At 45.6% G+C, this 65,119-nt stretch overlaps 1 protein-coding gene across 1 annotated transcript; it reads right to left on the minus strand.

The window, feature by feature from the left end:
* Nucleotides 1-10,405: 10,405 nt before the first annotated feature.
* On the minus strand, nt 10,406-42,088 carry LOC141162672 (serine/threonine-protein kinase mos-like). The gene is made up of 6 exons (XM_073649023.1): nt 41,798-42,088; nt 30,567-30,794; nt 30,306-30,462; nt 25,060-25,192; nt 12,089-12,196; nt 10,406-11,391 (listed from the first exon to the last, which is right to left on the minus strand). The coding sequence occupies exons 1-6, from the start codon at nt 41,844-41,846 to the stop codon at nt 10,948-10,950; spliced, it is 1,119 nt and encodes a 372-aa protein (XP_073505124.1). The 5' UTR covers nt 41,847-42,088; the 3' UTR covers nt 10,406-10,947.
* Nucleotides 42,089-65,119: the final 23,031 nt, after the last annotated feature.

The raw sequence follows: 65,119 nt of genomic DNA on the forward strand, positions 1-65,119 counted from the left end.
GCATCTGGCAACAACCACCATCGCCAGCCAATACCATCTGGAATCAACCACCACCACTAGTCAATACCATCTGGCAACAACCACCACCACCAGCCAATAGCGTCTGGCAACAACCACAACTACTGGCCAATACCATCTAGCAACAACCAACACCACCAGCCAATAGCATATGGCAACAACCACCACCAGCCAATACCATGGGGCAACAACCACCACCAGCCAATACCATCGGGTAATAATCACCACCAGTTGAATACCATCTGGCAACAGCAACCATCACCAGCTAAATACCATCTGCAACAGCAAGCACCACCAGCCAATACCATCTGTGAACCACAACCAGCATCAGTTAATACCATCTGGCAACAACAAACACCACCATCCAATACAATCTGACAACAACCAAAACCACCACCACCTGTCATTACCATCTGGCAACAACAAACACCACCAGCCAATACTATCTGTCAACAACCACCAACAGCCAATACCATCTGACAACAACCACCAACACCACCACCTAAAAACAACCACTTCCATCAGCCAATACCATCTGGCAACAACAATCACTGCCACCAGCTAAAAGCATCTGGCAACAACCACCACCAACCAGCCAATACCATCTGGCAACAAACAACCACCAACAGCTAATACCATCTTGCAAAAACCACCACCACCAGCCAATACCATCTGGCAACAACAACCACCACCATTCAATACCATCTGGCCACAACCACCACCACCACCAACCAATAGCATCTGGCAACAACCACCACCACCAGTAAATACCATCTGGCAACAACCACCACTACCAGCTAAAAGCATCTGGCAGCAACCACAACCCAATAGCATCTGAAAACAACCAAAACCACCGGCCAATAGCATCTGGCAACAAGCCAATACCATCTGCCAACAACCACCACCAGCTGCCTCCAGCCCCTGTTGGTGTGTGGCGTGTTGCCTCCAGCCCTAGTGTGTTTGTGTGAGGCTTGCATCTGGTGTGAGGCCTGCATGTTGGTGTGTGGCCTCCATCCACTGTGTGTTGGTGTGTGGCTTCCAGCTCAGCCTCTTTGTGTTGGTATGTAGCCTCTAGCCCAGCCCCTGTGTGTTGGTGTGTGGTCTTCAGCCAACGTATAACAACAGCCACCACCAGCTAATACCATCTGGCAACAGCAAAAACCTCCAGCCAATACCATCTTGCGGCAACAACCACCACCGGCCAATACCATCTGGCAACAACAACCTCCACCAGCCAATAACCATCTGGCAACAATCATCTCCAAGAGCCAATACCATCTGGAAATAATCACCACCACCAGCTAAAAGCATCTGACAACAACCACCACCATCAGCCAATACCTTCTGGCATCAACCACCACCAACACACGTCAATACCATCTGGCAACAACCACCACCAGCCAACAGTATGTGGCAACAATTACTATTGGTCAACAGCATCTGGCTACAACCACCACCAGTCAATACCATCTAGCAACAACCAACACCTCCAGCCAACAGCATTTGGCAACAACCTCCACAAGCCAATACCACCTGGCAATAACCACGACCAGGTAAATACCATCTGCAACAGTAACAACCACCAGCCAATACCATCTGGCAACAACAACCACCACCAGCCAATACCATTTGGCAACAACCAACACCAGCTGCCTCCAGCCCCTGTAGGTGTGTGGCCTCCAGCCCCTGTGTGTTGGCATGTGGCCTCCAGCCCTAGTGTGTTGAGGCCAGTATCCCCTGTGTGTTGGTGTGAGGCCTGCATCCCCTGTATGTTGGTGTGTGGCCTCCAGCACCTCTTTGCTGGTGTGTGGATTCCAGTCCATCTGTGTTGGTGTGTGGACTTCAGACCTGTGTGTTGGTGTGTGGACTCCAGCACCCTGTGTGATGGTGTGTGGCCTCCATCCCCTGTGTGTTGGTGTGTGGCTTCCAGCTCAGCCACTTTGTGTGGGCATGTAGCCTTCAGCCCAGCCCCTGTGTGTTGGTTGGTGTATGGTCTTCAGCCCTTTTGTTTTGGTGTGTGACCTCCAGCACCTGTATAACAAAAGCCACCACTAAATACCATCTGGCAACAGCAAAAACAATCACCAGCCTTTAATACCATCTGGCAACAACAACCATCACTAGCCAATACCATCTGACAGCAACAACCACCACCAGCCAATACCATCTGGCAACAACAACCACCACTATCAGCTAAAAGCATCTGGCAACAACCACCACCGCCAGCCAATACCATCTGGCATCAACCACCACCACTAGTCAATACCATCTGGCAACAACCGCCACCACCAGCCAATAGCGTCTGGCAACAACCACAACTACTGGCCAATATTATCTAGCAACAACCAAAACCACCAGCCAATAGCATTTGGCAACAACCACCACCAGCCAATACTATCTGTCAACAACCACCAACAGCCAATACCATCTGACAACCTCCACCACCACCTAAAAACAACCACCTCCACCAGCCAATACCATCTGGCAACAACAACCACTGCCACCAGCTAAAAGCATCTGGCAACAACCACCACCAACCAGCCAATACCATCTGGCAACAAACAACCACCACCAGCTAATACCATCTGGCAACAACCACCACCACCACCACCAGCCAATACCATCTGGCAACAACCACCACCAGCCAATACTATCTGGCAACAACCACCACCACCCGGTGCCTATACCATCTGGCAACAACCACCACCAGCCAATACCATTTCCATCTAGCAACAACAACCACCACCAGCCAATACCATCTGGTAACAACAACCACCATCAATGCCTATGCCATCTGGCAACAACCACCACCATCAGCCAAGAAGCCAATACTATCTGGCAACAACCACCACCACCGTTCCGTTCTGGTAACAACTACCACCACCACCACACAATAACCATTTGGCAACAACCACCACCACCAGCCAATACCATCTGGAAACGACCACAAAAAGCCAACAGCATCTGGCAACATCCACCAGTCAATAATATCTGGCAACAACCACCAGCCAATAGCATCTGGCAACAACCAACACTACCAACCAATACCATCTGGCAACAACCACGACCACCAGCCAGTAGCATCTGGAAATACCTTTTGGCAACAGCAACCACCAGCCAGTAAGTGCCATCTGTCAACAACCACCACCAGTGGCCTCCAGCTTCTGTGTGTGTATGGCCTCCAACCCCTGTGTGTTGGTGTTTGGCCTCCAGACCCAGTGTTTGTGTGTTGCCTCTAGCCTCTGTGTATTGGTGTGAGGCCTGCATCCCCTGTGTGTTGGTGTGTGACCTCCAGCCCATCTTTATTGGTGTGTGGACTCCAGCTTCTCTTTGTTGGTTTGTGAATTTCAGCTCACACAAGGGCTGGAAGGCACACACCAACACACAGGGCCTGGCGGCCACACACCAACACACAGGGGCTGGATGACACACCAACACACAGGTCTACTGTGTGCAGGTGTGTGGGCTCCATCGCCCTGTGTGTTGTTGGATGACACACCAACACACAGGTCTACTTCGTGCAGGTGTGTGTGCTCCATCGCCCTGTGTGTTGTTGGTGTGTTGCCTCAAGCTACTTTGTGTTGCTGTGTAGCCTACAGCCTCTGTGTCGACTCTCAGCCCCCATGTTAGATGATGTTTGGCCTCACTCTCTATGTTAATGTGTGGCCCCCAGCATGTGTGGCCTCCTGCCCAGCCCTTAGCTGTGTGTGTATGATCTCAAGCCTCTCTTTGTTGGTGTGTGGCCTCCAGCCCATGTGCGTTGCTCCAGCCTCTTTATGTGTTGGTGTGTTGCCTCCAGCCCTCGTATAGCAATAACAATCACCAGCTAATACCATCTGGCAACAACAACCACCATCATGCCAATACCATCTGGCAAAAAACCTCCACCAGCCAATACCATCTGGCAACAACAACCGCCAGCCAATACCATCTGTTAACAACAACCACCACCAGTGGCCTCCAACCCCTGTGTGTTGGCATGTGGCCTCCAGCCCTAGTGTGTTTGTGTGTGGCCTCTACCTCTGTGTATTGGTGTGAGGCCTGTATCCCCTGTGTGTTGGTATGTGGCCTCCAGCTCCTTTTTATTGGTGTGTTGATTCCAGCCCACACAAGGGCTGGAATCCACACACCAACACACAGGGCAACAAATAAGGGCTGGAGGACACATCAACACACAGGTGTGTGGGCTCCTGTATGCTGGTGTGTGACCTCAAGCCACTTTGTGTTGCTGTGTAACCTATAACCTCTGTGTGCTGCTGTGTGGACTCTCAGCCACTGTTAGTTGATGTGTGGCCTCCAGACCGTGTAAGTTGGTGTGTGGCCTCCTGCCCCTCTATGTTAATGTGTGGCCTCCAGCAAATGTGTATTGATGTGTGGCCTCCAGCATGTATGGCCTCTTGCCCAGCCCATAGCTGGGTAGGTGTGTGGTCTCCAGCCCCTCTGTGTTGGTGTGTGTGGCCTCCAACCCCCATATAGCAACAACCACCACCCGCTAATATCTGTCAACAGCAACCACCACCAGTCAATACCATCTGGCAACAAAAACGACCACCAGCCAATACCATCTGGCAACAACCAACACCACCAGGCAATAACATCTGTCAACAACCACCAACAGCCAATACCATCTGTCAACTACCACAGACACTAGCCAATACCATCTAGCAACAACCACCACCACTATCCAATACCATCTGACAACAACCACCACCAATAGCATCAGACAACAACCACAAACCAGCCAATAGCATCTGGCAACAACCAACACCACCTACCAATACCATCTGGCAACAACCACGACCACCAGCCAGTAGCATCTGGCAACAACCACCACCAGCCAATACCATCTAGCAACAACCACCACCAGCCAGTTCCATCTGGCAACAACCACCACCAGTGGCCTCCAGCCCCTGTGTGCTGGTGTGTGGCCTCTAGCCCTCGTGTATTGATGTGTGTGGTCTGCATCCCCTATGTATTGGTTTTTGGCCTCCAGACTTTATTGGTGTGTGGATTCCAGACCACACAAGGCCTGAAAGGCACACACCAACACACAGAGGCTGGAGTCCACACACAAACCAACACACATTGAGGGCTGAAGGACTCACCAACAAGGCCACTCCCTGTGTGTTGGTGTGTTGCCTCCAACCCCTGTGTGCTGGTATGTGGCCTCAAGCTACTTTGTGTTGCTATGTAGCCTACAGCCTCTGTTTGCTGGTGTGTGGACTCTCGGCCCCTGCTAGTTGGTGTGTGGCCTCCAGCCCTAGGGTGTTGGCGTGTGGCCTCCAGCCCTAGTGTGTTGGTGTGTGGCTTCCAGGTCAGCATCTTTGTATTGGTGTGTGGCCTCCAGCCCCTGTGTATTTATTGGTGTGTGGTCTTGAACCCCTTTGTGTTGCTGTGTGGCCTCTAGCCCCCGAATAGCAACAACCACCACCAGCTAATATCATCTGGCAACAGCAACCACCACCAGCAAATACCATCTGGCAACAACAACCACCACTAGCCAATACCATCTGGCAACAACAACCACCACCAGCCAAATACCATCTGGCAACAACAACCACCACCATCTGGCAACAACAACCACCACCAGCCAATACCATCTGGCAACAACCACTACCAGCTAAAAGCATCTGGCAACAACCACTACCACCAGCCAATACCATCTGACAACTACCACTATCCAATAACATCTGGCAACAACCACCACCACCAGTCAATACCATGTGGCAACAACCACCACTACCAGCTAAAAGCATCTGGCAACAACCACCACCACCAGCCAATACCATCTGGCAACAAGCACCACTACCAGTCAATACCATCTGGCAACAACCATCACCAGGTGCCAATACCATATGGCAACAACCACCACCAGCGGTCTCCATCCCCTGTTGCTGTGTGGCCTCCAGTCACTGTTTGATGTTGTGTGGCCTCCAGTCCCTGTGTAATGATTTGTGGCTCCAGCCACTGTGTGCAGTCTCCATTACCTATGTGTGTTTGTGCAGATGTGTGTGATCTACATGCAGCCCAGCCCCTGTGTGTGTTGGTGTGTAGCCTCCAGGACCTGTGTGTTGGTGTGTGGCCTCCATCTAGCCCAGCCCCTGTGTTGGAATGTGAACTCTTGCCCAGACCCTTGGTGTGTGGCCTACAGGCCCTGTATGTTGGTGTGGCCTCCAAACCCTGTGTGTTGGTGTGTGGCCTCCAGACCCTCTATGACAACCTCCAACAGCTAATACCATCTGCCAACAACAACCACCATCTTCCAATACCATCTGGCAACAACAACCACGCCAGCCAATACCATCTGGCAACAACAACCATCACCAGCCAATGCCATCTGGCAACAACCAACACCAGCCCATAGCATGTGGCAAAAACTAAAACCACCAGCCAATAGCATCTGGCAACAGCCACCACCACCAGCCAATGGCATCTGGCAACAACCGAAACCACCGGCCAATAGTATCTGGCAACAACCACCAACAGCCAATATATTCCATCTGGCAACAACCACCATCCCCTGTTGGTGTTTTGCCTCCAGCCCCGTGTGTTGGCGTGCGGCCTCCAGCCCTAGTGTGTTTGTGTGAGGCCTGCATCCTCGGTGTGTTGGTGTGAGGCCTGCATCCCCTGTATGTTGGTATGTGGCCTCCAGCCCCTCTTTGTTTGTGTGTGGACTCCAGCCCTTCTTTCTTGGTGGGTGTGTGTTGGTGAGTGGCTTCCAGCTCAGCCTCTTTGTGTTGGTATGTAGCCTCCAGCCCAGTCCCTGTGTGTTGGTGTGTGGCCTTCAGCCCACTATAGCAACAACCATCATCATAATACCATCTGGCAACAGCAACCACCAGGCAACAACAACCACCACTAGCCAATACTATCTGGCAACAACCACCACCACCAGCCAATACCATCTGGCATCAACCACCACCACCAGCCAATACCATCTGGCATAAACCACCACCACCAGTTAATACCATCTGGCAACAACCACCACCACCAGACAATAGCATTTGGCAACAACCACTACTACTGGCCAATAGCATCTGCCAACAATCACCATCACCAGTCAATACCATCTAGCAACAACCAACACCACCAGCCAATAGCATCTGGCAACAATCACCTGACCAGCCAATACTATCTGGCAATAACCACCACCAGCTAAATACCGTCAGGCAACAGCAACCACCACCAGCCAAATACCATCTGGCAACAGCAACCACCACCAGCCAAATACCATCTGGCAACAGCAACCACCAAAAGCCAACACCATCTGGCAACAACAACCACCACCAGTCAATACCATCTAGCAACAACAACCACATGCGCCGTTGCATCTAAATAACCTTTTCACAAAATCAAAGTAAATCATTGGGTTGTAAAGGGTTAAACAGGTAGTTTTGTTGACATCACAAAGCACATAAACATCATAGACATCATGTGACATCACAATTGGTATAGAATGTACAAAGTGTAACACCTGAGCCTTCTTGTTTCATTAGAGCCTGACAGCTTGAAGGGAACACAATACCATCTGGAAACAACCAAAACTACCAGCCAATACCATCTGGCAACAACCACCACCAACAGCCAATGCCATCTGGCAACCACCACCACTACCGGCCAATACCATCTGGCAACAACCAAAACCAACGGCCAATAGCATCTGGCAACAACTAAAACCACCGGCCAATAGCATCTGGCAACAAGCACCACCGCCAGTCAATACCATCTGGCAACAACCACCAACAGCCAATACCACCATCTGGCAACAACCACCTCCAGCCCTAGTTAGTGTGTTTGTGTGAGCCCTTCATCCCCTGTGTGTTGGTGTGTGGCCTGCATCCCCTGTATGGTAGTGTGTGGCCTCCAGCCCCTCTTGTTGGTGGTGGATTCGAGCCCATTTGTGTTGGTGTGTGGCCTTCAGACCTTTGTGTTGGTGTGTGGACTCCAGCCTCGGTGTGTTGGTGTGTGGCTTTCAGCTCAACCTCTTTGTGTTGGTGCGTGGCCTGCAGCCCCCGTATAGCAACAACCACCACTGCTAATACCATCTGGCAACAGCAACCACCACCAGCCAATGATTAGAAAAACATTTCAGCTTCCATCGTGGATAAAAAGAGTTTTTTAAGTAATGGCAATTCCATATAAAAATATTTAGCCATAGCAACGCGTTTCAAATGCCATATGCGTCCTTTGTCAAAGCTATATGACTAATGAACAAACTTGATTAAATACAAAAAATACACCAATCTAATGAAAGATAAAAATCACATGATTAGCTGTCAATCAGAGCAGCGAAAATCACATGATTAGCTGTCAATCAGAGCAGCGAAAATCACATGATTGAAGCAGACAAAATGTAATCTAATATGACACATACAAAAAGGATTTCTGCAATGCATTATAAAAACAACTACATAGAAAAACACACATGTAGGTGAGCCTATACAAAAAGAAATGTAAAAATTAATAGTGATACATAAGTTCACGCCGCAAATTGAGGCCAGTGGGATTGCAGGTATCAAGAGTCATTATCCAATATGCCTCGCGGTTTATCAGACGTTTCCTTGAGTCTCCCCCTCTAGGATTCGGAGTAACCCTCTCAATGCCCATAACTTGGAATGAGGATACATTTCCATTATGGTGTTGTATAAAGTGCTTAGAAGCATGAGATATATTATGATTATTTGTAGAAACATTAGTTATATCAGAGACATGTTCAGAAATTCTTTTTTTCAGTTTTCTGATTGTACATCCCACATACATTTTATCACATAAAGTACAATGAATTACATATACTTCATGATCACAGTTGTAGTTGATAAATTGATTTATATGAAATGTCTGGGATTTATCCGCATTAGAAATTTTTTTTGTGACTTTTACATATTGACAGAGATTGCACCTATTTTGACCACACTTGTAAAACCCTTCACATTGCAACCACGTATGTTTTTTTTTTAGAGAGTTTGTTAAGGAAGGGGAAAGAATGTTCCCCAAAGTCTAGCCACCGTGATAGCCCCCAAGAGACCTGAGGCCCGGCTGCCGAGTACCCCACGGTCCTGGGGGCGCGTCACAGAGACTTCAACAGCTTCACATATCTGCTTGCTACTTGTAATTACATTTTAGCAGCTGCTCTCTTAGGGTTCACTCACACTTGCGTATAATTTGGACGACTGCAACATCTTGGTTATCGTACTCTACATGTTGCTACAGACCTGTGTAATTTCACCGTCAGCCCCAGTAGAGTAATACCATCCAATGGAGGAGGAGATGGAGGCAATCGCTGTCACTCTTTACTTTGTATAGCTGTTCCCTCAAGTCAACAAAGTATGACTTTGCACTACAAAATTTTGTGAGGAATCTCAGGCCTTGTATTTTTCATAATCTTAATTTCAAATTTGAAAAAAATAGTGTCCGGAGCCTGGTCAGCACAGCGCCATATACTATGACGTGGCCAGAGCTTAAAACTGCAGCTTAGAGTGGCAGGACCCTAGAACAACCAATACACCTAGTAATAGTGCTGTGCAGCTTTACCCCATACACTGGACCATCACTGATCTGATATTGATCCTAAAGAGAGGTCATCAAAAGCGTAAATCAGGAAAACCCCTTTAAACCATGCCTGCCTCATCACTGGAGGCAATAAACTCCTCAGTACTAGTGCTGAGCGAACGTGCTCGGATAACGTGTTATCCTAGTATCTTAGGGTGCTCTGCTAATATATTTGAGTCTCTGCGGCTGCATGTTTTGCAGCGGTAGAAAGGCAATCTCTGCATGTATTGCACCTGTCATCACTAATGGGGCTCACAATCTACATTCCCTTTCAGGATGTCTTTGAAAGTGTGGGAGGAAACCACAGAAAACCCACGCGATCACAGGGAGAACATAAACTTCGTCCTTATAGATGTCGTCCTTGGTGGGATTCCAACCCAGGACCCCAGTGCTGCAAAGCAACAGTGATAATCACTGAGCCACCGTGCTGCATCATGCTTACAAAGGGCAACAAAAGGCAACTTCCACTGCACCATAACTGATGTTCAGATATCAGATATTTTCTTGATCCGAGTCAAAGCTATAAAATCAGTCACAACCTCCTGAAACCTTTACGATCAATCGATTTAAGCAGTGAAACGTTTTTGAGAGTAAAACAGGATCATGGATTCAGAAGACAACTTACACAGTGCCATACCTGGTGTTCAGAAGTCTCCCAAATCTGAGCTGTGGGACCTTAAAATCTTAAAGAATTTCCCTAGAGTAAATGATTTACTCTTTAATGGTGATTAAAAAGACAAATATTGAGTAAAAAAGACACCAAAGTTCAGTTTGTAATCTAACATTTATTGTGAAGTTCAGTACTTGCCTTTAGCGTGAGCATGTTCTACTTCCAGAGGATGGATATTACCAACCAAACACTCAATGCCAGGAGCTTTCTATAAAGCTTCACGTTCATACAATTAGCAATATCTAATGCTCTAATGCAAATCTTCCTTACGTCGTTGTGAATGATTCCACAATGTTAATGATTTCTCTAACAATTCCCATAATTATTGATGGAGTCTACATCTAGTCATATCCATCCTTCACGAGACACAAAGTTATGGTCAAAGTGACTTTCTTGATCGTTAGAAAGAAATAATAAGAGTCAAAGGAGCATCATAGAAACAGAGAATGTAGTGTAGGCTTCAGGAACCAGATAACGCTTTACAAATCCTGTAATTGTGGATGTCAGGCTTATAATAGAAGGGATACACACAGTTTATTACAATTTCTCACTGTTAATAATTATTTGTTAATATCCAGATTTTATATTCATCAAAATTTTCAATAGAACAATGTTTTTTATTTTTAGGTGATTTTTCCATTTTTTTGTTATTATTTTTTCATCTATATAAAGGATTATTTTATCATTTCAAACATGTTAATAGTCATAGATCAAGAATATTTGAAGCCCAATGGCAGACGTTTAATTGGAGATATCTTGACCGGTTTCATTGCGGACAGCATGGCGGAGGCTGTCAGCCGTTCTTCAGGTTTATAGGACAAACAACCCTTAATAATAGAATCCACATTTTTGGGCAAAGAATCCAATGTGCGAGGCAACTTATTCATTCTCATTTGCTCATACATCACTTCCAGGTCTTCCCACGGTAGTCGATTAGTAAACAGTTGAACAAATGTGGCTCCGACAGACCACATGTCCGACATCTTGGTTGAACGAGATAGTCTGTTCAAGAATCGCTCAGGGGCCATGTAAAGATATGTCCCACCTCCTTGTGGTCCAATCCTCTCAGACCTTTCCATCGTAGACTCAATTGTGATCCGAATATTGGCCGCTCCCCAGTCGGTGAGAAGAGCCTTTTTGGTTTCCTCTTTGATCTAAAACATAAACATAGACTGATTGTTGCCATCACGGGTAGTATATTCACCACTGGTTGTACGATTTGTACAATTGGCTGTATGGTGGAGAGACAGAACTGTCGTGTCATTGCTACTTTTACTCATATTTTGGATTGTTCTAATATCTCACGTGTTGAGACTTTGGGTAGATGTACTAGGACCACCAGCTACTATTACGTCAAAGGAACTGCAGAGTAATGTCTCCTGAAGACATCAAACGGTATATAGTATAGAGTGTTGGAGACGGTAAATGACTTTGTCTTTAGAAGGTAATTAATGATGGACGATGAGACTTAACTTATCAAGTTACTGATGATATAGAGAGAGAAAGTGGTGGTATATGACCTGTGTGCATGGCGATGTGCTGCACAGAGTGACAGACTACTGCTCCGGCCACGATCTGCTGAGAACTCAGTGGATAAACCTGCTTGTCACCACAGGGTACTGATGGAACATGTGAGCCCGGCTCCTGGTTATTTTTTGTAGCCATTCTTGGAACCATTCTAAGGACCAATGTTATATTTTCATTGGAGCCCAATGAGTGGGTGGTGCCACTGGATTTTTTCCTGTTGTGGTGTTACAGACTCGGGTAAATTATATCTATGGTGGAATATTCTCCAGGTGAATAGATAAAGGTTGTTTGACTGATGCCACACACCCAATCACACCAACTTACAAGGATATTCCCAGGTTTAATGTCTTGATGGATGATGTTTCTGGAATGAGCATATTCCACCGCCGACAGGACGTCTAAGCAGACAGACATTTTATCTGCTTCAGACAACTGCGAGACACAAAGAGAAAGCAGGAGATGAACAGATTGTGTCTCACAGATATGTATCCGAGGAGGGGACGCTATCGCCGAAATTTCACAATTGTCCTATTGCTTTATAATTTCATACACTCACTTACAGTGAGGAAAATAAGTATTTGATACTCTGTAAATTTTGCGAGTTTTCCCAGCTACAAAGAATGGAGAGGTCTGTAATCTTTATCCTAGGTCTCTTCATCTGTGAGAGACAGAATCTAAAAATAAAAAACAGAAAATCACATTGTATGATTTTTACACATTTAAATTGCATTTTATTGCATGAAATAAATATTTGATCTCCGACCAACCAGCAAAAATTCTGCCTCTCTCAGACCTGTTAGTTTTTCTGTAAGAAGCTCTCCTACTCTGCACTCATTACCTGTATTAACTGCACATGTTTGAACTCGTTACCTGTATAAAAGACACCTGTCCACACACTCAATCAATCACACTCCAACCTCTCCACCATGATCAAGACCAAAGAGCTGTCTAAGGACACCAGGGACAAAATTGTAGACCTGCACAAGGCTGGGATCGGCAACAGGACAATGGGCAAGCAGCTTGGTGAGAAGGCAACAACTGTTGGCACAATTATTAGAAAATGGAAGAAACACAAGATGACTATCAATCTTCCTCGGTCTGGGGCTCCATGCAGGATCTCCCCTCGTGGGGTAAGGATGATTCTGAGAAAGGTCAGGAATCAGCCCAGAACTACACGGGAGGACCTGGTCAATGACCTGAAGAGAGCTGGGACCACAGTCTCAAAGATTACTGTTATTAACATACTACACCATCATGGATTAAAATCCTGAAGGGCAAGCAAGGTCCCCTGCACAAGCCAGCACATGTCCAGGCCTGTTTGAAGTTCGCCAAACTTCCTTTGGAAGTGCATTGAGCTGTAGGTTCGATTGCTGCTAAAGGGAAAAAAAAAACAACTCTTTAAATCTTCTTCCTTAGCGAATGTGAACGAGCTGAGTGTGACCGGAGAGTAAGTGCAAACGGAAGTAAGTGTGTGACTTGTGATTCAGTGACTTGGATTCAGGGAGTTTGGAAGGGAGGAATTTGGACTGAATTGCTGTCTGTATTTTATTAATTCTTTACAATTATTTTTTAACTTAACAATTCTGTCAATTGCAATCCCCATTAGGAAATGAGCTCCATTATTGACAATGCTATCCAGTGTACATCTTGCCACATGTATGCAATCCTTGAACAGCCGGTCGTGGGTGCATACTGCTATGTGAAATGTGTGCACGTTGTGTGTTTGGAAGCCCAGGTACTGGATCTAAATGAGCAGCTGGCAACACTGAGATCCATAGACAATATGGAAAGGAGTCTCTTCTTCTGCTGCTCACTGGGGTAGATGTGGGGGAGGGTGGTAGTAGGGAGCTGCAGGACAGTGAGGCAGCTAGCTGGGTAACAGTTAGAAGGGGGGGGTAGAGGGAAGAGTGCCAGGGTGGCTAGTCCTGATCTGGCACACCCCAATAAGTTTGCAAAGTTGGCAGATGAGGGGGGTGTCAGTACAGGGGTAGCACTGCTGCAGCAAGGCATGTCCCCTGAAAGCCGGAGGAGTGTCAGCTCCAGTAAGGGGTGAAATAGGAGAGCAGGGCAGGCCAGGCAGGTGCTGGTAGTGGGGGACTCAATTATTAGGGGAACAGATAGGGCAATCTGTCACAAAGACAGGGATCGTCGAACAGTGTGCTGCCTACCTGGCGCTCGAGTCCGGCACATTGCTGATAGGGTTGAAACATTACTGGGAGGGGCTGGTGAGGACCCAGCGGTCATGGTGCACATTGGCACAAATGACAAAGTTAGAGGTAGGTGGAAGGTCCTTATAGATGATTTCAAAGAATTAGGCGGCAAGCTTAAAGCAAGGACCTCCAAGGTGGTATTCTCTGAAATACTGCCTGTACCACGTGCCACGCCAGAGAGGCAACGGGCGATTAGGGAGATAAATAAGTGGCTCAGGAATTGGTGTAGGAAGGAGGGGTTTGGGTTCCTGGAGAACTGGGCCGACTTCTCAGTTGGCTACAGACTCTACGCTAGAGATGGGCTGCACCTCATTGGGGAAGGTGCAGCTGTGCTGGGGGAGAAAATGGCTAGAAGGTTGGAGGAGTGTTTAAACTAGGGATTGTGGAGGACGGTATTCATTTTATAGAAGGGGAAGATAGTGCTGATAGTGACCTGGGCACAAATAAAGAAATTGGGGGTAGGGTTAGAACAGTCTGTATATAGTAAGATGGAATAGAGGTACAGAGAGATACATAAAATGCATGTACACTAATGCCAGAAGCCTCACAAACAAAATGGAGGAATTAGAATTAATTTTGTTGGAAAATAATTATGACATGGTAGGGATATCTGAGACGTGGCTGGACGAGAGCCATGACTGGGCAGTTAATTTACAGGGCTATAGTCTGTTCAGAAATGACCGTACAAACAAGCGAGGGGGGGGTTGTGTTTATATGTAAAATCATCCTTAAAACCCGTCTTTTGTGAGAATATATGTGAATCTAATGAAAATGTAGAGTCCCTGTGGGTGGAGATAAGGGGAGGGGGAAAAAATAATAAATTACTGATAGGGGTTTGTTATAAGTCTCCAAGAATAATGGAAGAATATCCTCATAAAGCAAATAGATCAAATAGATGAAGCAGCGACTCATTACTATGGGTGACTTCAACTACCCTGAAATACATTGGGGGACAGAAACCTGTAGTTGCAGCAAAGGTAATAGGTTTTTGACAACTATGAAAGACAATTAACTTTCACAACTGGTTCAGGACCCAACAAGAAGGGGGGCACTGCTAGACCTAATATTAACCAACAGGCCAGACCGCATATCAAATATACGAGTTGGGGGTCACTTGGGTAATAGTGATCACAATATAATAAGTTTTCATGTATCCTTTAATAAGATGTGTAGTAGAGGGGTTACAAGGACACTAAACTTCTCGAAGGCAAATTTCCAACGGTTGAGCGATGGTCTTAGTGCAATAAACTGGGACGATATCCTGAGACATAAAACTACACAAAGCAAATGGGAGACATTTATTAGCATCCTGATTAGGACCTGTGCACAATATATACCCTATGGGAATAAACATGCTAGAAATAGGAGGAAACCACTATGGCTTAATAGAGCTTTAAGGGGCGCAATAAGTGACAAAAAGAAAGCATTTAGAGAACTAAAGCAAGTAGGTAGTGATGAGGCATTAAATAAATACAGAAAATTACATAAATTCAGTAAAAACCAAATCAAGGCAGCAAAGATTAAGACTGTTCGTATATGCAACAGTTGTGGACTTCTTTGTTTGTGTGAAGGAGGACATTATGCTGATCTGACTGTAGATGGCATTGTTGTGTAAAGTTTCCTTGTTTACTGTATGGTAAAAGAAAAAAGTAAAAAAAAAAATCTCTCTTGTACTTTCTGTTTTGTTTTTACTTCCTGGTGCGGTACAGTGTGACTGTGCGTTTTTTTCCTTTACCTCATGTTCTGGGAAGTAAAAGCTTGTTATCCCATGTAATCTGCTCTGTGAAGTTTATACCGCAACTGTGGGTATCCAGAAGCTGTGCAACAGGTCATGGGCCCAGGCACGAGGACCCCAGGCACCAAGAACCCCAGACACCTAGGACACCGGAACTCTCAGCAAGACCCTGGTGAATGCAGAAGAATTCTTCAGTACAATTGTCTCCAAACAAGTAAGACAAGTTAAAGATGACAAGTAGCACAGAGCTAAAACTCACAGTAGCTAAGCTGAATAATGAGAATTATCAGTTATGGAAGTTCAAAGTAGAAATGTTATTGTCTAAAGATGGTTTATGGGAAGTAATCACTACAGATAGACCTGATGAGGATAATCAGACATGGGATAAGAAAAATAGACAAGCAAGAGCCAGCATCAGCCTATTAGTGGATGATGCTCAATTAATCCACATAAGGAATGAAGATACAGCAAAGGGATTGTGGGAAGCACTAAGAAAGCTACATGAAAGACCCAGCTTAAATCACAAGTTATTTCTGCTAAGAAAGCTTTACAGTATGAGACTAAGTGCAGACAATGACATGCAGAAGCATATATTCTCTATTATGGAAGTGATATCACAGCTGAGATCAATTGGTGAATATATTAAGGAAAGCCATGTAGCAGCAATATTATTGTGCAGTTTACCGGATTCATATACTGCTTTAATAAATGCACTAGAGACAAGACCTGAAACAGACATTACATTAGAGTTTGTGAAGACCAGACTCATAGATGAATATCAAAGAAGGAAAGAACAAATAAATGATTCTTCTACTGAAAAAGATAATGGAAATGCTCTTAAAGCTACAGTATCAAAAATACCCTATAATAAAGAGACAAGAGAATGTTTCAGATGTAAGAAAAAAGGACATTTAAAGAAAGACTGCACTATATGGAAACCAGAACAACAAAAATTACATCATAAAGAGAATACACAGAAGGTGAAAAACACAATTTCTGATTCATGTGAAAATAATTGGAATGGCAAATTTTAAGTGACTGATAAGAAATCATCGTTGGGTTGGTTTATTGACTCAGGAGCAACAAGTCACATGACAAGTAATAAAAATTTCTTTACTGAACTTAATTTAAATAAGAAGGAAGCCATTTATCTTGCAGATGTAAGCAAAATAACTGCAGAAGGTGTTGGACAAGGAATTCTAAACTGTTCTAACAAGTTTGGGCATGATTCAAAAATACTTGTACTGGATGTGTTATATGTTCCAGGATTAGAAGGAGGATTGTTATCTGTAAAACGTCTAACAGCTAAAGGACTTACTGTAAAATTCAAAGATGATGAGTGTACAATCCTAGCAGGAAACAAGGTAATAGCCAATGTCAAGGCAGATGAACAATTATATCATCTAGACACATTAAAGGAACAGAGGAAGTTGTGTACACATGATCACAAGAATTGTATTCACATGTGGCATAGACGTCTAGGACACAGACATCCTGAAAGTATAATGGAGCTGCAAAGGAAAGAATTGACAAAGGATCTATTGATATCTGATTGCTCAATTACCGTGAGATGTGAATGTTGTATAAAATCCAAAACCACAAGGATATCTATTCCTAAAGAAAGTGAAGCGAAAAGCCAAGACCACTTGATTTGGTGCATACTGACGTATGTGGACCCAGAAAAGTGATTACATTAGGAGGCAATAAATATATGGTGACTTTTATAGATGACTACTCAAAATACATAGTCACATACAGTGCAGACCAAAAGTTTGGACACACCTTCTCATTTAAAGATTTTCACACTGAAGGCATCAAAACTATGAATTAACACATGTGCAATTATATACTTAACAAAAAAGTGTGAAACAACAGAAAATATGTCTTATATTCTAGGTTCTTCAAAGTAGCCACCTTTTGCTTTGATGACTGCTTTGCACACTCTTGGCATTCTCTTGATGAGCTTCAAGAGGTAGTCACCGGAAATTGTCTTCCAACAATCTTGAAGGAGTTCCCAGAAATGCTTAGCACTTGTTGGCCCTTTTGCCTTCACTCTGCGGTCCAGCTCACCCCAAACCATCTCGATTGGGTTCAGGTCTGGTGACTGTGGAGGCCAGGTCATCTGGCGTAGCACCCCATCACTCTCCTTCTTGGTCAAATAGCCCTTACACAGCCTGGAAGTGTGTTTGGGGTCATTATTCTGTTGAAAAATAAATGATGGTCCAACTAAACGCAAACCGGATGGAATAGCATGCCGCTGCTAGATGCTGTGGTAGCCATGCTGGTTCAGTATGCCTTCAATTTTGAATAAATCCCCAACAGTGTCAACAGCAAAGCACTCCCACACCATCACACCTCCTCCTCCATGCTTCACAGTGGGAACCAGGCATGTAGAGTCCATCCGTTCACCTTTTCTGCGTCGCACAAAGACACGGTGGTTGGAACCAAAGATCTCAAATTTGGACGCATCAGACCAAAGCACAGATTTCCACTGGTCTAATGTCCATTCCTTGTGTTCTTTAGCCCAAACAAGTCTCTTCTGCTTGTTGCCAGTCCTTAGCAGTGGTTTCCTAGCAGCTATTTTACCATGAAGGCCTGCTGCACAAAGTTTCCTCTTAACAGTTGTTGAGGAGATGTATCTGCTGTTAGAACTCTGTGTGGCATTGACCTGGTCTCTAATCTGAGCTGCTGTTAACCCGTGATTTCTGAGGCTGGTGACTCGGATAAACTTATCCTCAGAAGCAGAGGTGACTCTTGGTCTTCCTTTCCTGGGGCGGTCCTGATATGAGCCAGTTTCTTTGAAGCGCTTGATGGTTTTTGCAACTGCACTTGGGGACAGTCACACTGACTGACCTTCATTTTTTAAAGTAATGATGGCCACTCGTTTTATTTTACTTAGCTGCTTTTTTCTTGCCATAATACAAATTCTAACAGTCTATTCAGTAGGACTATCAGCTGAGTATCCACCAGACTTCTGCACAACACAACTGATGGTCCTAACCCCATTTTTAAGGCATGAATTCCCACTCATTAAACCTGACAGGGCACACCTGTGAAGTGAAAACCATTTCCGGTGACTACCTCTTGAAGCTCATCAAGAGAATGCCAAGAGTGTGCAAAGCAGTCATCAAAGCAAAAGGTGGCTACTTTGAAGAACCTAGAATATAAGACATATTTTCAGTTGTTTCACACATTTTTGGTAAGTATATAATTCCACATGTGTTAATTCATAGTTTTGATGCCTTCAGTGTGAATGTACAATTTTCATAGTCATGGTCTGTACTGTACATGAACAAGAACAAAAGCAAAGTTTTCAATAAACTAGTAGACTACGTGAAAAAGTCGAATAGCAAGTTTCAGAGGAAGCCAATTGTCATTAGAAGTGATAATGGAGGTGAATTCACAGGACACCAAATAGAAAACTACTTAAGAAAAAATGGTATAGAGCATCAAAAGACTGTTCCATACACACCTGAACAAAATGGAGTAGCAGAAAGGAAAAACAGAACTCTGACTGAAATGATAAGGTGTATGCTGACAGATTCCAAACTATCAGAGAAATATTGGGGTGAAGCAGCAATGACAGCTACATATCTACAGAATCATCTTTTTTCTAGAAAACTGAAAAAAAAACATGAACTGTGGCATAGTATGAAACCAAGTGTAAATCATTTAAGAGTTTTTGGTTGTAAAGTTTTTGTATTCATTCCAAGAGAAAAACGTTCCAAACTTCAAAACAGATCCATGGAAGGATTATTTGTTGGATATAGTGAAAATTGCAAAGGATATAGAATGCTAGATCCCAAAACAGAAAGTTATGGTGAGTAACAGTGTGACATTCATTGAGGATCTAAATGAAGACACTATGATTTCACTGGAAACAAAAAATAAGAAAAACAGCAATGATATTGCTGAAGGAACATCTGAGAAAAAAAGAAGTTGAAATTTATAAAAAACAGAATACTGAAAGTGAAGATATACAACTACAAACAGACACAGAACCAATATGTTCAATAAGAGAAAACAAATGAAAACCACCAATACGCCTTTCATACAAGGCAAGTACAAGTAAAATTTATGAGCCTACCTCTTGGGAAGACATATCTCGACTTCCCAAAGAAGCCAATAAATGGATAGAGGCAACAGAAATAGAAATAAAATCCATGCATGACTCAAAAACATGGACACTAATAGAATTACCAGAAGGAAGAAAAGCTATAGGATGTAAATGGGTTTTTAAAGTAAAGTACCAAACAGATGGCACAGCTGAACGATACCGAGCAAGACTCGTAGCTAAAGGTTATTCTCAAAAAATATGGAGAAGACTATGATTAAACATTTGGTCCAGTTGTCAAACATACTACAATAAGAACTTTGTTTGCAGTTGCAGCAATGAAACAAATGGAACTGAAACATCTGGATGTAAAGACAGCATTTTTGAATGGAAGTTTAACAGAAGATATTTACATGGAACAACCTACAGGATTCAAAGATGAAAGTAACCCAAACATGGTTTGCAAATTACAGAAAAGTATATACCGTTTAAAACAAGCTGCTAAAGCATGGGATGATAAAATCATGGAGGTGCTCACAAATGAAAAATTTAAAAGAAGCAAAGCTGATCCTTGCCTGTACACAAAAAGACTAATGGACAGATGGATCTATGTACTCATATATGTTGATGACATTTTAGTTTGTTTTGAAAAGGAAAGGCATAAAGAGGACATACTAAAAATCCTGAATCAACATTTCCAGATCAAAGACTTGGGAAATGTGAAACAGTACTTAGGAATACAGATAGAAAGAGAAGAAGATGGAAGTTTCCTACTTAATCAAAATCACATGATTCAAGACATAACCGAAACATTTGGATTGAAGGATGCAAAACCAGCAAAGTCTCCAATGGAAACTTATTATCTTAAAGAGATGAGTAGTGAGAAAAATGTGTTACCAAATAATGAAGAGTACAGAATGGCGATAGGAAAATTACTGCATCTAGCGACTGTCACAAGGCCAAACATTGCAGCAGCAGTAGGAATTCTGAATAGAAAAGTGTCCAAGCCAAATAAAGCGGATTGGAATGCTGTGAAGAGAGTAATACATTATTTGAAAGGAACCAGCAATGTTAAACTGAAATTGCTTACAAGTGATAAATGCATTTTAACTGGATACGTTGATGCAGATTGGGCTGGAGATTCAACTGACAGAAAATCTACCAGTGGCTATCTTTTCTTTCGCTCAGGTGGACCAATTAGTTGGACTAGTTAAAAACAATCAATAGTAACGCTGTCGTCAACAGAAGCAGAATATGTTGCAGCAGCACATGCGAGTCAAGAAGTTCTATGGTTAAGACAATTGCTAACAGACCTAGGACAAGCACAGTTGGAACCAACAAAAATAAATAAGGACAATCAGGGATGTCTTGTTCTTGCTCAGATTGAAAGAGTTAACCCAAAAACCAAGCACATTGATGTGAAGTATCATTTCTTGAGGGACCATCAGAAACAAGGAATCCTGAAATTAGAATATTGTCCAACTGAAGGTTTGACGGCAGACATTTTCACAAAGGCATTGAATGCTGAAAAACATCAGAGACTAATGAAGAAATTAGGTTTGACTGAATAAGTCCTTACTGTTGAGAAAGGGTGTTGGTATATGCAACAGTTGTGGACTTCTTTGTTTGTGTGAAGGAGGGCTTTATGCTGATCTGACAGTAGATGGCGATGTTGTGTAAAGTTTCCTTGTTTACTGTATGGTAAAAGAAAAAAAGTAAAAAAAAAAAAAGAAAAAATCTCTCGTGTACTTTCTGTTTTGTTCTTACTTCCTGGTGCAGTTCTGTGTGACTGTGCGTTTTTTTCCTTTACCTCATGTTTTGGGAAGTAAAAGCTTGTTATCCCATGTAATCTGCTCTGGGAAGTTTATACCGCAACTGTGGGTATCCAGAAGCTGTGCAATAGAGACATAGAGACTCATTGCCAGAGAAAGTAAAAATAATCCCAAAGTATTCTTTAACTACATAAATAGTAAGAAACTAAAAAATGATAGTGTTCGCCCCCTTAAAAATAGTCTGGGTGAAATGGTGGATGAGGATGAGGAAAAAGCCAATATGCTAAATGATTTTTTTTCAACAGTATTTACACAAGAAAATTGCATGACAGAAAACATGATCAGTGATATCAAACATTTTTCATTAGATGTCACTTTCTTCCAGCAGGAAGTACAGCGGTGTCTAAAAATCACTAAAGGTGACAAATCCCCGGGCCCGGATGGGATACACCCGCGAGTACTGCAGGAATTAAGTAATATCATAGATAGACCATTATTCTTAATCTTTAAAGATTCAATAATAACAGGGTCTGTACCCCAGGACTGGCGTATAGCAAATGTGGGGCCAATATTCAAAAAGGGGACAAAAACTGAACATGGAAATTATAGGCCGGTAAGCTTAACCTCTACTGTGGGTAAAATCCTGGAGGGTTTCCTAAGAGATGCTATACTAGAGTATCTGAAGAAGAATAACCTCATGACCCAACATCAACATGGGTTTACGAGGGACCGTTCCTGTCAAACTAATCTAATCAGTTTTTATGAGGAGGTAAGTTCTGGACTGGACCAAGGAAATGTAGTGGATGTTGTGTATATGGACTTTTCAAAAGCTTTTGATACGGTTAAACACAAAAGGTTGATACATAAAATGAGAACAATGGGGATAGGGGAAAATATATGGATGTGGGTTAAGAACTGGCTCAGTGATAGGAAACAAAGGGTGGTTATTAATGGAACACACTCAGGCTGGGTCACAGTTAACAGTGGGGTACCACAGGGGTCAGTATTGGGGTACCACAGGGGTCAGTATTGGGCCCACTTCTTTTTAACATATTTATTAATGACCTTGTAGGGGGCATACAGAGTAATATTTCAATATTTGCAGATGACACTAAACTCTGCAGGGTAATCAATACAGAGGAGGACAATTTTATATTACAGGAGGATCTATGTAAACTAGAAGCTTGGGCTGATAAATGGCAAATGAGTTTAATGGGGATAAATGTAAGGTAATGCACTTGGTCAGAGGAAATAAAATGTATAATTATATGCTTAATTGTAAAACACTGGACAAAACTGTCACTGAAAAAGACCTGGGGGTATTGGTGGATGACAAGCTCACGTTTAGTGGCCAGTGTCAGGCTGCTGCTGCAAAGGCAAATAAAATAATGGGATACATTAAAAGAGGCATAGATGCTCATGAGGAGAAGATAATTTTACCTCTATACAAGTCACTAGTGCGACCACACTTAGAACACTGTGTACAGTTCTGGTCTCCGGTGTATAAGAAAGACATAACTGAACTAGAGCGGGTGCAGAGAAGAGCGACCAAGGTTATTAGAGGACTGGGGGGTCTGCAATACCAAGACAGGTTATTAGAGGACTGGGGGGTCTGCAATACCAAGACAGGTTATTAGAGGACTGGGGGGTCTGCAATACCAAGACAGGTTATTAGAGGACTGGGGGGTCTGCAATACCAAGACAGGTTATTAGAGGACTGGGGGGTCTGCAATACCAAGACAGGTTATTAGAGGACTGGGGGGTCTGCAATACCCAGACAGGTTATTAGAGGACTGGGGGGTCTGCAATGCCAAGACAGGTTATTAGAGGACTGGGGGGTCTGCAATACCAAGACAGGTTATTACACTTGGGGTTATTTAGCTTGGAAAAACGAAGGCTTGGGGGTGATCTTATAACTATGTACAAGAATATGAGGGGACAGTACAAAGACCTTTCTACTGATCTTTTTACTCTGAGGCCTGAGACGGGGACAAGGGGGCATCTTCTACGTCTGGAGGAAAGAAGGTTTAATCATAATCACAAACGGGGATTCTTTACTGTAAGAGCAGTGAGACTATGGAGCTCTCTGCCGCATGATGTGTAATGAGTGATTCACTACTAAAATTTAAGAAGGGCCTGGATGCCTTTCTTGAAAAGTATAATATTACAGGTTATATATACTAGATTCCTTGATAGGGCGTTGATCCAGGGAACTAGTCTGATTGCTGTATGTGGAGTCAGGAAGGAATTTTTTTTCCCAGTGCGGAGCTTAGCGTTTGCCACATGGTTTTTTTTTGCCTTCCTCTGGATCAACATGTTACGTATGTGTTGAACTAGATGGACCTAGTTTTCCTTCAACCTTAAAAACTATGTTACTATGTAATGTCCATCTGGATGATCCAGAGGAGGCATGGGAGAAGGTCATGTGGTCAAGTGAGACCAAAATAGAATTCGCCATGTTTGGAGGAAGAAGGATGAGTACAACCCCAAGAACACGGTCCCAACTGTTTAGCATGGTGGGGGAAACATCATACTTTGGGGTGCTTTTCTGCAAAGGGGACAGGACGACTGCACCGTATTGAAGGGAGGGTGGATGGGCTCATGTATAGCAAGAATTTGGCCAACAACCTTCTTCCCTCAGTAAGAGCATTGAAGATGGGTCGTGGTTGGGTCTTCCAGCATGACAATGACCTGAGACGCACAGCCAGGGCAACTAAGGAGTGGCTCCGTAAGAAGCATTTCAAGCTCCTGTAGTGCCCTAGCCAGTCTCCATGTCTGAACCCAATAGAAAATCTTTGGCAGAGCTGAAACTCAATGTTGCCCAGCGACAGCCCTGAAACCTGACAGACCTAGAGAAGATCTGTATGGAGGAGGGGGCCAAAATCCCTGCCGCAGTGTGTGCAAACCTGGTCAAGATCTACAGGAAACGTCTGACCTCTGTAATTATAACAAAGGTTTCTGGACCAAATATTAAGTTCTGTTTTTCTATTGGATCAAATACTTATTTCATGCAATAAAATGCAAATTAATTATGTAAAAATCATACAATGTGATTTTCTGGATTTTTTTTCTTAAATTACAGACCTCTCCATTCTTTGTAGGTGGGAAAACTTGCAAAATCCGCCGTGGTTCAAATACTTATTTTCCCCACTGTACATAACTAGTTTTTTCCAATAGATGCACATAAGTTCCTCACACTTTATAATACGCCCCAGCTCATCAATCACTGCTGACAACCAGCTTGTATACCATGTGTGAGAGGTTGTCAGCCCCACCCACTGTTGATGACATCACTGGTATAATGACATGTGATCACATATAAGACCACACCCCTTCTACACATACACAGTTGTGGATCTGCACACATTATTAATCTTTGCACATGATCTAAGTCGTATTTATGCTCCTTTGATGTCAGTGATATTTGGGGAAGGCTTTTTGCTGTAGATAATTGATGAATGTTCCTCCTCATCTGCAATCAGCACAGTCATAGTCATCCCGGTGATGAAGCATACAGCTCCTACCTTTATAGGACATTCCTGGTTGTGCAGGACATCATGTAGGTTTGCTCCAGGAATATACTCCAAGACCAGGAGGATGATTCCGTCCTTCTCTGTGGCTCCTAGGCACTTCACTATGTTAGGATGCTGCAATTTCCTTTATAGAGAAACATACATATATACAGTTATGGTAAGGAGGAGGTTCATGTCTTCAGACCTTCAAAATAATTGCACTCAAATTTTGAAAAAATCCACATTCGCACAGTTACAGATGAATGACTGGTAATGGCAGCCATTTTTTTGAAGTACAAAAGCCCATCAAAATGTTAAAAAGTAAAAAAAACCTTTATACTCACCTCTCTGGCCTCTCCGTGTCACCCATCTGGTCTATGCCTTATCTTCAGATTGCCGACGTTTGTACAGAAATTTTCAGTTGTGAGGGTTCTGCAGGAGTGCGTGAAAAGACACAAAAGTCACGGCATCATGATGTCACGGCGTGCATTGTGACCTTGTGCACTCAAGTGCAGAATCATCTCTGGTCTCCTCAAATTCAGAACTCCTAGCTCAGCGTGAGAGGCCCGGGGATTTAAGTGCAAGCGGCATTGATCAGAAGATGCGAAGAGGACCAGACAGGTGACGTGAGGAGCGGAGAGGCAGGAGAGGTGAGCGGTAAGGTGAATATAAAGATTTTTTTTTATTATTTTTTACATTCTACGTTTATTATGCTGTAGAGTGTAGAGGGAGTGGAGAGCATAAATAAAGATTACATTTGCAGAGAATAACTTCTCCGCAAAATAAATTTTTGGGGGAAATCTGCATGAAGAGGCGAATTTTGTTTTTCGCCTGATCCGCTCATCTCTAGTATAAATATATGAACACTCTGGGAAAGTCCCCGGAGATTGTTGGTAATCACATGCCTGTGCATTTCTTCCGTTCACATCGGCCAGAAACTGAATTCTAGAAACTTTGAGTTAAAGTGATATTTACTCTAACAATACACATACTGTATAAGTCATGAATATGTGCCGTGTGTGATTAACTTAGCACAAATTCAATAATATTGCAGACAGTTAGCAAATATTTTGCTGGATTCTAAAGGTCCTGGCAGGAGTTAAAAAATAAAAAAGATTATAGTCACCTTGCTAGAACCATTCCCTGCTCCAGCACGTTCCGTGAGGTCTGGTCACTGCAATGCATCACTCTGATGTCATGTGCTCATGTGAGGTCTAGTCTGTAATGTGTCTCCCAATGTCATGAGGTCCCTTGAGGCCTAGTCACTGATGTGGCGCCCAGCTGCGCTTGGTACCACAGATCCTAGAGGGGTGCATTAAAGGATTTCTCCACAAGAGGCCCTCACTACATGCAAACACCTCCACCTTCCACCTCATACCAGCAGAGGGAGCCCTGATAGGGATATATAAAGGGAAGGTAGAGTCAGGCAGCTGAGTGATTCAGCAGTTCCTGCTCAGACACAGAAGGAGTCAGTGTTCAGTCTGTAGAAAGACAGGATGTAGCTACACTCAGGCTGCTGTGTGAGGCAAGCTAGGCCTCCAGCAGCCCTGAAGCCTAGTGAGGGCCCGAGCAGGTTCGAAGGCAAGTGGAAGAAAGTAACATAGGGGGCAGAGGAGCTTTACAAGCTCACCCAAGAAGCATATACCGGACACCGGGTCTGAGTCTACGTGAATCTTCATGACCAGTAGAAAACAACCGGAACCCCTGGCGAACTACATGTCCCAGGATCACCAAAAGCTGATACGAACGAGGGTAAGGAATCATAGAGACCCCAGAGAATAGGGAGAATGATCTCCAACAGAAGGCCCTATCACCAAGTCAGCAGGTGCAGAACAGAAACCAAGTTAGGCCTAGCTCCACGCAGGTCAGAGACTTACTACAGAGAAGCAAGAAACAGGAGGCCCTATACCCGCTCACTGGGGAGAATCCGGACGTGCACCCCTCACCCTACAGTGCTCCGGGACGTGCCTGAATTTCCATCAGTAAAAGGTACTGAAGTGACTATCGTGTCTGTCCCTGTTCTTTCTCCGACCCGGCTGGGTCACCTCTGTCCTGCATCCCTGCATCCCCGCTGCCCTGAGGCCTAGCTCCACCTGTGGGGAGCCATACCACGCAAGCTGCCGTAACACCGGCCTCAGTGGACTGCTGCAGCGCTGATGATTCTCACCAGACACCACAGGTGGCGTCACGAACATTTACAAACCTATTATTCCAATATACCTCTTTTCAGTTGTCCGCCCTGGGCCACGGACCGGGCCAGCCACCGTGATATCCCCCAAGCATCTGAGGGCCCGGCTGCCGAGTACCCCACGGCCCCGGGGGCGCGACAACTTCTGGTGTCACGAACAGGATTGCGTGCCTGCTGCAACGACGGAGTGTTATGCCCGTTGCCACCGGGTACTGTGCGCCTTTAATTAAAAACTGTGTACGCTAAACAGTGGTGAATATTGCCGCCATTGTTGGTCCGCCGAGCGAGAAGAAGGGCGTAACCATGGGAAACTGAGGGGCATACCTGCAAAAGCGTGCGAAGTCCCGGACACGCCCCACGCCTCGACGTCAAACCAGGAAGCACCAGGTCCTGGAAGGAGCATCGCTGAACGCTCTGACGTAGGACGCAAGCGACGCAAGGTCCTGAAGAAGACCGTCACCTGCGGAGCTGCGGCCTACCGGAAGAAAAGAAAAGAAGGTAGGCCACGGTTCGCTAGGGGGGCGCCAGAATGTCCGAGGAACCGCCCGACGCCGTAATACCGGTTAATGGCCCTGATGTTCAACCAGCGCCCGACGCTGAGCAGGCCGAAGCAGCCGCTCCACCAGCAGGGCCTGTAACCCCTTTCATACCTATGGCCCTACTGTATATCCCGGGGGTGAAGTGGCTCCCCCAGTACAGTGACAAACCAGATACCCTGTCTGGATTTAAACGGAAAATATGCGGTATCTTGGACATGTACTCTATGACCGGCAGACACAGAGCCGCCATTGTACTGGGACAAATGACTGGTGCTGCGGAGCGAGAATAGAGAGTCTCTGCCTGTAAATAGTTGCCCCTGGGGCATATATTGTGCATTTTCATGAATATTTATTTCTTAATTTGTGATTTTGCCTTCCAAATGGACACTTTCTTATTTCCAGTTACCCGTGAGGGTCTATATACATGCACTCTGCGGCTGAGGACTTTGAGCAGCCCAAAGACTTTTCCTTGTAAATATTTGTGCTCCCTGGAGTGCCCCTTTAAGTGACCTCAAAGGAAGAGATTTGGACTTTTGAGGTTGCTTATTGCCATGTATTATATGATGTATACATTGTAACGTTTAAGATGGTGCCTCCCATAAAGGGAAGTGTTATTATTGTTTTTGTTGTTGCTATAAAAATGTACTTCAGCCTGGTAGTGCTGAGCTTTGCTAGGTGGGAATGTGGCACCCAGCTGCGCTTGGTACCACAGATCCTAGAGGGGTGCATTAAAGGATTTCTCCACAAGAGGCCCTCACTACATGCAAACACCTCCACCTTCCACCTCATACCAGCAGAGGGAGCCCTGATAGGGATATATAAAGGGAAGGTGGAGCCAGGCAGCTGAGTGATTCAGCAGTTCCTGCTCAGACACAGAAGGAGTCAGTGTTCAGTCTGTAGAAAGACAGGATGTAGCTGCACGCAGGCTGCTGTGTGAGGCAAGCTAGGCCTCCAGTAGCCCTGAAGCCCAGTGAGGGCCCGAGCGGGGCCGAAGGCAAGTGGAAGAAAGTAACATAGAGGGCAGAGGAGCTTTACAAGCTCACCCCTGAAGCATATACCGGACACCGGGTCTGAGTCTATGTGGATCTTCATGACCAATAGAAAACAACCGGAACCCCTGGCGTCCCAGGATCACCAAAAGCTGATATGTACCAGGGTCACGAATCATGGAGACCCCAGAGAATAGGGAGAGTGATCTCCAACAGAAGGCCCTATCACCAAGTCAGCAGGTGCAGAACAGAAACCAAGTTAGGCCTAGCTCCAGGCAGGTGAGAGACTTACTACAGAGAGGCAAGAAACAGGAGGCCCTATACCCGCTCACTGGGGAGAATCCGGACGTGCACCCCTCACCCTACAGTGCTCCGAGACGTGCCTGAATTTCTATCAGTAAAAGGTACTGAAGTGACTATCGTGTCTGTCCCTGTTCTTACTCCAACCCGGCTGGGTCACCTCTGTCCTGCATCCCTGCATCCTTACATCCCCGCTGCCCTGAGGCCCTGCTCCACCTGTGGGGAGCTATACCACGCAAGCTGCCTTAACACCGGCCTCAGTGGACTGCCGCATCGCTGATGATTCTCACCAGACACCACAGGTGGCGTCACGATCATTTACAAACCTATTATCCCAATATACATTCCCCTCTTTTCAGTTGTCCGCCCTGGGCCATGGACCGGGCCAGCCACCGTGATATCCCCCAAGCATCTGAGGGCCCGGCTGCCGAGTACCCCACGGCCCCGGGGGCGCAACAACTTACGTGTCATAATGCAACCCCATGATGTCAGAGAGAAAAGTGTAATGCCGTTTTTAGGTGATGTGATGACATTTTGCGGCCTAATTAATGCAGAAGAGCCAAAGATGCCAAGAGAGGAGGAGAGCACTGTCCGGAGCAGAGATGCTTTCCATGATCTTTGAAGATCACAGAAAGACCTTCTTCTGAATTAACTAAATGTGAATGTAGGTTTGTACAGTATAGCAGCATTTGGTGCCACACTTATAACTTTGCCCGAGGCCTCATCTTTTCTAAAACTGTCTCTTCCGACCAGAACGTTAGGTTAAAAAAATAAAAACGTATTATTTGCATGTACCTGTCGCGTTGCCCCGCAATTCACTTCTATTGGCAGACCTTAAGCACCAGAGTTCAGCACTGGTTTCTTCTACACTCATGGCTCCTTGACAGATCACATCACTTACATCAAGGGTGGGGAATCTTTTTTCGGCCATGGGCCATTTGGATATTTATACCATCCTTCAGTAAACTTATAAATTGTGCACTAACTCCGTCCACAAAGTACGTCCTGATAGTGGCGCTGGTGTCAGGACGTAACCTTTCGTTGCACGCGCGTCAGTGCTGAGTAGTGAACACTGCATGTCTGTGCTCACAGAGCAAGAAGAAATGAATGGGCCGGCGAATATCATAATACAGCTGCCAGCCCAAGCACTACAGTCCCCAGGAATCTGGCCGGGGGCCGGGTAAAAGGTCATTGAGGGCCATAAATGGCCCATAGGCCTGAGGTTCCCCACCGCTGGCTTACATGGTTACTACCACTTCAAGCAGTATGTGTTTTCTCATGTTTTCGTCACAGATGACTTTTTTAATTGCAGCAGTTGTGCCGTTAAATGACCCCTTGTAGACTGTCCCAAAGCCACCTTTTCCAAGAACACAGGATTCATCGATGTGGAATTGTTGTTCTGCAGAAGCAAATTAACAGAAGTTAAATAAATGCTGATGGTAATATTTTGTAATCTGATTATGGATATTCCCCAAAGGTAATAGATTAATGTGACTATAATACCGGTGTTCAACTTCGATACAAAGTCTCGCAGCAGCTGAAGTTTCCGCTCTACTTGTGCCCTCTCCATTGTTTGACGGTTCTGTTCATATGATGACTTCTCTTTGTTGCTGATAAGGAAAAGATCTTGGGCCTGTTCTCTGATACTCAGATGATTCTCTAGGATTAGTTTTTTTTGGCTTTCATTGCTGTCATCCAGGTCATCTATCACCACAATGACGTTCTTCTTCCCTGTGCAGAGAGCACAAATAACTGGTCACCATGATCACACTGGATTAATAACTGCATATCTCACCGATCGCCACAATAAGAGATGAGTGAACATTTCAATATTCGGTTCGATTCCTGATAGCCGAATTTGCAATATTTGCCAAATTATTTGTCGAACATATCCAAACCCCATTGGATCCAATGGGAGGCAAAACCAAACACATACACAACACCTTCAAATGGGCCCAAAAGCTGCCAAAACAGATCAAATTAGACACCAGGAAAGTGGCCTCAATTGACCCACAGTACAGATTTTATAATGGCACAACAGCAATCAGCCATGGGCCATGCATGAGGTATCAGGGTCTGGGCCATGCATGAGGTATCAGGGTCTTGCCAGCATTTACAGCTTTGAATTTAACTTCAAATTAAGACAAGGTGGGTGAGGGAGCCATGTAGGTCTGCTGTGCTGGGAGCCCTGATACCACATGCAAGAGCTCAACCTGCTTTTATGCTCAGCTACACTTAGATGGCAGAGAATTCAGCTTCATAGAGTAGCATTGGTGCAAAAATTTAAGGATAGTAACACGGGTAGTTGATATAAAGTAAGTGGACGCCTGCCGGTCTCAGAGGCCTACTGCTGCAGGTAACACACACGAAGGAAACCCAACCAGGAGTCTCCACATTTCCAAAAATGCAGAAACTAAAGCACACGTGGAGCCCAAGAGACCAAGTGTCCACACAACACCGTCACTGCTCAATGATCAGAGCGCGCCACCATGTTTGTGGGCGGGCTTTTTAAAGATTAAGCCCTGCCCGCCATCGCACCATTGGTGACGTCACCCGCGACCAATCGGGCGATGCCAGGTCACCGGATCAGCTGACTCCCAAACCACCAATCACGGTCCGCCAAGTCACGGGCATGCTCAATACAGAGAATCCTGGACTTAGGCTTTAGCAGCCCTGTCTCCCTCCGCAACCTATGCTTCATGCTGCTAGGCACAAATACTCAAGAGACAACCTGTACATCTTGTGGACCAGCTAAGCGTCGGGACTGATGACAACGCTGTGCAGCATCAGCCCTGGCTGGACCAGAATGGGAAACCACAGAAGGTTCTGGACCCATTTTGAATCCAGCAAATGCCCGACACCTAACAGTCTAAGTACGTCCCATGCGTAACTTCAGGCTGATGAGTGTAAATTTTCCTCCAGTATTTGCTGATAACGTGCTGCATTCATCTTTCCTGCAACTTTTACCAAGTTTTCTGTGCCTTTGTAGCTAACACATCCCCAAAACATCAGCGATCCACCTACGTATTTTACAGAAGGATTGGTGTTCCTTACATCATAGGCCTTGTTGACCTATTGTGCATCTTGAAACAGCCACACCGCTAGATTTCGGAGAGTCCTCAATTTCAGCTGATGTTATTTGTGTGTTTTTCTTGGCATCCCGAACAATTTTCCTGGCAGTTGTGGCCGAAATTTTTGTTGGTCTACCTGACCGTGGTTTGGTTTTTACAGAGCCCCTGATTTTTCATTTGTTAATCACAGTTTGAATGCTGCTGACTGGCACTATCAATTCCTTGGATATTATTTTGTATCCCTTTCCTGTGTTATACAGTTCAACTACCTTTTCCCGTAAATCCTTTGACAATTCTTTTGCTTTCCTCAAGACTCTCAATAAGTGATGAGCCACCCCCGTAGTGTTCGGGTTCGGTTCGGTTCATCGAACACCGGGATGTTCGTGGAACTGTTCGTCGAACACCGTCGAACACCGTTAAAACCAATGGCAGGCAAACAAAAACACATAGAAACACATAGAAAACACCTTCAAAGGTGTCCAAAAGCTGACAAACTGCTCAGAAGACACTCTCTTTAAAAAAGCCGGCTGGCAATTCAGCAGCGGCATACACCGGTACCTGACAATTTAGAACAGAGAGAATAAAGCATCACACATAGATTAGATAGATATAAACATGTCAGTCACATATATAAGAAGTACAGTGACAGTGTTGCTTACTGTACTTGTCATTTAGTGTTAAAGGATTAATTAAAAAAAATAATAGTGTTTTCATGTACCGTCTCTTTAAAAAAGCCGGCCGGCAATTCAGCATCTGTACCCGACAATTTATAACAGAAAGAATAGAGCATCACACATAGATTAGATAGATAGAAACATGTCAGTCACATATATAAGAAGTACAGTGACAGTGTTGGTTACTGTACTTGTCATTTAGTATTAAAATAAAGGACTTAATAAAAAAAAAATTGGCGTGGGGTTCCCCGTAATTTTAGTCTCTAGCGGAGGGTAAGCAGACAGCTGGGCCAGATGTTTGAAGCCTGGTAAGGGGGTAATACCCACGGAGCTTCCCAGGCCACTAATATCAGCCCCCAGCTGAATACATAGCCTTTACTAGCTATTAAAATGGGGGATCCCCAAAAAAATGATGTGGGGTCCCCCCTCTTTTAATAGCTAGCAAAGGCTAGGTAGACAGCTGGGGGCTGATATTAATAGCCCAGGAAGGGTGCCATGAATATTGGCCCCCTCCCAGGCTAGAAACACCAGCCCTCAGCCGCCCCAGAAATGGCGCATCCATAGGATGCGCCTGGCACTTAGCCTCGCTCTTCCCACTGCCCTGTAGCGGTGGCAGGGGGTAATAGGGCTGGGGTTGATGTCAGCTTATAATGCCAGCTGACATCAAGCCCAGGTTAGTAATGGAGAGGCGTCTATAAGACACCCCCATTACTAACCCCATAGTCAAAGTTAAAAAAAAAACACAAACACCCAGAATAAAGTCCTTTAATTGAAATAAACACACAATTCTTTATTGTTCTAAATGAAACCATACTTACCATCATGCCCATTCCAGCTGAAGCCAATGTCTTCTGCAATAAAAGTAAAATAATGAAGCAACATCATCCTTACCTTTCCATGGTTCCCACAACAGCTTCAGCTCTGCTACATTCACATGACAGGCTGGATCGCAGCCGAAATCTGCCATCCAGCTTGCCATGCCGCAGACACTGAGAAGTGCAGGCATGCTTGTGCTCCTCAGTGTCTCGCTGTGACGGCATAAAGATGAGCCGAGGTCATGTCCAATGAACTCAGCTCACCTCATGCACGTCACTGACAGCGTGGGAGAATTCTCCTGCGCCCAGTGCTTGAGCAGGAGAATTCTCCCACGCTGGGATGGCATTGAGATGACAGGCTGAATCACAGCTGAGCGCTGCCATCCAGCTTGTCATCCTTCAGAGACACTGCAGAGCGCAAGCATGCCTGCGCTCTGCAGTGTCTATGAAGTATGGCATGCTGGATGGCAGCGCTCAGCTGCCATCCAGCCTGTCATCTCAATGCCATCCCAGCGTAGGAGAATTCTCCTGCTGAAGCGCTGAGCGCAGGAGAATTTTCCCATGCTGTCAGTGATGTGCACGAGGTGAGCTCCTGTCCAATGAACTCAGCTCACCTCATGCACGTCACTGACAGCGTGGGAGAATTGCCTGCGCTCTGCAGTGTCTATGAAGGATGGCATGCTGGATGGCAGGGCTCAGCTGCCATCCAGCCTGTCATCTCAATGCCATCCCAGCGTGGGAGAATTCTCCTGCTCAAGCGCTGAGCGCAGGAGAATTTTCCCACGCTGTCAGTGACGTGCATGAGGTGAGCTGAGTTCATTGGACATGAACTCGGCTCATCTGGATGCCATCAAAGCGAGACACTGAGGAGCGCAAGCATGCCTGCGCTTCTCAGTGTCTGCGGCATGGCAAGCTGGATGGCAGCTTTCGGCTGGAAAGGTAAGGGTGAGGTTGGTTTATTATTTTACTTTTATTGCAGAAGACATTGGCTTCAGCTGGAATGGGCGTGATGGTAAGGATGGTTTAATTTAGAACAATAAAGAATTGTGTGTTTATTTCAATTAAAGGACTTTATTCTGGGTGTTTGTATTTTTTTTTAACTTTGACTATGGGGTTAGTAATGGGGGTATCTTATAGACGCCTCTCCATTACTAACCTGGGCTTGATGTCAGCTGGCATTATAAACTGACAGCAACCCCAGCCCTATTACCCCACTGCCACCGCTACAGGGCAGTGGGAAGAGCGAGGCTAAGTGCCAGAATTGGCGCATCCTATGGATGCGCCATTTCTGGGACGGCTGACGGCTGGTGTTTCTAGCCTGGGAGGGGGCCAATATTCATGGCACCCTTCCTGGGCTATTAATATCAGCCCCCAGCTGTCTGCCTAGCCTTTGCTAGCTATTAAAATAGGGGGGACTCCACGTCATTTTTTTGGGGGTCCCCCATTTTAATAGCTACTAAAGGCTAGGTATTCAGCTGGGGGCTGATATTAGTAGCCTGGGAAGCTCAATGGGTATTACCCCCTTCCCAGGCTTCAAACATCTGCCCCAGCCATCTGCTTAACCTCCGCTAGAGACTAAAATTACGGGGAACCCCACGACAATTTTTTTTAAAATAAATCCTTTATTTTAACACTAAATGACAAGTACAGTAATCAACACTATCACTGTACTTATTATATATGTGACTGACATGTTTCTATCTATCTAATCTATGTGTCATGCTCTATTCTTTCTGTTCTAAATTGTCAGGTACCGGTGTATGCGGCTGTTGAATTGCCGGCCGGCTTTTTGAAAGAGACGGTGCATGAAAACACTAATATATATATTTTTTAAATCCTTTAACACTAAATGACAAGTACAGTAACCAACACTGTCACAGTACTTCTTATATATGTGACTGACATGTTTCTATCTATCTAATCTATGTGTGATGCTCTATTATTTCTGTTTTAAATTGTCGGGTACCGGTGTATGCCGCTGCTGAATTGCCGGCTTTTCTTGTTTCACTGTTGGCACTGTTCCCATCGATTTGGGCAACCACTGTAATGCCACAACCACCATGGCTGTGGCATTACAGTGAGTGGCAGACAATCCCTGCATGATTGGTGCTCTAAATAGCGCCAGACACGCAGGACACGCTTTTGGTGCAGGAACAGTTATCGAACATAACCTCGAACAGCCAAATTTTTTGCAAATCGTTCGCGTTCCTGGAGCGACTCGAACACCGCCCAAAACAGCTCGAATTTGAGATTGGCGAACAGTTCTAGTCGAACACCGCTCATCTCTACTCTCAATCCAGAAACGTCAGTGACTGGATGAAAGATGCAAGAATCTGTCTGGATCCCAGAAACTCACTCAGCTTTTATTCACACACACTGATTACAAGCAAACAGGTCACAGGTGAGGATGTTACCTTTAGTAGCCATTCAAACCCATTTGTGTCAAATTCTGTGCATGTTATCAGGCCAAAATCACCAGGGTATGTGAACTTTTGATCAGGGTTATTTGGATGTTTTTGGTTGTCATTAATATTTAAAAAGAGAAAACACAGTAGTTTGACAATAAATGGCTTCACCCAACCAATAACCATGAGGGGAGAAAAAGGTTTTTTGTTATCATTCATATTCTCTCAAATAAGGTCAAGAAAGGAAAAATTCTGCCGGTGTCTGTAAACTTTTGAGCACAACTGTAGATAGATAATAGATACATGGATAGATTTATAGATAGATAGAAAATAGATATATAGATAGATATTTAGATATATACACTGCTCAAAAAATAAAGGGAACCCTGAAATACCCCCTCCTAGATCTGAATGAATGAAATCTTCTCATTGAATACTTTGTTCTGTAGAAAGCTGAATGTGCTGACAACAAAATCACACAAAAATCATCAATGGAAATCACATTTATTAACCAATGGAGGCCTGGATGTGGAGTCACCCCCAAAATTAAAGAGGAAAAACACACTACAGGCTGATCCAACTGTGATGTAATGTCCTTAAAACAAGTCACAATGAGGCTCAGTATTGTGTGCGGCCTCCACGTGCCTGTATGACCTCCCTACACCGCCCGGGCATGCTCCTGATGAGGCTGAGTATTGTGTGTGGCCTCCACGTGCCTGTATGACCTCCCTACAACGCCTGGGCATGCTCCTGATGAGGCTGAGTATTGTGTGTGGCCTCCACGTGCCTGTATGACCTCCCTACAACGCCCGGGCATGCTCCTGATGAGACTGAGTATTGTGTGTGGCCTCTATGTGCCTGTATGACCTCCCTACAATGCCTGGGCATGCTCCTGATGAGGCTCAGTATTGTGTGTGGCCTCCACGTGCCTGTATGACCTCCCTACAACGCCTGGGCATGCTCCTGATGAGGCTGAGTATTGTGTGTGGCCTCCACGTGCCTGTATGACCTCCCTACAATGCCTGGGCATGCTCCTGATGAGGCTGAGTATTGTGTGTGGCCTCCACGTGCCTGTATGACCTCCCTACAATGCCTGGGCATGCTCCTGATGAGGCTGAGTATTGTGTGTGGCCTCCACGTGCCTGTATGACCTCCCTACAACGCCTGGGCATGCTCCTGATGAGGCTCAGTATTGTGTGTGGCCTCCACGTGCCTGTATGACCTCCCTACAACGCCTGGGCATGCTCCTGATGAGGCTGAGTATTGTGTGTGGCCTCTATGTGCCTGTATGACCTCCCTACAATGCCTGGGCATGCTCCTGATGAGGCTGAGTATTGTGTGTGGCCTCCACGTGCCTGTATGACCTCCCTACTATGCCTGGGCATGCTCCTGATGAGGCTGAGTATTGTGTGTGGCCTCCACGTGCCTGTATGACCTCCCTACAACGCCTGGGCATGCTCCTGATGAGACTGAGTATTGTGTGTGGCCTCTATGTGCCTGTATGACCTCCCTACAATGCCTGGGCATGCTCCTGATGAGGCTGAGTATTGTGTGTGGCCTCCACGTGCCTGTATGACCTCCCTACTATGCCTGGGCATGCTCCTGATGAGGCTGAGTATTGTGTGTGGCCTCCACGTGCCTGTATGACCTCCCTACAATGCCTGGGCATGCTCCTGATGAGGCTGAGTATTGTGTGTGGCCTCCACGTGCCTGTATGACCTCCCTACAATGCCTGGGCATGCTCCTGATGAGGCTGAGTATTGTGTGTGGCCTCCACGTGCCTGTATGACCTCCCTACTATGCCTGGGCATGCTCCTGATGAGGCTGAGTATTGTGTGTGGCCTCCACGTGCCTGTATGACCTCCCTACAATGCCTGGGCATGCTCCTGATGAGGCTGAGTATTGTGTGTGGCCTCCACGTGCCTGTATGACCTCCCTACAACGCCTGGGCATGCTCCTGATGAGGCTGAGTATTGTGTGTGGCCTCCACGTGCCTGTATGACCTCCCTACACGGCCTGGGCATGCTCCTGATGAGGCTCAGTATTGTGTGTGGCCTCCACGTGCCTGTATGACCTCCCTACAACGCCTGGGCATGCTCCTGATGAGGCTGAGTATTGTGTGTGGCCTCCACGTGCCTGTATGACCTCCCTACACCGCCTGGGCATGCTCCTGATGAGGCTGAGTATTGTGTGTGGCCTCCACGTGCCTGTATGACCTCCCTACAACGCCTGGGCATGCTCCTGATGAGGCTGAGTATTGTGTGGGGCCTCCACGTGCCTGTATGACCTCCCTACAACGCCTGGGCATGCTCCTGATGAGGCTGAGTATTGTGTGTGGCCTCCACGTGCCTGTATGACCTCCCTACTATGCCTGGGCATGCTCCTGATGAGGCTGAGTATTGTGTGTGGCCTCCACGTGCCTGTATGACCTCCCTACTATGCCTGGGCATGCTCCTGATGAGGCTGAGTATTGTGTGTGGCCTCCACGTGCCTGTATGACCTCCCTACAACGCCTGGGCATGCTCCTGATGAGGCTGAGTATTGTGTGTGGCCTCCACGTGCCTGTATGACCTCCCTACAACGCCTGGGCATGCTCCTGATGAGGCTGAATGTTGTGTGTGGCCTCCACGTGCCTGTATGACCTCCCTACTATGCCTGGGCATGCTCCTGATGAGGCTGAGTATTGTGTGTGGCCTCCACGTGCCTGTATGACCTCCCTACAACGCCTGGGCATGCTCCTGATGAGGTTGCGGATGGTCTCCTGGAACCCAGGGCCAACCGCACCAGCATATGGTCTCACAAGGGGTCTGAGGATCTCATCTCGGTACCTAATGGCAGTCAGGCTACCTCTGGCGAGCACATGGAGGGCTGCGCAGCCCTCCAAAGAAATGCCACCCCACACCATTACTGACCCACTGCCAAACCGGTCATGCTGAAGTATGTTGCAGGCAGCAGATCACTCTCCATGGCATCTCCAGACTCTGTCACGTCTGTCACATGTGCTCAGTGTGAACCTGCTTTCATCTGTGAAGAGCACAGGGCGCCAGTGGCGACTTTGCCAATCCTGGTGTTCTGTGGCAAATGCCAAGCGTCCAGCACGGTGTTGGGCTGTGAGCACAACCCCCATCTGTGGACGTCCGGCCCTCATACCACCCTCATGGAGTCGGTTTCTAACCGTTTGTGCAGACACATTCCCATCTGTGGCCTGCTGGAGGTCATTTTGCAGGGCTCTGGCAGTGCTCCTCCTGTTCCTCCTTGCACAAAGGTGGAGGTAGCGGCCTTGCTGCTGGGTTGTTGCCCTCCTACGGCCCCCTCCACGTCTCCTGGTGTACTGGCCTGTCTCCTGCTAGCGCCTCCAGCCTCTGGACACTACGCTGACAGACACAGCAAACCTTCTTGCCACAGCTCGCATTGATGTGCCATCCTGGATGAGCTGCACGACCTGAGCAACTTCTGTGGGTTGTAGAGTCCGTCTCATGCTACCACGAGTGTGAAAGCACAACCAACATTCAAAAGTGACCAAAACATCAGCCAGAAAGCATTGGTACTGAGATGTGGTCAGTGGTCCTCACCTGTAGGACCGCTCCTTTATTGAGGGTGTCTTGATAATTGGCAATAAGTTCCATCTATTGTCTATTCCATTTGCATAACAGCATGTGAAATTGATTGTCAATCAGTGTTGCTTCCTAAGTGGACAGTTTGATTTAACAGAAGTTTGATTTACTTGGGAGTCATATTCTGTTGTTTAAGTGTTCCCTTTATTTTTTTGAGCAGTGTAGATAATTTTACAATGTGATTGTTTTGTTCATGGGATCTTCGTTGGACCCTTACTATTTGGACTGTGTTGGAAAGGTAAGGATGAGGTTGGTTTATTATTTTACTTTTATTATTGGTGATCATGGGCTTCGGGGATAACCTGTAAGGTGAGTATATGGTGTTTTTTTATTTTTTATTTTTTGCAGGGGCGGCGAACATCCGAGCAAAGGTATAGGTGATTATAATGTGTTTTATTTTTATTTGAACTTTTTTTTATTAATTTTAACTTTTTTACTTTCAGCAACAGCACAGACGTCGGCAGATGGGAGACTACTGCTCCCATCCAGCGGCGTTTGTGCTCGCTGTTTCCTATGGTAGCATGCGCCGGCTGATGGTGGTAGTAGTACCATCAGCTAGCGCCTATAACCCGCAGTAAGCTATTTACCGCAGGTCACTGTCACAGCTATGGCAACTGTTAGCATGATATCACAGTGCTCTGACCGCGGTAATGCAATTACCGCGATCAGAACCTGCGTTTCCTGCGCTGTCACCCAAGTGACAGAGCGGGAAATATCCGTACCTGAACATTAACATGGAGTTCCTGAGGAAGTCCGTGTTCAGGGTCCGTGTTTTAAGAGTAGGTGTTCGGTACGGACGCCGAACTTTGATGTTCGGGTTCGCCCATCACTAGACTTACAGAAAAAAAAAGTTTTTTTTACATCTGCGTACAGCTTAATTTCACTGCCACAAAAGGACTAGGTGGCTTATGGCAGACTGTATCACGATTGTCACAGGTTTTCTGTTGGTTAGCAACAGAAAAATTAGAATTTTTTACTCTTAAAACAGCTGAATTTCAACGCCATAGAATGAGAAGGTGACGTACGACGTAGTGTTTCACGTTTGTCACAAAAAGAAAAAAAAAAATTTCACTCTGGTTAGCAACAGAAAAAAATAGATTTTTTTTTTTACTGTGCATACAGCTGAATTTAACCCCTCAAAAATGATAAGGTGGGCTACTATAGTTTGCACTATCACATTAGCAGATTAAAAAAAAAATTGATTTTTATACTCTGCACTCTGGAGCTCTGCGTACAGCTGAGTTTCAATGCAACAAAATGTAAAGGTGGGCTAGTAGGGCTTGCTTGCTCTATCACATTAGCAAGTGAAAAAATAGATATTTTTAAGGGATACTCGTGCATTGAGCACAATACAACCGGTGCACAACATAGTTCTATGAAATGGGCCCTGCTGTCTTTGTGTGGACCTCAGTAATGGCACAAGAAAAAAAAAAGACACAGACACACAGGACACTTGTTATCTAAACTATCTGACTTACAATCAGCCGTCTATGAATCTAGCTAATATCTCTCAGTATACAGGAGTAGCGGCCAGCAGCAGAGTCTGTGATCACTTACAAGCAGAAAATGCCGCTCAGAGAACATGTCCGCTCTTTATATACAGAGGACATGTGATTTCAGCAGCCAATGGCACAAGCCCTTGTGTCTGGGCAGTGTGGATCCGTCCTGCGCCCTGATTGGCTAGCCGCGATTTGCACACAAAGTTAGAAGAAAAAGAAAAAAAGATTACAAACACGTTAGCACGGCGCTGCTCTCAGCTCCTGCCAGCTCGCCACCCCTCCCCTCATCAAACATGTCCCCTCATTCATCATACACCACCACTATGCTAGCCAAAGTGTTAAAAATACTTTAGTTGCACCGCAATAATTTTCCCGCACTTTTTCACGGAGTGTAAGAGTTTTTTTTGCTGATTTTAAGAAAAAAATGCTCGTGTTTCCAATCGCGAATCCGAATGTGCCATATTCATGTGGAATTTAACCTTTGCGATCGGATTTCGAACATATTCGCTCATCACTAATCATCATAAGTAGGACTGTAACTCTCATTAAAACAATCCTCCATCTTTCGCAAAATCTAGAAGAGAGGAAGAGAGGTACTCCAGCTCCTCAACATACACAGGACATCACTCTCCAGAAGATAATAATCCATCTCTTACCAAGTCTAGAGGAGAGATGATCCAGCTCTTTATCATATAGGGATCCCATTACATTGGTCGCACTTGTACTGGCCCTCGGATTGCAGTGATACAGTATAGCGAATGTGCACTGAGATGCGACCTCACCGAACTGCTGGGATCCTTCATTACTAATGAAACAGGGTCTGAACTTAGGAACATTATCTCTGAAAGGATCCGGTATAAGCGCGTTCACCAGCCAGGAATACTGACTCTCTCCTTCCCTGGAGAAAATCCCGATGATAGGCTTAGTCAAGCGACCCTGAAAGAGAAAGAAAGATAAAAAATAAATACAGTGGGTACGGAATGTATTCAGACCCCTTTAAATTTTTCACTCTTTTTTTCATTGCAGCCATTTGGTAAATTCTAAAAGTTCATTTTTTTCTCATTATAGTACACTCTGGACCCCATCTTGACTGAAAAACACAGAAATGTAGAAATTTTTACAAATTTATTAAAAAAGAAAAACTGAAATCTCACATGGTCATAAGTATTCAGACCCTTTGCTCAGTATTGAGTAGAAGCCCCCTTTTGAGCTAGTACAGCAATGAGTCTTCTTGGGAATGATACAACAAGTTTTTCACACCTGGATTTGGGGATCCTCTGCCATTCATCCTTGCAGATCCTCTCCAGTTCCGTCAGGTTGGATGGTGAACGTTGGTGGACAGCCATTTTCAGGTCTCTCCAGAGATGCTCAATTGGGTTTAGGTCAGGGCTCTGGCTGGGCCAGTCAAGAATGGTCATAGAGTTGTTCTGAAGCCACTCCTTTGTCATTATAGCTGTGTGCTTAGGGTCATTGTCTTGTTGGAAGGTGAACCTTCGGCCAAGTCTGAGGTCACGAGCACTCTGGAAGAGATTTTCATCCAGGATATCTCTGTACTTGGCCGCATTCATGTTTCCTTCAATTGCAACCAGTCATCCTGTCCCTGCAGCTGAAAAACACCCCCAAAGCATGATACTGCCACCACCATGTTTTACTGCAGGGATTGTATTGGGTAGGTGATGAGCAGTGCCTGGTTTTCTCCACACATATCGCTTAGAATTATCACCAAAAAGTTCTATCTTCGTCTCATCAGACCAGAGAATCTTATTTCTCATAGTCTGGGAGTCCTTCATGTGTTTTTGAGCAATCTCTATGTGGGCTTTCATATGTCTTGCACTGAGGAGAGGTTTCCGTCGGGCCACTCTGCTATTAAGGCTCGACTGGTGGAGGGCTGCAGTGATAGTTGACTTTGTGGAACTTTCTCCCATCTCCCTACTGCATCTCTGGAGCTCAGCCACAGCGATCTTACAGTTCTTCTTTACTTCTCTCACCAAGGCTCTTCTTCAACGATTGCTCGGTTTGGCTGGACCTCCAGGTCTAGGAAGACTTCTGGTTGTCCCAAACTTCTTCCATTTAAGGATTATGGAGGCCACTTTGCTCTTAGGAACCTTGAGTAATACAGAAATTCTTTTGTAACCTTGGCCAGATCTGTGCCTTGCCACAATTCTGTCTCTGAGCTCCTTGGGCAGTTCCTTTGCGCTCATGATTCTCATTTGGTATGACATGCACTGTGAGCTGTGAGGTCTTATATAGACAGGTGTGCGCCTTTCCAAATCAAGTCCTATCAGTTTAATTAAACACAGCTGGACTCCAATGAAGGAGTAGAACCATCTCAAGGAGGATCACAAGGAAATGGACAGCATGTGACTTAAATATGAGTGTCTGAGCAAAGGGGCTGAATACTTATGACCATGTGATATCTCAGTTTTTCTTTTTAATAAATTTGCTAACATTTCTACATTTCTGTTTTTTTCAGTCAAGATGGGGTGCGGAGTGGACACTAATGAGAAAAAAATGAACTTTTTAGAATTTACCAAATGGCTGCAATGAAACTAAGAGTGAAAAATTTAATGGGGTCTGAATACTTTCCGTACCCACTGCAGATCACTGGCAGCAGGTCTATGATGGTGGATGATTCTCATTTATACTACAGACATATTTTTTATTCTGTAACCCAGCAGGTGATTAAAGAGGAACAAAACTTAGCGTTCATTATCTGTGGTATTTAGAATTATCCTATATATTGCACTTGTGCGCTATCAAAGACAGGCCTCCGAATTTGAGTTTTCCTTTTAGTGAGTTTTTGATGTTAATAATAATAATAATAATAATAATTTTTATAACCCCAATTTTCTAAAAAATGCAAGTAACCTATCTTACTTAAGGCCATGCGCACATGTGTGAACGTGGCCTAAAGGGTGCAGAAATGCTGCAGAATGTCTGCAACATCAAAAACGCGCCAAAAAGCTCATTGTGGGAACGTAGCCCTGTAGATCTGGAGAGTCCTTGAGTTGCAAAAACATAATTATTTCACCCCTAAAATACCCCATTTTAGAAGCAGAACATCTTCATTTAGGGGTTTTGTTAGCATTTTACCCCATATCTAATTCATAGAATCATAGAATGGTAGAGTTGGAGGGTCTAAACCCCGGCTCAAAGCAGGATTCACTAAACCATCTCAGACAGATGTCTGTCCAGCCTCTGTTTGAAGACGTCCATTGAAGGGGAACTCACCACCTCTCGTGGCAGCCTGTTCCACTCATTAATCACCCTAACTGTCAAAAAGTTTTTTCTAATATCTAATCTGTGTCTCCTCCCATTTAGTTTCATCCCGTTGCTTCTAGTCTTTCCCTGTGCAAATGAGAATAAAGATGATCCTTCTACAATGTGACAGCCCTTGACATATTTGTAGACAGCTATTAAGTCTCCTCTCAGTCTTCTTTTTTGCAAGCTAAACATTCCCAAATCCTGCAACCGTTCCTCATAGGACATGGTTTGCAGACCAGTCACCATTCTGGTCGCTCTTCTCTGAACTTGCTCCAGTTTGTCGATGTCTTTTTTAAAATGTGGTGCCCAAAACTGGACACAGTATTCCAGATGAGGTCTGACCAAAGAGGAGTAAAGACCGATAATGACTTCACGTGATCTAGACTGTATGCTTCTGTTAATACATCCCAGAATTGTATTTGCCTTTTTTGCTGCTGCATCACACTGTTGACTCATGTTCAGTCTATGATCTATTAGTATACCTAAATCTTTTTCACATGTACTGTTGCTTAGCTCTATTCCTCCCATTCTGTATATGCTTTTTTCATTTTTATTGCCCAGATGTAGTACTTTGCATTTTTCCCTGTTATAAACCATTCTGTTGGTTGCTGCCCACTGCTCCAGTTTATTTAGGTCTTTTTGAATCCTCTCTCTCTCTTCTCTAGTATTAGCTATCCCTCCTAGCTTTGTGTCATCAGCAAATTGCATCAGTTTACCCTCAATTCCTTCATCTAAATCATTGATAAAGATGTTGAACAATACAGGTCCCAGGACACAGCCCTGTGGTACCCCACTTGAGAATTCATGGATTAAAACCTTAACGATGCAGTCTCTTATGTATATACTGCGTATCAGTCATGAGTAAATGTCAGTTTGTGCTCCATGATGGAAATGCACATTATGAAGATCGCACACTACAGCTACTGTACCCGTGCCATCACCTGCAGGAGTCCAAACTAAGTATGCAAATGCTCTTGCTGTAACTGCTAGGATCAATGTTTTCACAGATTGAAGCAGTTTAACACCTCATATGCCACTGTCCATAGAGTCAAAAGCACCGGAGAAGTTTGACAGAGGGAAATCACTCTCTCTGTCAGCCCATCACTTGTGCCCCAGCACAATCGCTGTATGCCAATGGGTGCTGTGCAGTGTTGGGCGAGAGTGCTTTCCACTGTTTGATACTCGATCGAGCATCGGGGTGCTCAGACACGCTCAGTACTCGATCAACTATAACTGGTGCTTGAGCTCCCTGCATGTTTGGTACCTGTAAGAAAGCCAATAAACATGCACGGATTGCCCACCATGCACGGTAATGCCGTAGCCATGTTGGCCACTGGTATGATTGATTGGCCGGCTGCATTGAGTCCTGGGGTCTTATATTAGACTCAGTGACATGATGCTCGGCATACTGTCATCAGAAAGCAGTTCAGGGAGACTTCTTATAGGAGGGAGAGCCAAGGTTAGATCAGGAGTATAGGCAGAGTTTAATATTGATATTCCAGTACTTGTATACCAATCCTGCACCATTTCAAAGAAAAATCCTTCTCAGGGCTAAGTATTTTCCTTTCTGTAGTAAAACGGCTGTTACCTGCATTCAGTGGAGGGATAGTTTTGGATTAGAGGCATCTAAGCAGGGTTTAATATTGCTATTGGAGTACTTGTATACCACCGCTGCTGTTGCTGCACCATTAAAACAAAAGGGCTAATGCTATCTACTACTGATGAGCGAGCACTAAAATGTTCGGGTGCACGTCACTAGAATTGAGCAAATCATAAATGTTTGGGTGATCGTTTCAAGTAACGAGCATAATGGAAGTCAATGGGAAGCTTAAACATTTTTCCAGAAGACCCTACCAGGAGGTCTGGGAATATTGCTGAAATGGATGGAAACAGTGCTCAAGTGACATGGGAACAGCATGGGGAAGACCCCTGGAAGCATTTCTGACTCCCAGATCACTGCTGTCAACAATGTTGTCAGAGGTATTACGCCACTTTTATGGACTCAAAATAAAACACACAAAACCGGAGATAAAATGGATTTTACAGGAAAAAAGGTTAGGAAACGTTCTCTCCTATATAATGACTTGAATATAAGGCAAAATAAATAAGAGAAGAAAAAAAAAACTCCATTTGTCACGGTAATTCCCTGTTGTTTTTAGAAATAAGTAAAGAAATAATTAAAAAAATGACTTGGAGCCCACCCTATTTTTAATAACCAGCTTAGGCAAAGCAGACAGCTGAGGGCTGATATTATCAGTCTGGTAAGGTCCATGGATATTGGCCCCTTCCCAGCCTAAAAATACCAGCCTGCAGCTGCCCCAGAACTGGCACATCACATTAGATGCACCAATTCTGGCACCCTGTCTCAGCTCTTCCAGATTGCCAGGGCACCAGGGCAATGGGATTTGGGGTTGATGAATTCTCCCACCCTGGGATGGCATTGAGATGGCAGGCTGGATGGTAGAAGAACGCTGTCAATGCCTGTGCTCCGCAGTGTCTCTGAAGGATGGCATGCTGGATGGCAGCGTTCTGCTACCATCCAGCCTGCCATCTCAAAGCCATCCCAGCGTGGGAGAATTTTCCTGCTCAGGCGGTGACGTCATTTGCCGGCACCGCATGCGCAGCAGAATTCTCCCACGCTGTCAGTGACGTGCATGAGGTGAGCCGAGTTCATCGGACATGAACTCGGCTCATCTGGATGCCGTCACAGAGAGACACTGAGGAGCGCAAGCATGCCTGCGCTTCTCAGTGTCTCTGCGACATGGCAAGCTGGATGGCAGCGTTCTGCTGCGATCCAGCCTGTCATGTGAATGTAGCAGAGCTGAAGCCGTCCTGGGAACCATGGAAAGGTAAGGATGAGGTTGGTTTAATATTTTACTTTTATTGCAGGAGATCGTTGGCTTCAGCTGGAATGGGCGTGATGGTAAGTATGGTTTAATTTAGAACAATAAAGAATTGTGTCTTTATTTCAATTAAAGGACTTTATTCTGGGTGTTTGTGTTTTTTTTTCACTTTGACTATGGGGTTAGTAATGGGGGTGTCTTATAGACGCCTCTCCATTACTAACCTGGGCTTGATGTCAGCTGGCATTATAAGCTGACATCAACCCCAGCCCTATTACCCCACTGCCACCGCTACAGGGCAGTGGGAAGAGCGAGGCTAAGTGCCAGAATTGGCGCATCCTATGGATGCGCCATTTCTGGGGCGGCTGACGGCTGGTGTTTCTAGCCTGGGAGGGGGCCAATATTCATGGTACCCTTCCTGGGCTATTAATATCAGCCCCCAGCTGTCTGCCTAGCCTTTGCTAGCTATTAAAATAGGGGGGACACCACGTCATTTTTTTTTTGGGTCCCCCATTTTAATAGCTAGTAAAGGCTATGTATTCAGCTGGGGGCTGATATTCGTAGCCTGGGAAGCTCCGTGGGTATTACCCCGTTCCCAGGCTTCAAACATCTGCCCCAGACTAAAATTACGGGGAACCCCACGCCAATTTTTTTTTTTAAGAAATCTTTTATTTTAACACTAAATGACAAGTACAGTAAGCAACACTGTCACTGTGCTTCATATATATGTGACTGACATGTTTCTATCTATCTAATCTATGTGTGATTCTCTATTCTTTCTGTTATAAATTGTCGGGTACCGGTGTATGCGGCTGATGAATTGCCGGCTTTTCATGTTTCACTGTTGGCACTGTTCCCATCGATTTGGGCAATCAATGTAATGCCACAACCACCATGGCTGTGGCATTACAGTGAGTGGCAGACAATCCCTGCATGATTGGTGCTCTAAATAGCGCCAGACATGCAGGACGGGGACCCGAGCTCCTGCCCTAGCATCTCGAAAGTACTCGGCGAGCTCCGAGCATCTCGAGTACTGAGCAGTGGCGAGCATGCTCGCTCATCACTAATAATTTTATCTCTTTTTCTCTGTATTTGCCTTGGACCCTTTGAGGTTAATTTTATTACCCCTCCCCTTGTAATTGTGTTCAGCTATATAATACTGTGCCTCTGTAATATCCCTTATCACCTGATGAAGCCGTTTTTTTCCGTCGAAACACGTTGTGATTAATAAATAAAAAAATGTAATCCCACTTATTTGCCTCATCCTAGCTATTTGGTGCTCCTTCCAAACCGCCTTTTCTTTTTCTTTTTCCTTGTTAAACTAGATTTAATTGACTTTGTTAGAAAAAGACTTGCGGCCTAGCGGGAATAACCGGTGACCCCCACTAGGGCCACTCATGGAGCTAAAGAACTGCCGGGGTGACTCCCACGCCAGGGCGCATCACATTATTTTGGGAGATTGTTCATTGCTATTGTAAATTACCTGATCATTCTTGTTACTAACTCCTTGTTTAAAGCCTGGTTATAAATATATATATATATATATATATATACAGTGGTGGCCAAAAGTATTGGCACCCCTGCAATTCTGTCAGCTAATACTCAGTTTCTTCCTGAAAATGATTGCAATCACAAATTCTTTGGTCTTATTCTCTTCATTTAATTTGCTTGCAAGGAAAAAACACAAAAGAGAATGAAGCAAAAATCAAATCATTGATCATTTCACACAAAACTCCAAAAATGGGCCAGACAAAAGTATTGGCACCCTCAGCCTAATACTTGGTTGCACAACCTTTAGGCAAAATAACTGGGAACAACCGCTTCCGGTAACCATCAATGAGTTTCTTACAATGCTCTGCTGGAATTGTAGACCATTCTTCTTTGGCAAACTGCTCCAGGTCCCTGATATTTGAAGGGTGCCTTCTCCAAACTGCCATTTTGAGATCTCTCAACAGGTGTTCTATGGGATTCAGGTCTGGACTCATTGCTGGCCACCTTAGAAGTCTCCAGTGCTTTCACTCAAACCATTTTATAGTGCTTTTGGAAGTGTGTTTTGGGTCATTGTCCTGCTGGAAGACCCATGACCTCTGAGGGAGACCCAGCTTTCTCACACTGGGCCCTACATTATGTTGCAAAATTTGTTGGTAGTCTTCAGACTTCATAATGCCATGCACACGGTCAAGCAGTCCAGTGCCAGAGGCAGCAAAGCAACCCCAAAACATCAGGGAACCTCCGCCATGTTTGACTGTAGGGACCGTGCTCTTTTCTTTGAATGCCTCTTTTTTTTTCCTGTACACTCTATGTTGATGCTTTTTCCCAAAAAGCTCTACTTTTGTCTCATCTGACCAGAGAACATTCTTCCAAAACGTTTTAGGCTTTCTCAGGTAAGTTTTGGCAAACTCCAGCCTGGCTTTTTTAAGTCTCGGGGTAAGAAGTGGGGTCTTCCTGGGTATCCTACCATACAGTTCCTTTTCATTCAGACGTCGACGGATAGTACGGGTTGACACTGTTGTACCCTCGGACTGCAGGGCAGCTTGAACTTGTTTGGATGTTAGTCGAGGTTCTTTATCCACCATCCGCACAATCTTGCGTTGAAATCTCTCGTCATTTTTTCTTTTCCGTCCACATCTAGGGAGGTTAGCCACAGTGCCATGGGCTTTACACTTCTTGGTGACACTGCGCACGGAAGACACAGGAACATCCAGGTCTTTGGAGATGGACTTGTAGCCTTGAGATTGCTCATGCTTCCTCTCAATTTGGTTTCTCAAGTCCTCAGACAGTTCTTTGGTCTTCTTTCTTTTCTCCATGCTCAATGTGGTACACACAAGGACACAGGACAGAGGTTGAGGCAACTTTAATCCATGTTAACTGGCTGCAAGTGTGATTTAGTTATTGCCAACACCTGTTAGGTGCCACAGGTAAGTTACAGGTGCTGTTAATTACACCAATTACAGAAGCATCACATGATTTTTCAAACAGTGCCAATACTTTTGTCCACCCCCTTTTTTAGGTTTGGTGTGGAATTATATCCAATTTGGCTTTAGGACAATTATTTTTGTGTTTTTTCATTGAAGACAAATTAAATGAAGATAATAATACCAAGGAATTTGTGATTGCAATCATTTTCAGGAAGAAGCTGAGTATTATCTGACAGAATTGCAGGGGTGCCAATACTTTTGGCCACCACTGTATATATATATATACAGTATAGACCAAAAGTTTGGACACACCTTCTCATTTAAAGATTTTTCTATATTTTCATGACTATGAAAATTGTACATTCACACTGAAGGCATCAAAACTATGAATTAACACATGTGGAATTATATACTTAACAAAAAAGTGTGAAACCACTGAAAATATGTCTTATATTCTAGGGTCTTCACAGTAGCCCCCTTTTGCTTTGATGACTGCTTTGCACACTCTTGGCATTCTCTTGAACAGCTTCTACAGTGTTGTCAAGGGGTGTTTGCACAACATGAAGAAGATTTTGGCTGCGCTCGGGACATTCAACATGAAATACCCACTGGAAATACGGCTCCCATTCGAGAGAAGTATCACCAGATTCCACCTCAAATGTACCAGAAGGTGAAAGAACTCTTGTCTTATATGATGAGGAATGGCGTAATCCGCAAAAGTCAGAGTCCCTGGGAAGCTCCTATTGTACTGGTTCGGAAAAAAGATGGTACCATGAGATTCTGTGTAGACTATCGGAAGTTGAATGCATGTACAGTACAGGACTCTTATCCATTACCCCGAATTGAATAGTCTCTATCTGCGTTGGTAAGTGCTAAATTCATCTCTTCATTTGACCTGGCCAGTGGCTACTGGCAGGTCCCAGTGGCTGAGAAGGATCGTCCAAAAACTGCCTTTGTCCTTCCTATGGGTTTGTTTGAGTTCAACCGGATGCCGTTTGGACTGACAAATGCACCAGAGACTTTCCAAAGATTGATGGAGAGATGCTTGGGGAACCTCAACTTCGAAGCTACTTTACTATATCTAGACGATATAATCATCTATTCCGCCACGTTTGAAGATCATCTCCGATGACTGGAATAAGTGTTGGAATGACTTCAGAGGCATGGATTGAAAATCAAGCACCGCAAGTGTCATCTCTTCAAGCGAGAGATTGAATATTTGGGGCACACTGTGTCTAGTGCGGGAGTGTACCCCACCGCGGAGAAAGTAGCGGCAGTGCAGAAGTGGCCCACACCAGTCAACCTAAGGGAGCGGAGGGCGTTTCTAGGACTCTTTGGATACTATCGCAGATTCAACAGAAAACAGAGGAGTGTGCTCACCTCTTGTCTGAACTTACGCTGCCTCAAAGGAGGCATCAATCTTGCAAAGAATCCACTCGCCCAAGGACTGGCGAGCAAAAAGGAGGGAGGAATGTAACAGAAGTCAAAAAGCCTTATTGTCATCTGCTGGTTGACTGCAATCATACTGAACCAAGATGCCTTAGGAATGTTGATGGGGGAACAGATTTGAACGTGAGACCCGGTCAGGTGACGTCCACTGAGGAGTTTTTAAATATAATGGTCGAGCGCGCCAAACCTGAGGTGATTTCAGCGCCAAGCTGCAGAGAGAAGGAGACGCGTGCTGGATGCACTGAGGAAACCAGCCTGACAGGTCGGAGGCAGAGACCTATGAGGCAGCACAGGCGGACGCCGGGGAACAAATGCCGGATTAACCGCAGAGGTCCCCCGAGCACCGCGGCCGCTGAAGAGAGCCGGGATCTGCTTGTGGTACTGTGTGACTTCACAGTACCTGACATTGTCCGTCAACCGACAAGGTACGGACCCCGCTATCCAAGGCACGAGAGACCACCTCCAATGGCCGAGCAAAGATGAGATAAGAGAGAACTGCGTCAGAGGAGTCACGCCAGCAGAAACAGAGGAGCTGCATCGCTGAACAGGGCCGACACTTCAAATGATCATCCACGGTACCGGGGGGAGTGGGGTTTAGAATGTCAGGTTGGGAGGGGGACGGTTGTAGTGGAAAAAGCCAAATTTGATTTAATTGACTTTGTTAGAAAAAGACTTATAGCCTAGCAGGAATAACCGGTGACCCCCGCTAGGGCCATTCACGGAATTAAAGAACTGCTGTGGTGATTCCCACGCCAGGGTGCATCACATTATTTTGGGAGATTGTTGATTGTTATTGCAAATTACCTGATCATTTATGTTACTACCCCCTTGTTTAAAGCCTGGTTTTATATATATATATATATATATATATATATATATATATATATATATATATATATATATATATATATATATAAATTGTTTTTACACATCTCTGACTGCCCTCACTTCGTGTCTCTGCGCGTTGCATTTCTGGCACCTGCTTTACATATTAAAAAAAACAAAGTCTATTCAGTTGCGAAGTAGTCCAACGATCCCACGATGTCGCACACCATCTGAAGCATATGGAGCGCCGAAATGACGCTCCATAGACTTTTGCAGCCGCTGCTGCTAGGCATGCTGCTCGGCGAGACCGGACGCTATGAAATGACGTAACCTCAGTGATGTCAGTGAGGTTACATCAGTTCACAACCGCCTGGGTCTGACATAGCACCATAATTGGCAGTCTGGCAATCTGCATGACCTGGGGAATTACTGTATTACATTATGCAGAGGGCATTCTGGCAGTTCGACATACTACAGAAATTTCGACAGGTCATGAGGACTTCCAGACTGCGCTCTGTGTGACCCAGCAACTGTGAGGCCCGGTAACCCAAAGGGAGACTTTAAGGTTCATAGAGTTCCCAGCTGCTGCAACACCTGTAGGCTGTGAACTCTGGTAACCTTCTTTCACAGCCTCTAGGTATTCCAGCAGCTAGGAACTCTATGAACCTTAAAGTCTCATGACTGTGTGCACACATTGTGTTTTTACTGCTTTTTTTATTGTATTTTTTTATCTGCGTTTTTGTACAGCAATCAGTGCTGTTTAAGGCAAGTTAAAGAAAAAAGGAAAACATGCTTAGAAAAAGATATAGATAGAGGGATGTATAGATAAGATAGATAGATAGATAGATAGATAGATAGATAGATAGATAGATAGATAGATAGATACAGAGAGATAGAGAAATAGCCGGCAGATATCCAGCAGCTTTCTAGGAATAAATAAATATCGAGTGGGGTCTCCCCTATTTTTAATAACCAGCTAAAGCAAAGCAAACAGATACGGCTTATATCAGGTGGGAATGGGCCATGGTTATTGGACCCTTCCCAGGATAAAATCACCAGCTTTCAGCTGTTCTAGGACTGGCACATCACACTACATACGCCAATTCTGGTGCCCCGTCTCAGCTCTTTCCAATTACCGTGATGTGGTGCCAATCGGTGTAATGAGATTAGGGGTTGATATCAGCAGCTGGCAATGACACCAAGCCTTGGGGTTAGTAGTGGAGAAGTGTAAGTCAGGCACCTCTATTATCAATCCTGCAAGTAAAAATCAAAAGCACACAGAGAAAAGTGCTTTATTTTAACAAAAAAAAACCAGACACCTTCTTTCACCAATTTATTTTCCCCAAAAAATCATACTCCGGACTGTTGTAGTCCAATGGATCCGCCGTGATCCGCATCACTATCCCACAACAAGCCCTGTCCAAAATTCTAGCATATGGAGCCCCATTCAGAGAAAGCGGCTTCATAGGCTGTCACACCAGCACCCACTGCAGGATCTCACAGAGCTCCACAATAGCCGGCAGTGTCTGTGACCGGCGGTAATGTCAATGAGGTTACCACTGGTCATAGAAGCTGTTTCCCACGCAGTCACACAGCATCTGTGACTGGCGGTAACCTTCCTGACGTCACCACTCGTCACAGTGGCTGTCTCTCGCACTACCCTCAGCATGAGAACCGGCAGCGGCTGCTGCAACATAAGAAGCTTCATTCTGTGAAAGGCATCCCCTTCCTAACCAGCCCTGTGTAACATAATTTGGTGAAATAAATGCTTTAAAAAAAGAATTTATAACGTCAGCTTTCCTTCTGCTAATGAGGGCGTTGACTAGTCAATGGGGTATTAGCTCCCCAGACTGGTCAGTCCTATTTCCATGTTATCACGCCACCGTGGCAATTTGCACAAGCGGCGTCAGCGCTAGCTAATGCAAATCTGTGCAGGCGTGCCACTGATTCCAGCAGCGTCTCTGCATTTCTGTAGCTGGGTGTTTCTTCCCGGCTTCAGAGGTGCACAATGCACATGACTGAAAGCCATCTTCTGAACTTTCGGACATGTACAGTGCACATCTCTGATGCCTGGAAGTGTCCACCCGGCTTCAGAGACACAGTGATGCTGCCAGAATGAGTAGCACACCTGCACAGATTGGCATTAGCTGGCGATCACTCCAAGAAGTGGGTGGGGGAAGCAGTATCTATTCATTATATCCTCTGATTTCAGAGGTCAGTGGGCTGAGCATTGGGTCCCTGAATCTTAGAGAGACCCAATTAAGCAGCTGGCTAATCACAGTAATACCAATAGCCAACATGGCTACTGCATTACTGTATATGGAAGATAATTCCCGTATGATGAATGATTGTCTAACAGTCAGTAAACATGTGGGATAGGGACTCGAGCATTGCACTCGAGCACCCCCGATACTCGGCTGAGTAACAAGCGTGCTCAAGCACCCTAATGGTCAATCAAGTATTGAGCATGACATGCAGAAGTAGTGCTGGTGCTTTAAAAGCATCCAGCAACTAGACGGGTTAACACAGTCACAGAAGAAGGGGAGTGTTTTAGCAGAGCCCCAGGGGGATTGTGGGGAAGTTGTTTACTGTCAGGCTGGAGCCGAAGAGAAAGGTGGTGTGTGTGTTCTGTATGTCACAGAAGCGCCCCTGCAAGTGAAAAGGATTCAAGTCAGGAGTGAAGCTAAGCACAGGTCAGGTAGAGTTCCTGAACTAGCAGTGCACAGTATTGTCAGGCATAAAGATAAAGACTGGAAGAAATGGTGTCACAGGGATCATCTCCCTCAGCAAACCCTCCCCCTCCATCTCACTGTGCTGTAAGGAATGCTGTGTTCATTAATGTACCTTTGCATTAGATCTGTGCTGTCCTGTACTACTGGGAAGACTGTGAACTGCTGTGCTGCTAAGGAAACTGTACTGTTTGTCACTGGAGCCTGTTGCTCATAAGACTTAACTTGCACTCGCTGTGCGGCTTCTTATTAAATGCTACTGTTCCACCGTTTATGAGGAATTTTGTCAAGTGTGTCTGGTCAGCAAGTGAAATAACCTACGTGTCTGTGCCTGAGGGTCAATACCCCTGTGTGCCTGAGAGAAGCTGCAGGACATGATCTATGGTCGCCCTGAGTAACGGTTCCCCCAGGATTCCAAAGAATTCATGTAACCTGTCTCATCCCTATTGGAAAGTAGTGGCGTGCGTGTAACATTGGTGGCCAGTACAGGGAATCCTGAGTGGGCATTAGCGTGTAGAGGAAGAAGAGGAAAAGTGTCTGGAAAAACACAGCAGCGCAGCACCTCAACTCAACTCTGCTACACCAGTTAAAGGGGACCAGCCCTAAAGAAAAACTCACTAGCAGCAATGGATGTTGAAGTACAAATGGACAGAACTAGTGAATACTTCTTCAGTTAACCTGTGAAGAATTGAGAACAGTAGCAGAACATATAAAGATGTCAGTAGAACAGATTTCCAAAGCACACAACCGCAGGCAACTGTTAGCTGCCATTAATGCAAAAATGGATGAGCTGGGGGAGAAAGAAGCTGAAGACGTCATGGGGATATTCCTACAGGAACTAACACAGTTTCTAACCAGGTTGAAGTTGGAGGATGGAGGGGCAGCACCAATTACCAAAAGCTGGAATCTCCGTCTACAGACTGAACTACAGGAATTGAAAGAACAATTCTAAGCCCTAACAACAGCCCTGCAGGAATCGACCAAAACCTCTGAACGGGTGATAGACTCAGACAGGACCTTTAACCTGCTCGGGTTAGATAAATCAGGGAGACCGTCCTCTCTAACACCACAAATCACCATAAGGAAAGAATTCAAGATCCTGGGACAGATTGGAGAGTGTGAACAGAAAGAGAGACTGTCTTATATGAACTTGTTGCACCAGATCGATGCAGGATTACAGAAAGGCTACCAGCTAGATGAGATCATTGAGGGGGTGGTGAAAGTGATCAGCCCAGGACTGAACCTCTGTAGTATGCTACAAATGAAGAGTCAATTGACCTTGCAACAGCTGAAGATGATTATAAAAGGGCACTATAAAGAAGAGAGTACTTCAGAATTGTTCCACCGACTCATTAACCTCTCACAGAAAAATAATGACTCACTCCAAAGTTTCTTGTTCAAAGCAATTGAACTGAAGGATAGACTGTTGTTTGCATCCACAGATGTAGAAGCAGAAGAGAAGTTTGATGCTGGACTAGTCCAGAAGAAGTTCTTGAGATCATTGGGAACGGGATTAATCAGCAAAGATATCAGGTTGCAGCTGAAACAGTACCTAGAAGATCCTGGCATTTTGGACCAAGTCCTAATTGAAAAAATGAATGAGGCGGCTAGTTTGGAGTCAGAGAGCGAACAGAAGTTAAAGAAAGGCCCTGCTCCAAAAAACACCAAAATGAGTCAGCTGAAGTTGGAGACCACCGGTGGCCAGTCTGAAGATCATCATAGAGACCCTCTAGTGCCACCTCTGAGAGGGAACCTTAAATCACCAACAAAAGAGAGGTCTGCAAGCGCTGACTGGGAGGAAGTAATAGGAAAACTGCGAGCCGAGTTGATTGAGGTGAAAAAGTTGATTAGTTCCAGGCCAGATCCCTGAGACCCAGGAGTGGGTTCCAAAACAGAATATACCCGGCTTGTGAAGCGTGCAGTTCATCAAATCCGCGTACGGTGTGTGTCCACTGCCTAAGATGTGGTGAGGAAGGAGATTATGCCAAGAAGTGCCAATGGTCACGGTCGTTTGGGTTAAAAGACAGGAGGTTGCCAGTGCGGGGTGACTGGTAACCGTGACACGGAGGAGGCCCCAAAAGCAAATCCAAATCTCACCAAACTCCAGAATGGCACATGAGGTAAAACGGCTGCATCAGTACAATCCCCAAGTGTGTTCCTGTCTACAACAGCTGCAAGGGAGACAGGGGCATCAGTTACTTAATGCCCAGTGCAGAGGTCAAACGATGTACTCCTGGGATGAGGATTCCTCAGTCAGTAAAGATAGCCTCATCAGTCTAATCAGTGAAAGGTGCTTTATACAGTGCCAGCTAGATGGACTCCTGGTAAAATGACTGTGGGACACAGGAGCCCAAGCGAGCCTTTTAAATGAAGAATGGAGAAGGTGCTATCTGCCACACACTTGCCTTCGGTCACTAAAAGAACTCTTGGGACCAGTGGAACTCCACGGCAAAGCCGTCAACCAGTCTGAAAACCCTTTCATAGGCTGGGTGGAAGTGACTTTCCAACTGAGGGCCACAAAGAACAGCAAGACCATTAAGCTCTTGGTACCTTTTCTCGTGACCAGTGATCAGAATGTGGCAGAGGATCCTATCCAGGGTTATAATGTAATCAGTGAGGTCATCACGAAACACAAGTCAAGGAGACTGGTAGTGGATGCAATTGCTACATCGCTTGCCATACCCAACGCCATGGTGGAAAATGTGATTCATAGAGTAAAGTAAGCACAGAATACAATGGACCTAAAAAAAAGTCAAGGTAGGCTAGCACCCAACCATCATCCCTGCAAACCAAATGGTGGGGATGAGGTGTGGAGTCCAGGTAGAACCGGGAAGAAAAGTCCAGAAAAGACTGTTCATGCCAAAAGACTCCTCAGAACTTCCAGAAGGCCTAGTTCAAGGTGAGACTGCGCTTACGATTCCTACTGGTGGGTTTGCTCAAGTGACAATACCAGTGATGAATACTATGAGACACAAAATTAGACTGGATCCAAAGACTGTGTTAGGTCACATTGAAACCGTTAAAACGGTATATCCAGCCAGTGTGGGACCTGCCCAGGGGTCTACAGTGATTTCAGTCTCCCCACCAAAGAACAGAAGTTTCCCCAGGGAAAAAATTGCACGACCCACCTAGGACACCTGGTATCCCCCAGTATCCCTGGAACACTTGCGTGCTGAAGATCTAGCGGTAGCAAAACAGATGCTGAGAGAAGAGTGTCATGCATTCTCCAAAGATGACTCTGATATAGGCTGCATCCCATCATTACAGTTGAAAATCAATTTGAAAGACCCAACCCCAGTAACCAGAAGTTACATGTCTGTGCCAAAACCATTACACCATGAAGTGAAAGAATATTTACAAGATCTCATCAACAGAGGTTGGGTCCAAAAGTCAAAGTCATCTTATTCCTCTCCTATTGTCTGTGTTAGGAAGAAGGACGGTACACTGAGACTCTCTTGTGATTACTGGGAACTAAACCAAAAGTCCGTACCTGATCGACATCCGATACCAAAGATCCAAGATATGCTGGATAGCCTATCAGGAAGCACCTGGTTCTCTGTCCTCGATCAGGGTAAGGAATACCACCAAGGGTTTGTAGAAGAGTCCAGTAGACCCTTGACAGTATTCATAACTCCGTGGGGATTATATGAGTGGATCCGCATACCGTTTGGGCTCAGTTCAGCTCCAGCAGAATTCCAGAGGGGCATGGAGACATGTTTAGAAGGATTGAGGGACGACATCTGCCAGCTCTACTTGGATGACAATGTGGTACACAGCAAAACCTTCCGGGAGCATGTTGAACACGTGAGGACCGTATTACAACGGTATCAACAACACAGAGTTAAGTTGACCCCAAAGAAGTGTGAACTGTTCAAAAGACAAGTCCGATTTCTAGAAAAAATTGTGTCCAGAGAAGGATACACTATGGACCCAGCAGAAATCGCTCCGTTACTGTTCTAAAAAGACAAGAGGCCCGCTACCGTTGGGGAGTTGAGGCAGATATTAGGATTCCTCTCCTACTATCGTACTTACATTCTAAACTTCTCCAGGATTGCCACCTCACTATACCTCCTCTTGCGGGGGATGACAGAGACAGCAACACCCACGGAGAAAAAGAAGAACTCGGGTAGGACCGGGCTTAAAAGAAACAATGGCATTTTGTGCCAACAGCCCATTCTATGGACAGCAGACCTCCAGGAGGTATTGGAAGAACTAGTAGCCTACCTGGTAAAACCACCCATCTTGGGATATCCTGATTTCAATTTACCATTTGTTCTTCATTGTGACTCTTCTCAAGTTGGACTAGAAGCTGCCCTGTATCAGCATCAAGATGGAAAAATGAGAGTCATCGGTTATGGTTCTAGAACGTTGACAGATGCCTAGAAGAATTACCATCTACATTTCGGAAAATTAGAGTTCCTGGCATTGAAATGGGCTATCTGTCAACGATTTAGAGATTATCTCTACTACAGCAAAGAGTTTGAGGTATACACTGACAACAACCGTTTGACCTATGTCCTTACTACAGCCAAACTGAATGCAATGGGTCAGAGATGGGTCACTGAGCTAGCTGACTTCAATTTCAGGATCAAGTACAGGCCAGGAAAATGCAATGTGGATGCTGACGGATTGTCAAGAATGCCACTAGAGCCTGAGGAGTTCATGCAAGAATGCTCGGAGGAAGTCAATCTGGAAGCAATTGAGAGCACTACCCAAGCAGTACAAGCTTATCAGGAGGAAGACACACCATTGTGGTGTCTGTTGACGGTGGAAACCACCATAAAAGCGAGAGAACAAGATCATCCCCGGTCTATTCAACAACTACCAAAGGAAAATCCGAAGATCAGATAATTGGTAGAATACTACTTTATGTGGACCAAAATCGGTTTCCAAGTTAACGGGAGAGAGGCAATGAGTCACCAGCAGTATCTGTTTTAGTTAAAGAATGGACGAAGTTCTACCTCAGTGAACACGGTATCCTGTATCGTAAAAGGAGGACAAAACCGGCAGTTGGTACTACCCAGAGTATTCCGTAGGTTAGTCTTCAAAGAACTCTATGAAAACATGGGACACCTGGGAGAGGACAACAAATTTGATCTGTAAACGTTTCTTCTGGCCATACATGCAGAGAAATATTGAGAGTAGTGATGAGCGAGTGTATTCGATACTAATCGCTATTTGCACGAATAGTACGTATTCGGGTTAATCGTTATTCGCGAGTATTTGTGTACTCTCCTCGCTATATTCGGATGTCCCGCCCTGCAGTTTTGGCGCCTCCTTTGCAGCCACTAAACATGCTGGGCTTCCTAACCAATCACAGTAATGCTGCAGACATCTTGATTGTGGCATTACTGTGATTGGCTGGCCGCCCCGTGTCATAGGGTCTATTTAAGCCCTACCATCGCCATTTTGTGCACATTGCGTCTGGAGCCTGCGTTCTATAAGCGCAGGGAGAGATCGCTGAGCTGCTAGGGAGAGATCGCTGAGCTGCTAGGGAGAGATCGCTGAGCTGCTAGGCAGAGATCGCTGAGCTGCTAGGGAGAGATCGCTGAGCTGCTAGGGAGAGATCGCTGAGCTGCTAGGGAGAGATCGCTGAGCTGCTAGGGAGAGATCGCTGAGCTGCTAGGGAGAGATCGCTGAGCTGCTCGGGAGAGATCGCTGAGCTGTTAGGGAGAGATCGCTGAGCTGCTCGGGAGAGATCGCTGAGCTGCTAGGGAGAGATCGCTGAGCTGCTAGGGAGAGATCGCTGAGCTGCTAGGGAGAGATCGCTGAGCTGCTCGGGAGAGATCGCTGAGCTGCTAGGGAGAGATCGTTGAGCTGCTAGGGAGAGATCGCTGAGCTGCTGGGAGAGATCGCTGAGTTGCTCGGGAGAGATTGCTGAGCTGCTAGGGAGAGATCGCTGAGCTGCTCGGGAGAGATCGCTGAGCTGCTAGGGAGAGATCGCTTAGCTGCTCGGGAGAGATCGCTGAGCTGCTAGGGAGAGATCGCTGAGCTGCTAGGGAGAGATCGCTGAGCTGCTAGGGAGAGATCGCTGAGCTGCTCGGGAGAGATTGCTGAGCTGCTAGGGAGAGATCGCTGAGCTGCTCGGGAGAGATCGCTGAGCTGCTGGGAGAGATCGCTGAGCTGCTCGGGAGAGATCGCTGAGCTGCTAGGGAGAGATCGCTGAGCTGCTCGGGAGAGATCGCTGAGCTGCTAGGGAGAGATCGCTGAGCTGCTAGGGAGAGATCGCTGAGCTGCTCGGGAGAGATCGCTGAGCTGCTAGGGAGAGATCGCTGAGCTGCTCGGGAGAGATCGCTGAGCTGCTCGGGAGAGATCGCTGAGCTGCTAGGGAGAAATCGCTGAGCTGCTAGGGAGAGATCGCTGAGCTGCTAGGGAGAGATCGCTGAGCTGCTAGGGAGAGATCGCTGAGCTGCTCGGGAGAGATTGCTGAGCTGCTCGGGAGAGATCGCTGAGCTGCTAGGGAGAGATCGCTGAGCTGCTCGGGAGAGATTGCTGAGCTGCTAGGGAGAGATCGCTGAGCTGCTAGGGAGAGATCGCTGAGCTGCTAGGGAGAGATCGCTGAGCTGCTCGGGAGAGATCGCTGAGCTGCTAGGGAGAGATTGCTGAGCTGCTAGGGAGAGATCGCTGAGCTGCTAGGGAGAGATCGCTGAGCTGCTAGGGAGAGATCGCTGAGCTGCTCGGGAGAGATCGCTGAGCTGCTAGGGAGAGATCGCTGAACTGCTCGGGAGAGATCGCTGAGCTGCTAGGGAGAGATTGCTGAGCTGCTCGGGAGAGATCGCTGAGCTGCTGGGAGAGATCGCTGAGCTGCTGGGAGAGATCGCTGAGCTGCTCGGGAGAGATCGCTGAGCTGCTAGGGAGAGATCGCTGAGCTGCTAGGGAGAGATCGCTGAGCTGCTAGGGAGAGATCGCTGAGCTGCTGGGAGAGATTGCTGAGCTGCTTGGGAGAGATCGCTGAGCTGCTGGGAGAGATCGCTGAGCTGCTCGGGAGAGATCGCTGAGCTGCTAGCGAGAGTGTTTAGGCCTATTGATCAAACAAAAGCCCTTGTAAAGGCTACTTGCAGTGTGTACTAGTTCTGTGTTTAAAGGAGCCGCTCACTAGCTCCATAATAGCACCAAACAATAGCTCTTTTCAGAGCTGAAGACTCACAACAAAGTCAGAGTACAGGGAGAGCATGCGTATTAGGTAGGGAGAGGATAAAGTGTTCTTCCAGTGTCCATCTTAAAACAGCTCTTGTCAGAGGCAAAGCAATATTTTTCCTGCACACATAGTAGTAGCATTTTGTGCTGCCTTTTTTTTAAAAGCACCGATCTGTTTTCCCCGCTGTTTTAGGGGTCAGAGCCTGGCTTCTGCTGTCCACATTAGTCCACATAGAAAGGCAGTTAGGGCCCAATGCAAGGCAGTAGTCCAAACATTTCCTACTGCCTGCTGCCAAGCACGCACCAGGCCATTTTCTCCGCTGTTTTTGGGGTGTCAGCCTGCCTTCTGTCTGTATTAGTCTACGTAAAAAATCTTTGATTGCCCTGCAGAAAGCAGTAGTCCAAACATTTCCTACTGCCTGCTACAAACAAGCACCAGGCCATTTTAACCACAATTTTGGGGTGTCAGCCTGCCTTCTGTCTGTATTAAAAAAAAAAAAAAAAAAATTAGAGTTAGGACTGTCCCATAAGGGTTGCTGTGACGTGGCGGGATAGCTTATATATTATTTTGATCAAAATTTATGTTAACTAAATACCCTTTATTGTATATCATTATTTCTATGCACTGTGTGATTTATCCATTTACTTTTAGATATTAGTGTATTTAGCTTTTGTATTTGTTTTTTTTCTGTCTAATAGCCTTATGTGAACATACATTTACATTTTGCATGCACATTAATTTACGTTTCAGTTCAGACTCCTAGGTTCTTTCTGTCTGTATTAGTCTACGTAAAAAATCTTTGATTGCCCTGCACAAAGCAGTAGTCCAAACATTTCCTACTGCCTGCTACCAAGCACGCGCCAGGCCATTTTAACCACTATTTTGGCTGTGACAGCTAGCTTGGCTTGTGCCATCAACATCCGAAAATCTGTCAACAAAACCCAAAATGCCAAAAAAGGCTGTTGTTAAGGGACGTGGACGTGGTGTTGTCCGTACTGCGCAAGAAAGCACTCAGTCTGTGTCAGGTCAGAAGAAGCTTGATGCATCCACTATGTTCCTGGAAAAATTCTCGATCTGGAACATAAACATGTGTGGAGGCCCGAAGAGCGAGAGCAGATTCTGTCTTGGATAGCAGACAAGGCCTCTATGCATTTGTCAAGCAGCAACAAATCTTCCACGACCACACAGTCTACTGTGGATACACAGAAGGCTGGCCCATCCAATCCTGAAGCTGGTCCTCCTTCCTACCGCCATTATCAGTCACAGGAGACATATGACCCCAAGCTTGGCCACTCCGAGGATCTGTTTGGTACGTATCCTTTGGTTGGCTCTGGCCTATCACCATGCAGCATTGAAGAGGGACAAGAGGAGGTGGCATGCGTTGATGCTCAAGTATCTGAGAACCTACGGCCAGAAGAAACCAACTTGGCAGAACTTATTTACTGTCTTCAGAGGTGGAGGCTGATGATGATGAGACTCAGTTGCCATCAGGTCAGCCTACAATGTCAACTGGGAATGACGATGAGATGGAAGACGAGATGGTCGATGATGAGTCCACTGATCCGACCTGGACCGTTGGCATGCATAGCCATGACAGCAACACAGAGGAAGATGGATATGTAGCACCAACATAGGCACCAAGGGGTCATGGTGTGCTCTGAGTGGGAACTGGATCAACTGTTCCCAAGAGCACCCCGCTGTGTGCCAAATCAGGGCAAGGAGGTGTTCAGCTGCTGTGTGGAATTTTTTTTCTGAAAGTCCTTCAGAGAAAAACATTGTAGTCTGTAGCATCTGCCATACCAAGTTGAACAGAGACCAGGGCAAAGGCAACCTGAGCACCACCAGTATGCAAAACCACATGGAAGCCAAGCACCCCAGAAGGTGGGTGGAACACCCTCCCCATCACTGCCAAGCTGGGACCTGTGCAACAGCACATCAGCAAAGTGGCAACAAGCTCTGCTGAAGCTGATCTGTTTAGGTCAGAAAGCGCACACTGCAGCAGAGCTGTGGCAAGCTTTAGAACAAGAGACCGATCAGTGGCTCTCCCCACTGCACCTCCAACCCAGTCTGGTCGTCTGCGATAATGGGCATAACCTGGTGGAGGCTTTAAAGGTCGGCAAGCTGGTACACGTGCCATGCATGGCTCACGTGCTGAACCTAGTTGTTCAAAAATTTCTGAAAACTTACCGTGACTTGCCTTACCTTCTTGAGAAGGTGCTTCATATTAGCGCCCATTTCCGCCATTCCTCTATCGCTTTTCCTGCTCTTACAGCGCTGCAAAAGCGCTTCAATTTGCCAAGTCACCGACTCATTTGCGACCTGCCCACACGGTGGAACTCCATATGTTGGCGAGGATTAGTGCACAGCAGAGGGCAGTAGCTGAATACCAGCTTCAGCATGCCCGTCAGACTGAGAGTCAGCCACCACACATAACAACTGTCGAGTGGGTGTGGATCGCTCACATTTGTGAAGTTCTTGAGAGCTTTGAGTACTGCACCAACCTCGTTGAGCGGTGATCAGGCTATTATCAGCGTAACCATCCATCTGCTGTGTCTCTTGAAACAATCACTGCAGAATCTCAAAGAGGAAGCTTTGAGTGCCCAGCATGTTGGTATGGAGCCAGATTTCCCAATGGGTGATACTACCCAGCCTAGCTAATATTCTCAGGCAACATTGGGTGATGAGGAGGAAGATGAGGAGGATGAGGAGGGAGAGGACTTGTTTTTCTATGCTACTGAGGGGACTCTTAATGCTACAGAGGGGACACCCAACCTAAGCTTCATATCTGTCCAGCCTGGATGGGCTGGAGAGG

The sequence above is a fragment of the Phyllobates terribilis genome, unplaced genomic scaffold (assembly GCF_046119375.1).
Source record: "Phyllobates terribilis strain yellow unplaced genomic scaffold, ASM4611937v1 Scaffold_9__5_contigs__length_417890890, whole genome shotgun sequence".
Classification (NCBI taxonomy): domain Eukaryota; kingdom Metazoa; phylum Chordata; class Amphibia; order Anura; family Dendrobatidae; genus Phyllobates; species Phyllobates terribilis.

What these genes read in the sequence shown, in the direction of transcription:
- LOC141162672 (XM_073649023.1), bottom strand. Translation starts at nt 41,846, where the DNA reads ATGGGATCCCTATATGATAAAGAGCTGGATCATCTCTCCTCTAGACTT. An exon ending in CTTGAAGTGGTAGTAACCAT is followed by an intron (nt 25,193 to 30,305) that starts GTAAGCCAGCGG and finishes TTCTCTATAAAG; the next exon opens with GAAATTGCAGCATCCTAACA. An exon ending in ACCAGGAATGTCCTATAAAG is followed by an intron (nt 12,197 to 25,059) that starts GTAGGAGCTGTA and finishes TGTGTCTCGCAG; the next exon opens with TTGTCTGAAGCAGATAAAAT.